Below are 72089 nucleotides of genomic sequence, written 5' to 3' on the forward strand. Positions count from 1 at the left end.
TAGTTTACGTGATTTCTGTCACCTTGTATGTTACCCAGTAAGCGTAATTTCAGTTTCGTTAGTTTAATCTTTTGATTTGGAGTTTAGATTTAAGATTTGTTCTTGTGAAGTTGTTAATATGCATTTCTCGTCCATGAATCTGGGTTTGTTAATCTGAGTTTATTCACGTTGAAGAAGAAGACATCAACATCCAAGTTTGGGACCACTTTTACCTTTTAGTTACTTTTTGCCTTTGTCCTTTACTTTTCTCTACTTTTTCTGCTGGTACCCTACAGATCTGTCAGCCTAGTCACCTAACTACCACTTATTCTCTGATATTCCGTTTAGCCTTTTATAGTAACCCCGTACCTTCCACATATTTTCTGAAACATAATGTTCCCTACTCTCACGTACACAACTGCTTATCAATCATCTCTCACACCTCCTAGTCAGTAGAGTACCATCTTTAGTTTCTAGTCTAGGTAGACTAACCAACCCTTCCAGAATATCACCACAATTTCCAAAGCGCATTCATCTCTGTGGGATTCGACCCTTACCTCCACTATACTAATCAGTAGAAGTGGGTTGAGGAATTTCTTTGATACCAGGTTCAGGCTTAGATGGGACTTCCATCCTGATCAGTAGGATACATCATTTACTTGACGCGATACCTGCACACAAACCTGCTCTATCAAAATGGCGCCGTTGCTGGGGATGAAAGGCGTTATTTACTTTTCTTGTGTGTGATACTTTGGCGTATATATTGTGCATAATTCTTTCTTTTCTTTTTCTTTCAGTTCATGAGAAGCAGTTCAACTCCTGACAAGTGGAGACCGAAGATACTCCAACCAGGAACCATACTCGTGACCACTCGTTCTGGCCTGTCGACAGCCTTGTCTGACCTAGGCACGAGTAGTGATGAAGAGCAAGACACCATAGAAGGACCAATATTGGAAGGCAACCGAAAAAGAATGGCTGCCCAAGGAGATGATGATCCAGAGATCGGAACGCTGAACGCGCATACCGAAGGAGAACCACCGCAAGCTATAGTAGTCACCCCAGGACAGACGGCTTGTGATGTGAAGCCCCATGTTATTGCAATTCTAACAAGCCCCATGTTATTGCGATTCTACCCACGTACTGTGGGAAGAGCTATGACAGACCCTACGAGTTTCTTCATGAGTTCTGCAAGATTTGTAGGGCACAGAGAAGACCAGCGGGGGCAACCGAGGATGACTACAGATTGAAAGCTTTGTCGTTCATCCTAAAAGGGGAGGCCAACACACGGTTCATGCGCCTGCCACCCGACTCCATTGAGAGTTGGGCCGATTTCAAGTCAGCCTTCTTAGGTGAATTTTTTCCGTCATCTAAGACGAGTGCGCTGAAGAGAGAGATAACCAGTGTGAAGCAAGGTTACGATGAACCCTTGCGTGATTATTGGGCGAAGTATATGAGTCTTTTGGATGCATGTCTGAACCATCGTATGGCCGATATAGAGATACATCATACCTTTTATGAGGGGATGAACAAGGCAACAAAAGACTTGCAAACTCGTCGTCAGGAGGAAGCTTCACACAACTAAGGGTCAGTGAAGCGAAAAAGGTCATAGGGAAGCTTTTGAGCGCAAAGAAGGAGTACGACAATTCAAGGGATGGCTATAACAGAGAAAGAATTGCGAGTGCCTCCTCTACTGATCAGGAGCAGAAGATAGAGCAGAAAATGGACTTGAAAATGGAAGAGCTGAAGAAGACGCTCCTAAGCGCTATCGAGAAGAACGCACCACCATCTTCTCCAACTGGGAGCTACAAGGGTACAGAGCAGGAAAATCAAGGACCGGGTTATGATCAGCCTAATGACTTCGTCAGCATGGAGCAAGTCAATGCTGCATGGTACTATAACTCTAGTGGGAATTGGATCCAAGGGAGACAGCGGGACACACCATGGATGGACCATCCAAATTTTCGAAGGGGAGAAGGGAACCAAAATCAGGGCCAGGGTCAAGGCCAAAACCATAACAACTCCCACCCGAACCAAAATCCCAACCGTGGCCTAGAAAATCCAGACCACCACTTCAACTGGTCAGGAAGGAACCAATAACCCCACAACCAACACCACAACCAAAACCCACAAAACCAGAACTCGAACCCTGTTTATGTACCACCCCACCAAAGAAACTTCCAAAATTACCAGAATCAACCCAACCAGGGTCCACAACATCAGCAGACCCAGAACCAGTTCCAAAGCCAGAACCAGAATCAATATCACCAAGACCAGTACAACCCTCTTGGCCAGTATAACCAATATCCATTTAACCAGAACTAGCAAAACTTCCAAAATTACCAACCCAACCAAAATCCCCAGTATAACCATCACCAAGGACCAAATCAGTCCCAATATCCTAACAGGTCGAGGAGATCTATGGAGGACATGATGGGAGAATTGCTCGCTTCGCAGCAGAGTATCAAGGGTGAGTTGCAGTCCAACAATGAAGTAGTGCAGGGGATGCAGAATGCCCAGAAGGAGCATAAGGCGAACATAGACATGATGAATAGGCAGTTGGCCCAGCTGGCAAGTTCGATGGGTGAAATGAAAGGGAATTCAGGGAAACTCCCGTCTACAGTCCATGTACCTGAAAAGGCAAACGTAAGCAAGGTCATATTGCGTTCTAGTACTTCCTATGAGGGGCCCCAACCGAAGAAGTCCAACGGAGAGCCTAGTGGGATTAATATACTGGAGGATAGCTCAACAGACCTCTACCTCCGATGCAGGATCCATTTTTCTTGGTTAAGGAACCATCGAGAAAAGGTGAAACCAAGGGCAAGCAGCCCAAGGTAGAGTGGCCTAAGGAAAAAAGGACCAACGAAGAAGACTCCAGCCCAGAATGTACCCAAGGAAAACTCCGGGAAGGCTGTTGAAGGACCGATGGACGAGGCAAAAGGAAAGAAACCGTTCCCTTACCGTTTCGTGACTAAGAGAAAGAAGGAGAACCCAGTGGATTACATGTCAATTTTTGGGAAGCTGGATGTTACCATACCATTCCTCTAAGCCGTGAAGCTACCCCCACTTGGGAAATTCATAAAGGAATTCATAGCCGGAAAAGCCTAGGAGGATGGAAAGATCATGGTAGAAGGGATAGCGTCAGCAATTGTGCTAGAAAAACTACAGCCCAAGAGAGCCGATCCAGGTATGTTCACTTTGCCTATAACTATAGGAGGTGTAAAAATCGAGCATGCAATGTGTGACCTGGGAGCTTCTATAAATGTTATGCCATTGTCAATTTATAATCGTTTGAAGGGAGTAACGTTATCAAGCACTAGGGTATTAATCCAACTGGCTGATAGGTCATGCATAAATCCTGAGGGTGTGTTAGAAAATGTGTTGGTGAGAGTGCATGATATTACTTATCCTTCTGACTTTTATGTGATCAAGATGAGTGAGTCTGAAGCTAGTGCGTTTAGCGGTATATTGTTAGGGAGACCGTTTTTTAGGACAACTAAGACAATCGTGGACATGGCTGAGGGGACGATTTGCATAGATTTCCATGGGGAGAAATTTACCTTTGATATCAATGAGGCCATGAAAAAGCCTATCGATTCTGAAAATCTATGCTACGTTGATGTGATCGACCCCCTAGTCTAAGATTTTTATGAGACCGAATTATTGCAGGAAAAGCTACATGCACTGGATGTGTATGGACAGGCTGATGTAGAGGCAGCTGCATGGTGTGATCTAATCAGTAGCCAAGGGTTAACTGATGAAGAGATAGAAGGAGCAATTAAGGACTTCTTCTAGAAATCAGAATTTGTTGGAGCCACAGGGGCTAAGCTACTAGTCAGTACAGATGAATTTTCAGATGGAGAGTTAGAGAAGGAAGGGGATGCTGCAAGGAACCCTCTACCAGCAGACACACTTCCCCCACAAGTTGTGTTGAAGAAATTGCCAGCAACACTGAAGTATGCTTTCTTAGGAAAGGAAAACTCATACCCAGTGATTATCAACAACAACTTGACGAAAGAACAAGAGGCAAGGCTACTGACCGTTCTAGGCAAGAACAAAAAAGCAATAGGATGGAGCCTTACAGATTTGGTGGGAATAAGCCCTGACGTCTGCATGCATCATATCAGGCTAGAAGAGGGGGCGAAAGCACATCGAGACTCGCAGAGGAAGGTGAACCCCAACATGCGGGAGGAAATATTGAAGGAAATCTTAAAGTTGCTGTCATTAGGGATTATCTATTCGGTGCCCGATAGCGAGTGGGTCAGCCCTGTCCACATGGTTCCAAAGAATTCCGGGATTTAGGTAGTTCAAAATGAGAGGAATGAGCTGATACCAACAAGGCTAGTCACTGGTTGGCGGATGTGCATAGACTACCGCAAGCTGAACGCCGTAACCAGGAAAGATCACTTCCCCCTACCGTTCATCGATCAGATGTTGGAGCGACTGGCTGAGAAGAAGTACTTTTGTTTTTTGGATGGGTACATCGGGTATTTTCAAATCTACGTGGACCCTAAAGATCAGGATAAGACCACCTTCACTTTCCCATTTGGAACCTACGCGTACAGACGCATGCCGTTCGGTCTTTGCAACGCTCCGGGAATATTTCAGCGATGCATGATGCGCATATTTTCCGATCTAATTGAGAAATGCATAGAGATATTCATGGATGACTTCATCATTTGGATATAGTCTTGGAGAGATGTCAAGCGAAGAGCCTAGTCTTGAATTTTGAGAAGTGTCATTTCATGGTCACAGAAGGTATCGTCCTAGGGCACGTGGTGTCAGAGAGAGGTATCCAGGTGGATCAAGCCAAAGTGGACGTCATTTCCAAATTACCTTTCCCTACTGACTAGAAGAAAATAAGGGGTTTTCTGGGGCATGCAGGATTTTATCGACGATTTATAAACGACTTCGCCAAAATCGCCCAACCTCTTACCAGACTTCTTCAAAACGAGGTGGAGTTCAATTTTGATGAACAGTGCAAGGCTGCTTTCAACCTTCTCAAAGAAAAGTTGGTATCTACACCAATTATCCAGGCTCCTAACTGGGAGCATCCTTTCGAAATTATGTGCGACGCCAGTGATTACGCAGTGGGCGCTGTTCTAGGCCAGAAGATCGAAGGGAAAAGGTATGTGACTTTTTATGCATCTAAGACATTGAATCAGGCCCAAAGGAATTATGACACCACGGAGAAGGAGATGCTGGCCGTGGTGTATTCATTCGAGAAGTTTCGACAGTACTTGTTGGGATCCAAGGTCATTGTCTATACTGACCATGCAGCCATTAAGTATCTGGTTGCCAAGAAGGAATCCAAACCCCGCTTGATCCGATGGGTACTCATGTTACAAGAGTTGGATTGGGAGGTGGAGGACAAGAAAGGGTCGAGAACAAGGTTGCAGATCATTTGAGCAGAATAGTGCACGATGGGAGCAGCGAGGAGGTACACGACAGGTTTCCAGAGGAACACTTGTGTGAAGTAATTTTTGCTGTCAGAAAAATCGATTGGGAGGAAGTGATGAAGCTTACTGGCCAGGACAGTACAGCAAAAGGAAAGGAAAAAGTAGGGCAGGAGCCATGGTATGCGTACCTAGCAAACTACCTAGTTTCAGGAGAGCTTCCAGAAGTGCCAAACATCAACAAAGCTCAAAGAATGAAGATCAAGAGTGAAGCAAAATACTACTTTTGGGACGACTCATACCTTTGGAAAGTAGGAGCAGATCAAGTGATAAGAAGATGAGTTCTTGACTGGGAGCAAAGGGACGTACTAATACATTGCTACTACTTGGCATGTGGAGGACACTTCGGTCCCAAGAAGACGGCAAGAAAGATCTTGGATAGCGGGTTTTATTGGCCAACCCTAAACATAGATGCCTATGAATTCTGTAGAAGTTGTGAGCGTTGTCAACTGACCGGTGGGATCTCTGCACGAGATGAAATGCCACAAGTCTCGGTCATTGTTTGTGAGCTGTTCGACATATGGGGGATGGACTTCATGGGTCCTTTTCCCTCGTCTTATGGGAACTTGTATATCTTAGTTGCAGTTGACTACATCTCCAAGTGGGTAGAAGCCAAGGCCACAAGTACGTGTGAAGCAAGGGAGGTGGCCAAATTCCTCAAAAGTAACATTTTCAGTCGGTTCGGAGTACCAAGGGCCATCATATCCAATCAGGGAACCCACTTCTATAACCGCACTATCGAATCCTTGATGAAGAAGTACGGTGTGCACCACAGATTATCTAGCCCCTACCACCTGCAAGCGAACGGTCAATCAGAGATCTCTAACCGAGAGATAAAGAAGATTCTAGAAAAAACCGTAAATCCTTCTACGAAGGACTGGAGCATGAGGTTAGAGGATGCTCTATGGGCATATCGGACAGCCTACAAAACTCCCTTAGGAATGTCCCCGTACCGAATCGTTTTCGGAAAGATGTGCCACTTACCCGTTGGGATCGAGCACCGAGCATACTGGGCAGTACAGCAAGTTAATATGGATGCTAAGGCATGTGAAGAGGAAAGGAAACTGCACCTACAGAAGTTAGAAGAACTTAGATTGGAATCGTTTGATTCCGCCATGTGGTATAAGGAGAGAACTAAATTATGGCACGACAGAAATCTACGGACCAAAGACCTCCATGTTGGCCAGAAAGTACTACTCTTCCAGTCCAGATTGAAGCTAATGCCTGGGAAGCTCAAGTCGAAGTGGACAAGACCCTATGTCATAACCGCACTCCGTTCTAATGGAGCAGTGGAGATTTCAGGGAGTATTTCTAACTCTGAACCTTTTATCGTAAATGGACATAGGCTGAAAGTGTTCAGGGAGAATAGTAATGTGGGGGTAGTGGATGAGATCCCACTGCAACCACATACTAAGGTTGCATACTGACCGGTAGGATAGAATTTGGAGTTCCACTGGCTAGCTTTTTTTTAGCGTAATTTAGATACGTTGGCCAAGTAGAATTCCAAATTTCTTGTAAATACGTGGTAGTTAATTTAATCTTTTCATGCAAGTTAAATTTTTAAAATCCAAAAATATTTTTTGGACCTCAAATATTAATTTGGAGTACGTACTAACCACCAGAATGCCATTTTGGTGGAACTCCCAATTTTATTTAAGTGTCCTTTTTACCTTGTTACTAATCTGGAAAATATAGGGAGAAATCATTAAGGGACGAAATTTGAATTGGGGTTTGTTGTAGCTTTGCAGGCAGACAGCGACTGGGAAGGTGCGTGTGTAGAAAAAGATAGATGACGTCCAATCAGGAGGCAGAGCTCTCAACCGTCTCCCACACGAATCGACACCAACCTGGAAACCGCTCATAGCCGGTTACAAACCCTCAACTACCCATTTTACTCTCATATCCAAACCATTTCCCCCCTTTCATCTCACAAACCCTCACATGCAGTTTCTCTCTTCCAAAAATTTTCACCGTCATCCACAGAAACCAACATCCATATTACCACCCGAAATCGTCGATTTAAGCAATGGGAAAGAAGAAATGGGCGAAGAAAATCACCGGTGAGAAACCTACTTCAACCCGTAGGGAAGAAACCCCAGAATCACATCCGCCACTAGGAGAGCGGCCGTCGAACCCGCAACCACAGAAGCCGATTCCTCAGGCTCCGGCGATGGTTTCTTTGAACGCACTGGCGGAGTTCCTCAGACAGCAGGACCCGAATAGAGATTGGGCGGCTGCGTTTGCAGGGTTTAGCCTAATCGGAGATGGAGCAAGCATGACCGGAGAAGCCCCGACAATACCTGCAGCAGAACCAATCGTGCAGCCCACAGTACAACCACCCACTTCCATTCCGATTTCCTCAGCAATTCCATCAGAAAGGGATCTCCCTCGGCGACCACACCGCCAGAGCCCTCGGAACCCTCCCAAACTCCACAACAAAGCGACTCGATGCATATTGACCCCGTCTCCGCCTATTACGACTCGGACTCAGAGGAACATGTAGAGAGGAGAATGAAGGAGCAGAAAGGACGCCGGTAGCGGAAACTATCCCCCAAGAAATGGCGAGAGAAGAAATAGATCTGAATGAAACGGCCAGAAAGAAAGGCCTTATGACGGATGAGGAATTTGAAGCGCTTTTGAGCGAAGTGACTCGGATGGACGATGACACTGCCACGATGGCTGAGGGTCTGGACCTCACATCAGGGGCAGTAGGAGAGGGTGGAGAGCGAATATAGGAAACAACTCGGAAGAACAAGTCAACCAACCAGAAGACGAGAGAGAAGAAGAGACAAAGTCAATAACTCCCCAGACAGAAGCGGGGGAGTGATGCGCAGATTGAGGAAAAAAAACAGTAGCAAGAACAGAGGTACCAGAACCAGTGGCACCTCCAGTGATAAAACCGAAGGCAGTCAAGCGGAAGTTGGTGTTGAAGAGCGACCCTAGGGCAAAACGGCCGAAGCCGGAAAGGGTATCGCAAAGATGTTTAGGAAGGTGGGCATCTAGCAAGGCGAAGGCGAACACGGCAGCAGATCCAGTGGAGGTTTTAAGTGAAGAGGAACGGACCACTCCCACAAAACCTGGGGAGGAGTCCTTATCCGCTACTGACTTGGAGGATACTGCGATGGCAACCGAAGTGGTCTCCCCAACGCCGAGTGACCAGGGTTAAGAGGCTGAGCAGATGGCTGAGGGGCTGGACCTCACATCTGAGTCAGTAGGTCACGTCGAGCTAAGAGATGATAGTACACATATCCGCGTGGAGACCCGACCTACTGCCCAGGACAAGCCTTCAACACAAGCAGAGAAGAAATCGAAAGAGGATGAAGATAGAGATGAGGATAGGTACCAAGAAGAGAGAAAAAGGAAGGGGAAAGCCCCTGTTACAAGAAAACCAAGCCACAAGAAGCAACGCACGGTAACATAGACACCGTCATCATAGACCCAGCTCAAAAAACCCCAATGCACCATCCGGAGACAGACGACAATGACTATGCTGCCAGTTAAGATTCGGACTCCAATAGTGATATCTCCCTGGAGGACGAAGAGTACAGAGAACAACAGCTTCCACTTAACCATCGGGAACTGGTACATCCCCCGGTGGAGAGATTGAAGTATAGACGCTGGGCAGTGGACCTCACTGATGAGCTGGTGGAGGAGATAAAGCTGTTCGACTCCAAAAAGCTACAAGATGCTTTCGATAACAAGGATGACGGGAGCAAGCAAGTTAAGTGTGGAAAGGTACTTCATTTCGCTTCCCTCGATGAGTTGGATGCCCGTGAACCTTTTCTATCTTATGTGCGTGCGTTAGGATTTGATTGGTTATTGGAGAATGGGGATCCGAATATCCCTATTAGGCTAGCGAAGGAGTTTTTCACTACATTCAGATTTAGGGTCACCACAGACTTGGACGAGGAGTCAATAAGCTTTAGGTTGTGTGGAGGTGAGATATGCATGAGTTTGATTGAGTGGATAGTAAGATTGGGGATGTGTAGTCTGGAGGAGGCCATAGGGCCGGAGTGAAGAAGCAGGGAATGGGGAATTCCCCGTAGGCACGTCGATTTTGAGCCACAGGAGGCATGGGAAGAATTAACTCACTTGGCCGCTGGGCAGTTTTCATCCACTATCTCCCGCTCCGTCCACTTCAACAACCCGATCTTACGCCTGGTACAGCTCTACTTGGATTTCAACTTGCTGGGACAGTCGAATTCAGCCGTCCGAACATCGATGATAGAACTATACCTCATTTGGTGCGCCAAGCGCGGGAGGAAAATACATCTGGGATTCTGGACAAATTACTAGTGCCATCTCATTGCCACCCATCCTGCGAGAAACCTCTCCCTCTGCCATATCCTGGGAGCATTCGTAAGAAACAACATCATCATCTCGGAGGCTGAAGGTTTATCCCCCCTAATCATGGTGGACCCCCCTGATCTGTTCGATACACCATTCTTTGTCCGAATGAATACTGTTTACATGAGGTAGGGAGTCCTGCATTTCTACGCTATGGGAGAAGAAGCTATTCCAGCTGGAAGAGTTGCAGCAAGCCAAGGGACACAAGCTCAAGCTCAGAGGTGAGAGAGATTGGAGAAAGCAGTGGAAGAGCTAAGGGAGGAAAATCAGCAAGCTAGGGCGGAGTTGACTCGCCTGACAAGTGTAATGGAATGAATTCTGAATGAGTTAGCGGCAGGGAAGTTAGTACGAGGAGTTGGAATGAGTGGCCACGGAGGCCAGACTGATGAACCAAGGGTAGCCGAGACAGAAGAAGAAGCAGCAGAGGAAGAAGGTGCCGAGGAACCGGCAGAATCTGAGGGATGCGAATCCGAGTCCGAGAGAGAGGAGTCGGAATAACCACCTGCACCAGCCCCTGCCCCGCGGAGGAGCAGGAGAAACATGTGACCTCCACCCCACCTAACCAGTTAGTTTTCTTTTTATTTTCAGTTTTAGTTTTCGTATTTTATTTGTTTTTCTAGTGCTTTTAGGTAGTATAAACTGTGTAGTATGTGAGTAAACCCTATTCATAACACTTAGACTATTCAATAGTCTAAGTGTGAGAAGTACGGGGTTTACTACTTTGACGCATGTGTTTGTGTTTATGTTGTTTTCTTTTCGTATGCATGTTAACTCACACTTAGCCTACTGCGTAGCCTGAGTGTGAGGAGTTTATGTATATATTTGTTTGTTTTTGTTTTGGTATGTCTGTGTGTCGTTTTTGTTTTGGTATATCTGAGGACAGACACTTGTGAAGTGGGAGCGGGGATGCAATGGCCAGTATGACATATGTATATATTGTGTTTAGTGTTTTTGTTAGTGTCTTTTCTAGGTCTAGTTTTTTTTCTTATACGTGTTGATTGGACTTAAAACTCAACTGTCTCGAGCTGACGGTGAGGGGAATTGAAGGAGATAAGACATGCTAGAAAATGGAAACCACCCCCTTAGTATCTCTTAGTCAGTACAGATGATGCAAGAATGAGAGAAAAGCCCATCCTTAGAGCCAAACACAAAAGCCCTCGCAAAATGTGAGTTAAAAGCCTAAAGTGGAACCACTTTCCACCAATTCAGAAAAGAAAAGAGTGGCTACCGCAAGATGCCTAGGGTAAAGTGACCGCGTGTAGCAAGACTGAAGGCAGTAGGAAACCCCCACCCCCTCCCCCCCAAAAAAAACCACCCTTAGAACCCACTTTCTAGCCGTATATACCCAGATATAACCCACTAGCCACTGGGACTGTGTGTGTGCAAGGCATAAAGCAAGGAGGCGACTGACCAGAAGGACATACAAGTAAGAAACCAACTGGATGAAGGAAGTGAGAGACAAGGAGAAAATAGACTAGGGAGTCATTCCAGGTCCAAAAAAATATGAAGGAATAAGGGTGGCGAAGCCACATAAAGAATGCTGGAGAAAATGGTCGAAAACACTTGACCACAAAAAAAAGAAAGAGAAAAAGAAGGAATAAGGGTGGCGAAGCCACAAGATGCTACTGACCAGTTGGAGACCAATATCAGAAAATGTCCAGTCGTGAGAAGTAACCGCTTAAAGCCGAAGTGCACACAGTTTTCCCACATCAAAATAAGTAGTAGTTTTGAGCCTTAGAGCGTTAGGAACATCCACCCCAAACGCTACAAACCAATAGCCCCGTTACAAGCCTTTAAGACCTTCAGCAACCGCACGTGAAATCTAAGTCCGAAGCATCCGTGGTTCATCATTATGAGACAATATAGTCCTAACATCCCTGGTGAGGAATAAGTGACTGAGCGAATCTAATGTTTGGCCGCGAGTAGGGGTGATCTTGACGAGCAGATGTACTGTCTCGGAAGGAACAGGGGGCAGCGGAAGTTCAAGGCTGTCCAAGGGGAGGGATGGTTGAAAATATAGCCCGATTAATGTGTTTAAGTGTTTCTTGTGTCTGTTTTGTGTGTTTGTGTTGTTTTTGTGTTTTTCTTTGCGTCATAGTTAGAGTCTAGTTTAGGATAGGGTTGGTCAGGGGAGTAACTAGGCTAGAATTCGACTTATTTCTTTTTGTTTGTTCTTCACGCTTGAGGACAAGCATGTGGTAAGTGTGAGCAGTTTGATAAGTCGTATTCTAGGCCTTGGTTACTGGTCAGTATGATATGCATAATTGAAATATATCTGCAAAACAGTTGCTAAAGTGTGCAGGGAAAGTGCTCTAGTAAGTATGGAAAAGCTCGGACAACTCAGGTGAAAAAGAGCATCAGAATGTTGCTATACTGACCAGTATGCATGCCAAAAAGGCTCGAGATAGAGAAGAAGGACTGCTGGGAAGATCAGCCACAAGTAAGGGCAAAAGGGTCATTTCACGAAGAGAGTCTACCCTAAAAATCAAGGGCAGGCCTCCCTATAAAAGGAAGCCACTTGGAGAGAGAAATCATCATCGATCATAGGAAAAACACTCTTAGTTAGACTAGTTCTCCCTCGGCAGATCAGTCCTTCAGCCTAGTCTTTCATATTCTCATTCCTCGCAACAGCCATGGTCACCTGAGAGTTTCATCAGTCTGCCAGTGATCCACCGTCCTTCGTTCCAGCCAGTTTGTTGCGTAGTGATAACAGTTTCATCGCCCGGAGTGGCAAAACAATCTTTATTTGCTTTCTTAGTTAATCGCACTTTGTTTTCTTACGTTGGATAGGTTATATTTTCAATATTTGCTTACTTTGAAGTCTTAGTTGTGATCTAAACGTTTTTATGATATGAAGTCGTTTTTGTGCATTGGTTCCTATTTTGTTTCTGTTTCTTTCGGCCTAGATAGCTTAGATCTAGCTGTTACGGTAATTTTCAAGTGATGCGAGCATGTTTTCATTTCCGAATTGATAGTTCTGAGTTCATGAGTTTAGATAGCTGTTAGATTTTTGATCTGAAATGGTAAAGTGTGAAAGCTTAGTTTACGTGATTTCTGCCACGTTGCATGTTACCCAGTAAGCATAATTTCAGTTTCGTTAATTTAATCTTTTGATTTGGAGTTTAGATTGTAGATCTGTTCTTGTGAAGTTGTTAATATGCATTTCTCGTCCATGAATCTGGGTTTGTTAATCTGAGTTTATTCACGTTGAAGAAGAAGACATCCACATCCAAGTTTGGGACCACTTTTACCTTTTAGTGACGTTTTGCCTTTGTCCTTTACTTTTCTCTACTTTTTCTGCCGGTACCCTACAGATCTGTCAGTCTAGTCACCTAACTACCACTTATTCTCTGATATTCCGTTTAGCCTTTTATAGTAACCCCGTACCTTCCACATATTTTCTGAAACATAATGTTCCCTACTCTCACGTACCTCCTAGTCAGTAGAGTACCATCTTTAGTTTCCAGTCTAGGTAGAATCTCAACCCAAGTGTGGTAGCTAACCAACCCTTCCAGAATATCACCACAATTTCCAAAGCGCATTCATCTCTGTGGGATTCGACCCTTACCTCCACTATACTAATCAGTAGAAGTGGGTTGAGGAATTTCTTTGATACCAGGTTCAGGCTTAGCTGAGACTTCCATCCTGATCAGTAGGATACATCCTTTGCTTGACGCGACACCTGCACACAAACCTGCTCTATCACCTTGGCATGTGGAGGTCATTTTGGACCATGGAAAACTGCGAGGAAAGTCCTAGACAGTGGATTTTATTGGCCTACATTACACAAGGATTCTTTTGAATTCTGTCAAAACTGCGAGAGATGCCAGCAAACTGGAGGAATTTCAAGGAGGAATGAGATGTCGCAAGTCCCAGTGATCGTTTGTGAAATCTTCGACGTCTGGGGGATGGATTTCATGGTTCCATTTCCATCTTCATACGGGAATACATACATTCTTTTCGCTGTAGATTATGTTTTAAAGTGGATAGAAGCCAAGGCTACCACGTCTTGTGAAGCCAAAGAGGTGGCTAAGTTTCTTAGAGCTAACATTTTCAATATGTACGGTGTGCTCCGAGCAATTATATCTGACCAAGGGATGCATTGTCGTAACCGAACCATAGAAGCTCTGATGAGGAAATACGAGGTCCACCACAGGCTTTCTACCCCGTATCATCCTCAGTCTAATGGACAAGCGGAGATCTCAAACAGGGAGATCAAGGAAATATTGGAGAAGACGGTGAATCCGTCAAGGAAGGATTGGAGTAAGAGGCTTGGTGATGCATTGTGGGCCTACAGGACAGCAAACAAAACGCATATTGGAATGTCACCCTACAGGTTGTTGTTTGGCAAGATGTGCCATCTGCCCGTAGGAGTGGAGCACAAGGCATATTGGGCGGTGAAGGAGATTAATATGAGACCCCAGGCTTCTGAGGAAGAGATGAAGTTGCAACTTCAAGAGCTGGAAGAGTTGAGGCTGGAGTCGTATGAATCCGCAATGTGGTACAAAGAGAAGACGAGGCTCTGGCATGACAAAAACCTCCGGGTCAAGGAACTCCAAGTAGGTCAGAAGGTCCTCCTTTTCCAATCCAAGCTCAAGCTGATGCCTGGAAAGCTGAAGTCCAAGTGGATCGGGCCATACACTATTGTTGGCCTTCGAGCAAGTGGGGCTGTGGAAATCCAGGGCAGTGCCTTAAACTCTACTCATTTCCTTGTAAATGGTCATCGAGTGAATGTTTTTAGGGATAATTCTGAGGTGTGTGTGGTGGAGGAAGTGCCACTACACGCACTCTCTATTATCGCCTAATTGGTCTGGTGAGTAAGTGCTCTCGACGAATTCATGGGTCAGGTAAATGGGAATACACTTTTCAATCTATAAACTGAACCAGGGGATCTCGAGAGTACTCAATTGAAAGTGTAAATAGTTTAATTGTTTTTCAAAAAGTAAAAATTACCAAACAATGAAAAAAATCTAATTTTCCAAAAATATTTTCGAAACACCAGACTTTTCAGGGAAATTGTTTTGTCTCATAATGAATCCTTGAATTGGGAGTCTGGCATTTCATTTGATTGTTTTTCCTAAGTGTGGTATTGCGGAGAATAGCATTTACATGGGGGTGGAGAGTGTTTCGGACCAGAATTTGGGAGGGAAGTAAAAATTTCAAATTTCAAATTTTCACTTTATGTGAAGGCGTACGGTTGCTTACATCACGCCTGCAACCTGCTGCAACCGTTCCCATCCTCATCTAAAATACCTATTTCCCTCCTTATTCTCTTTATTTTCCAAACTCTAAAAAAACCGAATTCTCTCTCTAACTTTAACATCTCCCCCAAATCTTTTCTCTCACAATACCCACAAATATCTAACCCTAATCGGAAATTTGTCCCAAGTTCTTGTGAAATTTGCAGATACAGACCATGGAGAACACACCGAAAGCAGGGAACCCCACCACATCCGCCGATTCCAGCGCATTGGAGTTCATGGCGGATATGACAAAGAAGTTTGGAAGTGCAGAGGATGCGATGAAGGCCTTCGCCCTTTTCTCGGCAGAATCCGGGACGAGATAAAAGTCCTCTGGGGCAGTATTACTGAGCTGGTGGTGAGGTCGTCCGCGCAGAATGATCGTATGGCGGAGGCCGTAAACTTGATGATGATGAAGACCAAGTGGCTGAAGGAGAAGTTTCCCGAGCCCCAGAAGAAATTGCCCACTAGACCCAGCAGCGTGTCCAAGCAGCTAGGGCAGGGAAGCTCGTCCATCCAGCAACCCCCACCAGTTTCCAAGCCTCTGTTAACCCCGTCTGCATCGAAGCCCTTGTCTGTGAATAAGCCAGTGTCGAAACAAAGCGAGAAGGAAGAGGAGAAGCCGGCGTCGCCGGCTAGGAAGAAAGCGAAAGTGACCCGCCCCTATGTTCCACCCCAGTTTGGCTTCCGTGGGGCCCAAACCCCGAATTGAGACCCCCCATGACCAAGTAACTTTTACCTTTCGGTTTTTCTTTCATTTTCTTTTCGGTTTTATGTTTGTTTTTTTAAGTTTGTGCTTTTGTGTTTGTTTTTTCCAGCATGCCTCGTGATGTTTATAAGTTTGTGCCCAATCCTTGGTCTAATTGTGAGAAGTTTGTGTTTCTTTTAGGCATGTTTTGGCTTTTGTTTTGTTGTAATTTCTCCCACTTAGCCCGTTGCTCGGTCTAAGTGTGAGAAGTTTGTTTTGCCTATGCTTGTTTGTTTGTTTTGATCTGTTATTACTTCCTTGTTTCCCCCTTCACTGGGATAGCTTGGGGACAAGCTTGAGTGAAGTGGGAGGGGGAGGGAGTTAGTGGAGTTTTTGTTAACGTGTATAAGAGTCATTAGGTTTTTGTGTGTCGCATGAGCTAGTGAATACAATGAGGCAAGATTCCCTTAGTAAGAGCAATTGAAGATAGGATGCATGTCAACTTTGAGGCCTTTTTCCTTAATAAACTGACATATGGTTTGAAGGAAGTAAAAACGATAGAGGATGCCTTAGATGACCTACCCCAATATAAGAGTAAAAACGATAGAGGATGCCTAAACACTTTGAGCTAACATGTAAAAAGGGGGGGCCGCCACAGATTGCATAGGGAGAAAAGTCTGAAAGAGAAAAAAAATAGGGTTTTTGGAGGTATAAGCTGGACGAAGTCCAGGAAAAGGAGGTATAAGCTGGACGAAGTCCAGAGGAGAAATAAAATAAAAACAAATCGGAGGTATAAGCTGGACGAAGTCCAGGGGGAATAAAAAATATATATATATAAAAGGGGAATAGGAAGGAAAAAAGAGATCTAAGGGCAGGAAGCAATAGTAAGCTGACCCAGGAATTAAAAGGAAAAGGGGACTGTAGGAAGGAGAAACTCTCATAACCCGAAGCATCAGTGGTGTGTCATTGACTTAAGAGTGAATCGGTCCTAACATCCTTGGTGAGGAATGGGAGATCGAGTGAATCCAACAATTGGGAAGTCAATAGGCTATCTTGACAAACTGACAGACCGATTAGGTAGAAGAAGGGAAGGAGAGGATTTGGAGACTGTAGACGAATCAGATAGACCTTAAGCTTGTGGGGACGGCTGCCCAAAAGTTGCAACTAGTTCATGCCTTTGTGTGTTTTTTTTTCTTTCTTTAAGTGTTTATTTTCTTTTTGTAAGTTTGTAGTATGTATAGGTCTAGGATTTTGTGTCTTGTTTGTGTCCAGAGTCGGTCATAGGATAACCATGCATTGAAATTCGCCTTATTCCTTTTTCTTGTCTTTCATGCTTGAGGACAAGCATGATTTAAGTGTGAGCAGTTTGAGAAGGCTAATTTCATGCATTGGTCAGGGGATTATTTTCATGCATTTACGGGGTCTAACACATCTTTTTAAGCCAGGTGTGTAGTAGAATCCGCCAGGCCAAGGAAGAAAGGAAGACAATTGCCTAGCGAGGGAAATTTGGCGATAAAGTGAACAATTTGAAGAAAAATGACCAGACGAAGGAGATCGCTAAAGCTGAAGGGCAGAATAGAGATTTCTGCGAAGGCTTCTAAAATGATCACCTCCGCATCTATATAAAGCAGAGAGCATGCAAGACTCGGGGACTTTTTTGGCACTTTTGTTTTGGATCTCAGTTCCCTCGCAAACATTCCTACACACTTGGGTCTCGAAATTTGAGGGGTTATGGGGTTCACTTTCAGTTTGGTTGTTGTGTAACACCGTCCTCACAAAGGGCGACGATACAATTTACTGCTCTTATTTCATTTGTTGCTGCGAATTTCACCGAGCTTCGCTGTTCGAAGCTCGGCTGTGTTGACTGTCGTATTTTCGTTGATCTTATCCACTCAATTTCCTTTTTTCGTTATAATGATGTTGCTTTCGAGTATGGATGGTGTTCGTTTCTGAGTTTATAGTTATTTACTTGAATGGATGCTTTTCGCACTTGATCTGTTGAATTGGAGTAAAATCGTAAATGGATTGTCATTGATCATAGCATATTTGTTGAATCGGAGTCTATGGAGTTAATTTTGGTTGTAATTGGGTTCGGATCGCTTGGATCCGGAGTGGCTTAACTGTCCGACGTGTGGATCTGAAGCAGAGTTGTCTGATTGTGCATGAGTTTGATGTTTCATTTCTATTTTCTGCTCACTTCGACTAGTAGAAGTAGATCTGTTGCTTTCCGGTTAATCGTCAGTTTCCGACGTCTGAATTTGTATGTCATGTTTGAATCTAGTTATTTACTCTGTTCTCTCCATGTCCGCGTTTAAATCAGGTAACGAGATGCAGCTTGTTGTTAGTTAAATTCATAGTTTGTTATTTGCAGCTTTTTCTTCCGTACCTTGCTGTTTTAGGGAGATGGTCCCCACTGCTTGCGTTCTTTCTGTCTAGCTAATTTACGTAGTTGTTTACTAGGTCAAGGAAATTTGATTGAGTGATTGGAGTTAAGAATATGTTCCAAGCCTGCATGATGTTTACAGTTTCCTAGGTCTAGTGTTAGATTTAATTCCTGAGTCTAGTAATAGTTTACCTCAACCCAGTTTTGCGTGGCAGCAGCCATTTACCTTTCCAGAGTTTTCTGAATGCTTTCCTACGCGTCCATCTTCGTGGGATCGATCCCTGCTTCCCTGTACTAATTCATAGTATAGCGGGTTGAGGGTTTTGAATGCGAAATTTGTGTGTTCGACATAGCACAAGCTGAGACTTCTGAGATCCTCAGAGTTCCTAGACCTCGTGATCTAGCGGATTCTCTGGTTTGAGAAGCCTGACATAGCACAAAAGCACACACGATTCCAATCACTTTCAGGAATCAATCAAAAGGGTTATAGGTGCTTTGATCCATCGCCTACGAAGATAATAACGACCATGAACTGCAATTTCTTAGAGTGTGATTATTACTACACCAACCTTAGTGGCAAGGGGGAGAGTAGAACTATTGATAGGTCAAGTGGCCCTTTAAGTTGGTTTGTGTCATCACCAAGCAACTCTGCCGTGGAACCAACAGAAACAGTTAGCACTGACGTCGAGCCTGTCTCATCACCAGCAAAGCCTCCTCAACCGTTATCACCTAACAGTCCTCCTCCAGTGATATCTGAGGTAATTACTGAAACTGGAATCAATAGTACAAATATTCCTAATGACTCTGCCGCAGAACCAACGGAGAATGCTGCAATCGACGGGGATACTGGACAGTACATACTCCCATATCGAAGCACAAGGGGTGCCCCACCCAAGAGGTACAGTCCAGAGCGTATCTCGAAGAAAAGTAGATATTCAGTGGCGAATTTGGCTAAAGCAAATCTGACAGAAATGGCAGGGGCCTTTATGATGGCCCTGTATGAGGAAGAAGAGATTCCCAGAACGGCGGAGGGAGCAATGAAAATCCAACATTGGAGGGAAGCAATGCTTGTAGAAATGCAGGCACTGATGAAAAGCAAAATGTGGGAAGTGTGTATGAGACCAGAGGGGTCTAGACTAGTGGGATGCCGCTGGGTGTTCACAATCAAGAGGAACCCTGACGGGTCAATTGAACGCTACAAAGCAAGGTTAGTAGCAAAAGGCTATACTCAAACCTATGGAGTCGATTATGCAGAGACCTTCTCACCAGTAGCTAAGATGAATACTATTCGTGTACTGTTCTCTATTGCTGCAACAAAAAACTGGCCACTGCATCAGTTTGATGTAACTAACGCTTTCTTGCATGGCGAGCTCACTAAACCGATCTATATGGAATCTCCGCCAGGATTTGATGGGGAATTCAAGGCAGGAGAGGTGTGTAAACTCAGAAAGACCCTTTATGGTTTGAAGCAGTCACCAAGGGCATAGTTTGGAAGATTTACAGAAGTAATGAAGAAGTATGGATACAAACAGAGTAATTCGGATCATACTTTGTTTCTAAAGAAGAAAGAAAGGAAATCACGTGTCTAATTATCTATGAGGATGATATGATCCTTACTGGGGATGATGAGGAAGAAATAAGGTAGCTGAGGAAGAACCTATTTGCCGAATTTGAAATGAAAGATTTGGGCCTCTTAAAATATTTTCTAGGCATTGAAGTGATGCGATCCAAGAAGGGAATATTCATAAGCCAACGGAAGTATGTTCTGGATCTCTTGTCTGAAGTAGGAATGCTAGATTGCAAGCCTGCAGAAACCCCAGTGATGCAGAACCATGGTCTTCGACTGACTGAAGGAGCTGAACTCACGCACCAAACGAGATATCAACGCCTGGTGGGTAAGCTTATCTATCTCTCTCATACTAGACCGGATATTGCATATGCCGTGGGAGTAGTTAGACAGTTTATACATAAACCTCAAGCCGATCATTGGGAAGCGGCCTTGAGAATTGTGCGCTACTTGAAGGGGACACCAGGGCACAAGATTTTATTCGAGAACCATGGAAACTTGGAGGTGCATGGGTTCAAAGATGCAGATTGGGCGGGGAATCCAAATGATTGAAAGTCGACTGCAGGGTACTTTACCTTCGTAGGGGGTAATCTTGTGACTTGGCGGAGTAAGAAGTAAAATGTGGTAGCCCTATCAAGTGCAGAAGCAGAATTTCGTGGGATAAAGAGAGGATTGACAGAGATCCTATGGCTGAAGAAGTTAATGACAGAACTTGGCTTGATGTCAAAGGAGCCATGCAAACTCTTTTGTGACAATAAAGCAGCAATCAGTATATCTGAGAAACCAGTACAACACGATCGAACAAAGCATGTTGAAGTAGACCACCACTTCATCAAGGAGAATATAGAAGCAAGGGTGATAGACCTTCCATTTGTTCGTTCAAAAGACCAGTTAGCAGATATTCTCTCCAAAACTGTGGATGCAAGAAGCTTCTGTGAAGTATTGGACAAGTTAAAAATGGGAGATCCCATTGTTTAACTTGAGGGGGAGTGTTAGAAGAAATCAAGGAAGATATGCAAAGATTATGGAATCAATTATAATTATTCTTTCCTGATTTATAGCTAGGGTAAATCATATCATATCATACCATATGTAAATATTTCTCTTCCTATTTAGGCGTGTAATTCCTTTCTCTGTAAACACACTTGAATGAATATATGAAACCCTTTCTCAACATAAAATTTGGAGTTTGAGATGGCTGGCATGATTGGGAAAATACCTTAGTCGAATGAGGAGGAATTGGGAGAGACCAGCCTTGCTCTTGTGAACTCTTGACAGTGGATTGCAGAGTTCAGAGTTCTTGAGATTTGTGTGAGAATCAAGGTGTGAGAGGTGGTAGAAAAGAAAGAAAGATTAGGGTTGAAATAACCATGTCTTGTAGGAGTGATTGTGGTAATTGATTCTCAAAATAATTGAGATTAAAGGCTGATGGATGGTTATTTTTGGAGTAGATTGAAGATTGGAGAAACTGCAGGAGCAATTGTTTTCACAATTAAATTGTGTTTATGGTGCCATACTTGGGAAGATTGTAAGAAAAGATTGACCAATTTTGCAGATTGCCAACTAGATACTTCACATTCTGTAACAAATTTTTCCAGTTGTGGACTTAGATACCCATTCTGTAGGAATTTGTTAGTTGACATTGTGTTTTGGATTAACAATCTTGCATATATATGACTCTAGTAAATACATCTCAGAACCAGCTATATGGTTATTATTTCAATGTAAACTTTGTTCCAATTATGTAACTATGTAGATATGCATGTTATTTAGCTGAAACATTACTATTGAAATATCGAACAAAGAATTTTGGCCTTGTGACAGGCAGGCTTCCATGGGAGTTTCTATTTTGTCATCATAATCAAAGCCAAGGTTGACTTCAAATAACCTGTAATTGACTTGGCATTTATCTTTTCCTTCCCCTTTCTGGCTAATCTTCCTGAATGTAGGAGTGTTTATCATGGATAAATCTTAAAGACATGTGTTTTGATAGAAAAAAGTAGGATGTTATTGCTTGCTGCTTGTAGCATGGCAAAAACAGATTTTAAGGATGCTGATGGGGTTGCCTGTATGAAGCCAGGATACCACTAAAGATTTAAAAATTATCAAGTAGATATAGGTTCATACTTGTATCTCTGCATACAGTGGATTGGAAGCAGTCATATACTATTCACATTGCTGTTATTGAGCTTCAAAACTGAAAAAGATAAGCCTTGTTGGGGTACTCAATACAGCCATGAACACAGACAAAAAATATAAATATAAGAAGCTAGTGGGCAACATCTTATTGGACCTTGTGCACCTTTACAAAATTTCATTGGATATAACTATATATTTCTGTCATTTTTATGTCACAACTGTCAAACATACCAAAATTGAAGGACACAATTAGAGGAGAAAGATATGTAATTGATATAGAATTAATGTGTATTACATTGTCATAGAATAGGTTGATCTCTTACCTAAAATACATTGTAATTCACTCCTACATAAGGAGGCAGAACCGAGACATACATACATCAAAAAGAAATACAATTCTTATCTCCCAAAAGCTTCTCATATGCATCGCCTTTTCAAGTCTCTCGATTACCATCGTTAAGATGGTATCAGAGCAGGTTCGGGACTCAGAACAGATTCATCACCGTCCCGGGCATACCTTTCCCGACCTTTCCTAGAACCCCTGCAAAACCTACCAAGATGTCAGAATTTGACACAATCAACACCGATCCTCCGGCGGGCGGCAGCAGTGGTGGCGGCGAAGGGGGTGAAGCTAGGGTTCCCACGGCAGAATTACGGGAGGCGGCCAGAGTACCAAATCGCAAGCATACATATGCCCAACTCTTCAAAATTCCAAAACTACCTCCCACAAATCCTAAATACACTAACCGACCCCAGCCAAAAAAAGCCATTCAGAATATACCCCGAAAATCCAAATACTCCAAATTAACCCCCGCCCAGGAGTTATGTATCCAATTACACCCCAAAATTCCCAAAAATCCCAAAGCCATCCCCTAAATTCACGAAAATCCCAGTTTCACCCCCACCGAAAGAAAAACGCAAAAAACACCCCCCAAACTTCCGAAAAAAATCCAAACTGACCCCCCACTTGCAAAAGCTTTGCAAATTGCACCCTCCTCTCAATGTTTTTTCGGGCCAACCATATCCTGCCGGAACTCCTTTGATGCCTTAGCCTGTTCCTCTACATTTGTTTCGGGCCCAAAAGACCCTTAATGGATTTTTTACTGTGGGGCAACAGACACGATATCATTTGAAGCCTCAGATTTTGTTTCCATAGCCAAATCAAAAAAATCCTATGTCCAAACTGCCAGTGGGGACCTAGCACAAGTTATGGGGGCTGACACAATCAACATCTCGCCGACTCTATGCCTCTCGAATTGTCTTTTTGTTCCGTCTTTATCACATAAACTGTTATCAACAAGTCACGTGACTAGAGAACTGAATTGCAAATTACTGATGCAACCTCGCTTCTGCATGTTACAGGATATCAAGACGGGGACGATAGTTGGGCGTGGCACGGAGCGGATGGACTGTACTATGTGGAAGAGATAGCCCAACAGAGTGCTGCAATGATGCTGACTCCCAGACCGACAGACAGACAGGCTTGGCTTTGGCATCGTCGGTTAGGGCACCCATCTTTAGGGTACTTTCGTCTTCTTTTTCCTAAATTAGCTAGATCCTTGAACTCCTTGAACTCAGTTTCAACACACCATCCATATCCTTAGATCAGACAATGGGGGGAATTTGTCCACAATAAAATGCAAGAGTTTTTTTTTGGAATAAGGGATTAGTCCATCAAACCTCGTGTGCGTACAATCCGGAACAAAATGGGGTAGCCGAAAGGAAAAACAGGTACATACTCGAAATTACCCGAGCTCTCTTAATTGAATCTACCTAAATCGTCTACCTACTGGCATTCTCAACTTCAAAACTCCCTTAGATATTTTTTCCCAACACTTCGACATCCCATCATCCCTATCCCTAGAACCTAAAGTGTTCTGATGCTAAGTCTTTGTCCACATTCCTAAACACGAGCGGTCCAAATTTGATCCCTGCGCTCTCAAATGTGTTTTCCTAGGCTATGGGAAAAATCAAAAAGGTTACAGATGCTATGACCCTAAGACTCGTACGATACACAGCACAATGAATTGTGATTTTGTGGAAGGTGAATACTTCTATGCCCAATCTAGTAGTCAGGGGGAGACACAAACTTCAGCCAATAGCCCGAATAATGACCTCCTAGATTAGCTACCAGATACTCTAAACAACCAATTAGGGGGAGTGCCACCAGGGGAATTACAAACAGGGGGAGAGCCACCAGGGGAACTACAAACAGGGGAAGAGTCACAGCCAAGTCCAGTCACAGACGTTGGTACACCTGAGGAAGTTAGCAACACCGTCGGGTCGTTACCTCCGGTAATATAGAATGTCGAACAAAGTGACATTGACCAGCCGTCAACCTCGCCTTCGATTCCTGAGGTAAACAGTTCAGATTTTGATAATATACCTCCGGACAACACTAACATTCATAGGGGCAATGGAGAGGAGTATGGAACAAGTGGACAAAATGTCGATTCAACAGACCCATACGAGTTACCTCCAAGAAGAACAAGAGGAGTGCCTCATCGAAGGTACTCACCAGACTGGAAAGTGAGAAAGGCCAAATACGCAGTCTCCAACATTTCAAAACTGCTCTATATGAAGAAGAAGACATTCCGCAAACATTTGAGGAGGCAAGTAAACATAAGAACTAGAGGGAAGCCATGAAGAAGGAGATAGACGCCTTAGTAAAAAATGGTACATGGGAGAAATGTACATTGCCAACAGGAAAGAAGCCAGTTGGATGTCGGTGGATATTCACCATAAAAAGAAGGGCAGATGGTTCAATCGAGAGATACAAGGCGAGACTTGTGGCTAAAGGATACACCCAAGTATATGGAGTGGATTATGAAGAGACATTCTCCCCAGTGGCAAAGATGGAGACTGTGCGGACACTATTATCTGTAGTAGCTTGCAAAGACTGGAATCTACACCAGTTCGATGTGACTAACACATTCCTCCATGGAGAACTATAAGAGAACTAGGAAGTATACATGGAAGTCCCACAAGGTTTTTCCAGGGAATTCGGAGAAGGAGAAGTTTGCCCGTTACGAAAAACCTTGTACGGTTTGAAACAGTCTCCACGGGTCTGGTTTGGCAGGTTTTGCCAAGCTATGTTCAAGCACGGATTTCAACAAAGCCAGTCTGATCACACACTCTTCACAAAAAGAAGAGACAACAAGGTAACTTGCCTTCTTATCTACGTTGATGATATGATTATCACGGGAGATAACGTAGAGGAGATCCAGAGGTTGAAGGAGAATCTGTTCAAAGAATTCGCGATGAAAGATCTAGGAGCACTAAAATACTTCTTGGGGATAGAAGTGTTGCGATCCAAACACGGAATATTCCTAAGGAAGAAAAAGTATGTTCTAGATCTATTGGCTGAAATAGGTCTCCTTGAATGTAAGCCCGCAGACACTCCAATGGTTCCTAACCATGGTTTGAAGATAGAGGATGGAACAGAGCTCGCAGACAGAGAAAGGTACCAACCGCTTGTCGGAAAACTCATCTATCTCTCACACACCAGACCTGACATTGCATACGCCGTGGGTATTGTAAGTCAGTTCATGCACCTACCTCAAGCTAATCACATGGAAGCTGCACTGAGGATCGTGCGTTATTTAAAAGGAACTATAGGATATGGGGTTTTCCTAGCAAAGAGAGAAGACTTGGAGATTGATGGATACACCGATGCCGACTGGGCAAGCAACCCGGTGGATAGAAAATCTACGGGAGGCTACTTTACTTTCATAGGGGGAAACTTGGTGACATGGAGAAGTAAGAAACAAAAGGTTGTAGCACTGTCTAGTGCTGAAGCTGAGTTCCGTGGAATGAAGAGTGGACTCATGGAAATCCTCTGGCTAAGGAGGTTGCTCACAGAAATTGGGTTCCCACCTACTTGAAAGAGTCAGTTGTTTTGTGACAACAAGGCCGCCATAAGCATCTCAGAAAACCCAGTGCAACACGATAGAACAAAGCACGTGGAAGTGGATCGACACTTCATCAAAGAAAAACTAGATGGCGGTGTTATCGAGTTTCCGTTTGTCCGTTCTGAAGAACAACTCGCGGACATACTCACCAAAGCAGTTCTTCCAAAAGTCTTCAAGTAAACGTTGGTCAAGTTAAGCATTGGAGATATCATTGCTCAACTTGAGGGGGAGTGTCAAACATACCAAAATTGAAGGACACAATTAGAGGAGAAAGATATGTAATTGATATAGAATTAATGTGTATTACATTGTCCTAGAATAGGTTGATCTCTTACCTAAAATACATTGTAATTCACTCCTACATAAGGAGGTAGAACCGAGACATACATACATCAAAAAGAAATACAATTCTTATCTCCGAAAAGATTCTGATATGCATCGCCTTTTCAAGTCTCTCGATTACCATCGTTAAGAACAGCAGTGCATGAAATATTAGATCAACGACTTTACAGCAATGGCCACAGACTGAGTTCGCAATACATATATACTGTGTTAACAATTTTCAACAAGCAATGACAATATGATCCCCTGTGAGCATTAATCCTCATATGTCTACAATGTTAGGTTTATTTGTATAAAGTGAACACGAATAGACACGTTAAAATAAAGTTCAATGCTAATGAATTGGGAAATAAGGTATCAGGTATACCTCTAAATCATTACTCCCTCCATCCGCCATTAAATATCCCATTTTTCCTTTTTCATCCGTCCGTCAATAAATGTCCTATTTCACTTTTACTACTATATTTGGTAAGTAGACTCTACATTTCACTAACTCATTCGACTCACATTTTATTATTAAAATAAAGTTCAATGCTAATGAATTGGGAAATAAGGTATTAGGTATACCTCTAAATCATTACTCCCTCCATCCGCCATTAAATATCCCATTTTTCCTTTTTCATCCGTCCGTCAATAAATGTCCTATTTCACTTTTACTATTATATTTGGTAAGTAGACTCTACATTTCACTAACTCATTCGACTCACATTTTATTATAAAACCAATATATAAAAGTAGGTCTCACATTCCACTAACTTTTCTATCTACTTTTCTACGTAAAGTTAAACAATTTCTTAAGACCCGTGCCAGTCAAATATGAGACATTTAATCATGGACGGAGGGAGTATTTCCAATACAGAGGCACTAACAAATTACCATCTTCAATGGTACTTCAAAATCCATCTCATTTTTTATTTTTTACAAATTATAGTACTCCATATTTTTGGATTTACACTAAGACATACCCGAATTCCAATTTGAGAGTTTGTGAATGTAAAAAGTAATGAGATATTTTACAATAAAATGAGTTTTAGTATGACGTAAATGGTTGGAGATGCTCTACGATATCTCGTGGTAATGAATAATTATAGGCAAAATTATTAAAGTAACTATGTGTAGTTATGTTTCGTTAAGTTATTATCTTAGACAATCAAGCTTACATACTACTATATATATAAATCACCTATTTTGTCTTCAACACCCAGATTCAACATAACCAACAAAAGTGGGTTAAGCATATTTAAAAATATCAGTTTGATTGCATTGGAGTGATCTAAGTGAAGGAGAAGACAGCTATATATGGCCGGATCATGAACACGTCCGATTGGCAACAAGAAGTAGTATATGATAGAAATCCATGGGTTCCATCTTAAAATCAATTGATGATAAGAGGAGAGGCCCATGAGACTTATATAGTGGATTAAGCTCTTTGTGTACAGAGATGTGGGATATTATTATATTCATTTTTATGTTTCAATTGCCAACACCCTCCCTCAAACCCTTCAAGGTGACCCTTCAAGGTGACCCTTCAAGGTGAATCTTGGAGGGGTTGAACTTTTTTATGATCGATTGGACAATCGGCCCAATTTTTTTTTCGATCGGTTGGACCACTGGCCCAAATTTTCAGCCCAGTTATACTGCTGGGTCAGTCGTTTTTTTCGGTTTCAGCCCAGATATACTGCTGGGTCAGTTAAATATAACCCACAGTCGGCGACACGCTCTGATACCATGATAGAAATCCATGGGTTCCATCTTAAAATCAATTGGTGATAAGAGGAGAGGCTCATGAGACTTATATAGTGGATTAAGCTCTTTGTGTACACCGATGTGGGATATTATTATATTCATTTTTAAGTTTCAATTGCCAACAATATATGCCAATAATTGACGTTGTATACAAGGTTGTTAATTTCATTACCTATATATAAATTTATATCATGCATCTTTAATAATTACCCATCATAGTATTTTTCCTTGTCACATTAGTTAATTTGAAGCATGGTAAGTGTGTTAACTAACTATACTTTTAAGTTGATGAGTTTAATGATCTAATCATATAGTACATGATCTACATAGGGAGAGGGAGAGGACGACGCAGAGAAGGGTGCGACGACGCCATTGGAGATGAAAGGGAAAGGAGGTGCCCGAGCTGCATCTTTCGTTTATGGTTTGGCTGCATTGGAAAATATGGGTTTCGTGGCGAACATGATGAGCTTGGTCCTCTACTTCATGTTCAAGCTGTATTTCGATCTCCCCACAGCTGCTAACACTTTCACTAACTTGATGGGAACTACTTTTCTACTATCTGTTGTTGGTGGCTTCATCTCCGACACTTTTATTAACAGGTTCCACACCTCCATCATTTTTGGGGCACTTGAACTCATGGTAATTAATCTACCTATATAAATATTTAATATTCTTTATAGATTAATTCCCTAATAATTTTCAATCAATTGATTCATTAATTCAGGCTCTAGTAATGCTGACCATTGAAGCTCACTCCAAACATTTGCTACCTTCATTTTGTGGAATCGGAGAGTCGAGCTGCATAGGGGGAGGCAAGGCCGTCTACTTCTACACGACAATGTTCTTGCTAGCGTTGGGAGCGGGTGGACTGCGGGGGGGCTTTCCCGGCCATCGGGGCTGACCAGTTCGATGAGAACGACCACGAGGAAGCCAAGTCGCTGGCAAGCTATTTCAACTGGCTGTTGCTGAGTATAGTTGGTGGTGCATCAATCGGAGTGACAGTCATCGTCTGGGTTTCTACAAACCACCCTTTCAAAGACAACAGGTGGAAGGGGTTCCTCATAGTCACCATTGCCACCTTTTTAGGTTTCGTGGTTCTTGTACTTGTGAAACCCTTTTATCTCCTCAAAATCCCGAAACACAGCCCACTTGTTAGAATCGCACAGGTATGCATATTCACACAAGTTTGTCATTTGTTGACATCAGATCTTAAAAGCTGACGGTCCAAATTATAGTTTAGAGTTTATACAATATATAGAGTTTACGTTTGATTATACATTCTAACAGGTAATAATAGTTGCGGTAAAAAATCGCGGGTTGTCTCATGTGAGCTTTACGAGTTGAGCAAGAAAGATTTAGACTCCACAATCGCAATAATTCCTCACACCAAACAGTTCAGGTAATGATCGTATTTATCGTTTGGTAGTTATGTTAGGGCAAAGTGAACGCACCTATTTGAACTGCATCGTATTCTAACAACTAGTCAAATTTAATCTTGAATCTTCGGGTACAATTGGTAGTTACGTTTTGTTAGGATAATATCTGATGTTTTATATGTGTAATAAATTATCTTGTTGTTCAAGTAAGTGAACAACAATTGTTACCGTATCATATCTGTTGGAGAAGATCTCGGAGTATCACGAGGAATCGGCTCTCAATCACGGAAGATCACGGAAGAATATATCCTGCCAATCATAGAAGATACCAATTAATGTAAATTTATTTGTTTTCCTTGTATAGCTCTCGTTAGGCCTATATAGTAATACCTTATGTATGACAATGATAGAATAAATGAATAATAATCTCTTCTTCCCTACCGATCTCAACCTAGTTTAACATGGCATCAGAGCAGGTTAGATGTCGGCTCAGAGAAATCTCATCATAGCCGAAGATATACCAATCCCGACCCTTTCCAACCAAAATCCAGAATAACCAAATCCTACAGAAAATGTCAGAAACAGCCGAAACCAAAATTGATCCAGAACAACCAACCAGACTGAAAAATAGTAAGAATGTCGTTGTGGCGTTCAAACTCGACGGAAAAAAATACCCGCTGTGGTCGAGACTTATGAAAGTCAAGATAGGCGGCCAAGGTGCGTATTCGCACATCCGAAAAGAACCCCCAGAGCCAGGGAGCAAGGGGTACAATGATTGGGAGGAGGACGATTTGGTGGTATTCTCGTGGATCGTCGACAACATCGAAGATGAAATCATCGCCGATTTCGCGCACCATCAAACATCCAAGGCGCTGTGGGATAGTCTCGCAGTGACATTCGAAAACAAGGCAGACAAATACTTAATATTCGATCTGGAGGAGAAAATTTTAACGATTAAACAAGGAAGCATGGACTTAGAGACATATTACCGAAGGATCCATGGGTTATGGATCAATGTTGACCGGTGCCAGAAGAAGCCGATCACATGTTGTGATAAGGGGGTCGACCAATACCGAGTCCACTTGAACGAGAAGCGGCTGTTCAAGTTCCTAGCCGGGCTGAACCCGGAGTACGATTCGATCAAGAGGGACATCCTCAAGGAGGAGCCCTACCCATCAGTGGAGTCGGCTTACGGGTGGGTGAAGACGGAGGCGGCTCGACGACAGATCATGCCACCGGCATCGTCTTCCCCAAACCTCGAAACCGTCGGTGTGAATACCGATACATCATCTGGAGATGGAATCGGGAGTGGATTGGCGGCCCAAAGCCAACGACCATCATATCGGAATGGAGGACCACCGCGCCCCAACGCAGCTACCGGCCGACCGGAAAACCGACCGGACAAATCAGGGCTGTGGTGCACACACTGTCAGAAGCCCAAACACACGTATGAGACGTGTTTTAAACGGCTAGGTTATCCCGAATGGTGGGAGGAGAGGCAGAAGATGAGGGCGGCGAAAATCGCGGTCGGAATCACCGACGAACAACCCAGAAATCAGAACGGAGGGCGTGGGGGAACAACCCAGAATGGACCGACGGTGAGCACGGAGGCTCCAACCGGCGGCGGCAGCATCAGGGGGGCCGGGAATTTTGCTGGAAGAGAGGGGACGGCGCCGACGGACAAAGGAGGTATTGGGCTTGGTTATACACCAAGCCCTAGCAACTCTCTCTATCTACATAAACCCCCCCTCAAGTTTCGAAAATTGGAAATTGAACCCCATTATTTGCCAAGTAGACCCCCAGACTGTGATAATTTATGTTTAGGCCCATATCATGCTGAAAGTTCTGATTTTAGCCCATATGTTTGTGAATATGTAACAAAAAACCCATTTGCTCCCTTAGATAAAATACCCACTGTATTCCATGTAAACAGGGGAACCAATATGACGAAGGGATGGATTTTTGACTGTGGGGCCACTGATACTATGACCCCAAACCGAAGTGATTTTATTAGCATGAGTAAAATTGCTAAAACCTATATTAAAACCGCCAGTGGGGAATTAAATACAGTTGAAGGGTCGGGTACTATAGAAATTTCTCCCACACTCCGTCTCCAAAACTGCTTATATGTTCCGACCTTATCACAGCGTTTGATGTCAATTAGTTATGTGACAAAGGAATTGAACTGTACTCTTCTGATGCACCCTACTTTCTGCATTCTACAGGATATTCGGACGAAGAGGATACTTGGGCGTGGCACTGAGCACTGTGGACTTTACTACGTGGACGAGATAGCTCAACATGGTAGTGCAATGCTGGCTCACGGATCCACGAGACAAGAAATTTGGCTGTGGCACCGACGACTAGGACATCCTTCCCCTGGTTATTTTAAGCTACTTTTTCCAAACCATTCTATTCCTGCTGATTTCTTTTGTGAGACTTGTGTTTTGGCAAAAAGCCACTGACAATCTTTTAAACCTTCAAACACTCGTATGCAATCTATGTTTTCGTTGGTTCACTCTGATGTGTGGGGTCCGGCACCTTTTGTCGGGAGGAATGGTTTCCGTTACTTTATTATATTTGTTGATGATTGCACACGTATGACTTGGATCTATTTTATGAAGCATAAATCTGAGGTTATTGATAAATTCGTTTTGTTTTGTAAAATGGTTCAAACCCAATTTCATACCTCAATCAAAATCCTTCGATCTGATAACGGGAGGGAGTTTATCAATAGCCCCATGACCCAGTTTTTCCAAACCCAAGGAATGGTTCATCAAACCTCCTGTGCCTATACACCAGAACAAAATGGGGTAGCCGAACGGAAAAATAGGACGATCCTAGAAATCGCCCGAGCCCTAATGATTGAATCAAAAGTTCCGGAACATTTTTGGCCCGAAGCCATAGCCACTTCCGTCTATCTCATGAACCGGTTGCCCACAAAAATACTAAACAAAAAAACCCCTCTCGATATACTATCATCCCAGTCCAAAATCCCTCAACACTTGAACCTTCAACCAAAAGTCTTTGGGTGCACTGTCTACACTCATGTAGCTAAACATGAGAGGACCAAATTATCCCCCTGTGCTACCAAATGTGTGTTTGTGGGGTACGGGGTAAACCAAAAGGGCTACCGCTGCTTTGATCCTCATACCCGGAAAATCACCACCACCATGAACTGTAACTTCTTAGAAACCGAGTACTTCTATCATACCCACCTTAGTAGTCAGGGGGAGAGTAGTAGTAGTACCAGTAATTCAGTGGACTATCTAAGTTGGGTTGTGCCACTTCCAAGTTCTTCGATTGGGGATCCACCAGAACCAGTGACAGTCACTACTGCCGAGCATGTCTTGTCCTCGGCCAGTGAGTCATCTCAACCATCCCTCGATCCTTCTTCCCCGATATCCGAGGTAATTACTGATCCGAATCTCCATACAATTTCCACTGATCAAACAAGTGCAGAACCATTGGAAGAAGACAACACAATCGACAGCGACACAGGGAGGTACGTCCTTCCTTCCCGGAGCACTTGAGGAATTCCCCCAAAGAGATATTCACCTGAGAAAATTGGAAAAAATAGTCGGTACGGAGTGGCGAATTTTGTGCAAGGGAACCTAGCAAAAATGGCAAAGGCATTTGAAGCTGCCTTGTACGAAGAAGAGGAGATCCCGCAAACTGCCGAGGAAGCAATAAAGCATAAGCACTGGAGGGATGCTATGCTTACCGAAATGAAGGCATTGATGAGAAACAATACATGGATCAAAGACAAGTTGCCAGAAGGAGGAAGAACTGTTGGGTGTAGATGGGTGTTCACTATCAAAAGGAGACCAGACGGTACTATAGAGAGGTATAAAGCCAGACTTGTGGCAAAAGGGTACACCCAGACGTATGGGGTCGATTATGCTGAGACCTTTTCACCTGTGGCGAAAATTAATACTGTGAAAGTACTATTCTCAGTTGCTGCCAACAAGGATTGGCCCCTTCATCAGTTCGATGTGACGAATGCATTTCTGCATGGAGAGCTGCCAAAGCCTGTGTTTATGGATCCTCCCCCGGGATTCACGGATGAGTTTCGAAGTGGAGAGGTGTGTAAGCTGCAGAAGACACTTTATGGGCTAAAGCAGTCTCCAAGGGCGTGGTTTGGGAGGTTCACAGAGGTGATGAAAAAGTATGGATACCGGCAAAGTAACTCCGACCACACACTGTTTAATCATATATGTGGATGACATGATACTTACCGGGGATGACACAGAAGAGATGGCCGAACTAAGGAAGAATCTGTTCAGTGAATTCGAGATGAAAGATTTGGGACCGTTGAAGTATTTCCTGGGAATAGAAGTTCTGAGATCGAGAAAGGGAATTTTCATCAACCAGAAGAAATATGTGCTGGATCTATTAGCCGAAATAGGGATGTTGGACTGTAAACCAGCCGACACTCCAATGATCCAAAATCATGGACTTCAGATGAAGGAAGGAGCAAGGCTGACTGACAGAGGAAAAAATACCAACGATTGGTCGGAAGGTTGATCTACCTGTCACATACAAGACCAGACATAGCTTATGCTGTAGGAGTGGTGAGTCAGTTTATGCACGCACCCCAAGAAGAACACTGGGAGGCAGTTCTACGGATTGTTCGTTATTTAAAGGGAACTGTCGAACACGGGTTACTATTTGAGAAACACGGGCACCTACAGATACATGGATTTACTGATGCTGATTGGGCTGGAAATCCTAATGATAGGAAATCCACCGCGGGATACTTCACGTTTGTGGGAGGAAACCTCGTAACATGGAGAAGTAAGAAACAAAAGGTAGTGGCACTATCTAGTGCAGAGGCCGAGTTTCGTGGTATTAAGAGTGGATTGACTGAATTATTGTGGCTTCGGAAACTCATGAGGGAGTTGGAGATGTTTTCATCTCAAACTTGCAAGCTGTTATGCGACAACAAGGCTGCGATAAGTATCTCTGAAAATCCAGTTCAACACGATCGTACTAAGCATGTGGAAGTGGATAGGCACTTTATAAAGGACAATATTGAAGCAAAGATAGTTGAAATGCCTTATGTTAAATTCGAAGACCAGTTGGCGGACATATTGACTAAGGCAGTGAACTCGAAATCATTTCGAGAAGTGTTATGCAAGTTAAATATCGGGAATCCCGTTACTTAACTTGAGGGGGAGTGTTGGAGAAGATCTCGGAGTATCACGAGGAATCGGCTCTCAATCACGGAAGATCACGGAAGAATATATCCTGCCAATCATAGAAGATACCAATTAATGTAAATTTATTTGTTTTCCTTGTATAGCTCTCGTTAAGCCTATATAGTAATACCTTATGTATGACAATGATAGAATAAATGAATAATAATCTCTTCTTCCCTACCGATCTCAACCTAGTTTAACAATATCTAGTCGAAACATGACTAGTCTACGAAACGGTATAAATATTTAGGTGGCTAGACAAAGCAGCAATCCTAGGGGAGAAAAGAGAGGCAATAGAGTGGGAAATCTGCACAGTGAAGGTGCTAGCAAGGATGTTACCAATCATAGGCAGCACCATCATCATGAACACATGCCTCGCCCAGCTGCAGACCTTCTCCGTCCAGCAAGGCAACCGAATGAACACTAAGCTGGGGTCATTCACGGTCCCCCCCGGCCTCAATCCCGATCATCCCCCTCCTCTTCATGGTCATCCTCATCCCCATCTACGACGCGTTGTTCGTCCCCTTGGCACGCCGCCTCACAGGGCACCCCACGGGGATCACCCAGCTCCAGCGCGTGGGGGTGGGGCTCGTCCTGTCAGCGGTGTCCATGTCAGCAGCCGCCCTGGTGGAGGTGAAGAGGAGGCGGCAGTCGCTGAAGAACCCATTGGCGCCCGTGAGCCTCTTCTGGATGTCGTTCCAGTACGGCATATTTGGGATTGCGGACATGTTCACGCTGGTGGGGCTCATGGAGTTTGATGGTTTGGCGAATTTTTTATGGTGATGAATGCAGGAAAATACAGATCACGACACAGAGATTTACGTGGTTCGATTTACTGAGGTAAATCTACGTCCACGGGAAGAAAAGAGGGCAGAGTTGTATTGCTTGATCTGTTTTCTACAGCTTACAATACAGACTTGCTATATGATCTTTTATGTCTAGAGAGCTCTCTTTAGAACTTAACCCTTTTCTATCTGATCTAAGTTCTATTTATACATTGAACTAAGATCGTGGCTTGCATCACCACTAATGATGGTTGTGGATGTCGTGGAGGTCATGGAGATCCTGCATGGGTCCACTATCTTGCATGAGATCCTGCATGAGTCCACTATCTCTGTACTTGGTCCACTATCCTGCATGAGTTGACTATCTTCCAGTTCGGTCGAATACTGAGACCGAACTGCTGAACTATTGCCGAGCAGCTTTAGCCGATCTGAGAGTAGAGCTTGACTGGTCGGCTTTTACCGAGCTGTAGGCTGGGGCCGAACTCTTTGGTAATGCCGAACTGATACTCTTCCTTGGGCTTTGGGCTGATGGGCCGTCACTGCTGTTGGGCTTGTTTAGTCTGTACCCCATCACTACCCCCCCCGAAAAACGAAGTGAATCACTTCGGCGAAGCGAGTCACTTCGGCATTCTGGATAAAGGTACGGGGTAAGTTGATGTTTGTCCTCGGTCTTATGAAGTAAACTCTTCTTTGACCGGACTTGGTTTGTGTCCTAATTTGGCGAGTTTTATCACTCGGATCGGACTTTCCGTTGTCCTAATTTGGGGATCGGACTTTCCCTTGTCCTAATTCGGCGAGTTTTATCGCGTGGATCGGACTTTCCCTTGTCCTAATTCAGGCAAGTTTTATCGCGTGAATCGGACTTTTGTTGCAGTTCGTTTCAGACGAAGTGCTTGATTCTTAAGCTGAATTGTGGTCTTGTATCCTCTTTAGAAGCTTTGACTTCACAATCGTTGGCTTATTGCAGTTCGTTTCAGACGAACTGCTTGTTTAAGCTGAATTGTGGTCTTGTATCCTCTTTAGAAGCTTGGACTCACAATCGTTGGCTTGTATATGTTCTAAGAAGGGGATCAGCCTTCGAAGAACAAGATACCTCAGTAACATTTGTAAGAGACGACACGCACAGAGACAGACAAAACACACAGACAAAACGCACAGAGACAAACAAAGACCAAGCAAACCAAAGAAAGCACATTGACCGAACAGGACTCAAGACTGACTGACCGGACTGTCTCTTACAAATGGAACTTCTTGAGGTTGGAAATGTGCCATGTTCGGGGTACCTGTTCTCCTGACATGTGAGCCAATTTGTAAGACCCTTTGCCGAGGACTTCTGACACCCGATACGGACCTTCCCATGTGGGTTCGAGCTTGCCCAGCTTTTCTGCTCGGCTTACTTCGTTGTTTCTCAAGACGAGATCTCCCACTTGAAATTGCAGCTTCTTCACCCTTTGGTTGTAATACCGGGCTACTTGCTCCTTGTACTTGGCTGCTTTTATGCATGCCAATTCTCTTCTTTCTTCGGCAAGATCTAGCTCGGCTCTCAGTCCGTCGTCATTCATTTCTGCTGAGAAATTTAGAGTTCGGGGACTGGGTATGCCGATCTCCACCGGAATCACGGCTTCAGTGCCGTACACAAGACTGTACGGAGTTTCACCGTTGGAGGTTGTGGGTGTAGTTCGGTAGGACCATAGGACTTGAGGGAGATTTTCTACCCATTGTCCTTTGGCTTGTTCTAACCGAGCTTTTAACCCTTTCACCAGGATACGATTTGTTACCTCCGTTTGTCCGTTTGCTTGTGGATGAGAGACCGAAGTGAACCGCTGTTGAATATTCAGCTCTTGGCACCAATTCTTGAACGTCTTGTCGGTGAACTGAGTCCCGTTATCCGAGATGAGGATGTGGGGTATGCCAAATCGGCACACTATGTTCTTCCAGACGAAATCCAATGCCTTCGAGCTCGTTATCGTAGCTAATGGTTCAGCTTCCACCCACTTCGTAAAGTAGTCCACGGCAACGATTAGGAATTTTATTTGCCGAGGAGCTTGTGGTAGTGGTCCTACTATGTCTATACCCCATTGCATAAAAGGCCAAGGGCTTTGCATAGTGGATAGATCGGTCTGCGGCATCCTTGGGATATTTGCATGGATTTGGCACTTCGGGCATGTCTTGACGAGCTGCACTGCTTCTTGTACCAAGGTTGGCCAATAATATCCCCATCTTAGAACTTTTTTAGCTAAAGCTCTAGCTCCGATGTGGCTGCCGCACGATCCTTCATGAACTTCTCTGAGGATGTAGTCCGTCTCTTCTGGCCCTATACATCGTAATAACGGCTGAAGGTAGGACTTTCTGTATAAGACTCCTCCATGAAGTTCGTACCGAAGTGCTCGGCATGTGATTTTCCGAGCTTCTCTCTTACCCTCGGGCAGTTGTCCTTGACCTAGATACTGCAAGATCGGCGTCATCCAGTTCGGCGAGCTGGATACTGAATGTACCTCAGCTTCATCAATGCTTCGATGCATTAATTCCTCCGCCTTTGAGCTTGGACATGCGGCTAACTTACTTAAAGCATCTGCTCGGCTGTTTTCTGCTCTGGGAATGCGGATTATCCGAAAATAAGAGAAACTTCGGCTAATGCTTTGCGCTTTGTCTAAATATTTCCTCATCCTCTCATCACGGGCTTCACTTGTACCCAACATGTGATTCACTATGACTTGTGAATCACAATGGATTTTGAGAGACTTGATACATAGACTTTGCGCTAGCTGGAGTCCGGCAAGGAGGGCTTCGTATTCGGCTTCGTTATTAGTGGTTGGGAATGAGAACCGAAGTGAATAGGTTACCTCGTGTCCATCGGGAGCGATAAGCAGAATACCAGCTCCACTTCCCGTTTTATTCGAAGCTCCATCTACGAATCCGCTCCAGCAGTCCGGCGGCTCTTCTTCGGATTCCAAGGGCTGTGCTAGTTCGGCATTGGCAGAATTTTTCTGTTCGGCAATAACAGGGATTGCTTGATCGAACTTGGCCTCTGCAAGAAAATCTGCCAAGGCTTGTCCCTTGATGGCTTTTCGAGGTAGGTACTCGATTGAGTGTTCTCCCAGCTCTATGGCCCATTTGGCGATTCTGCCTGATGCTTCTGGCTTGGTCAAAACTTGCCGAAGAGGCAGATCGGTTAAGACGCATACCTTGTGAGCATAGAAGTATGGCCGCAGTCTCCTTGCTGCATTTACTAACGCCAGAGCAATTTTTTCCAGAGGTTGATACCTTGTTTCTGGACCTCTTAATGCTCGGCTTGTAAAGTAGATGGGAAACTGCTTTAGGCCTTCTTCTCGTACAAGCACCGCGCTAATGGTTTGATCGGATGCCGCTAAGTATAAGAAAATCACTTCGGCATCTGTTGGAGCAGAGAGAATTGGAAGCTCGGCTAAATAACTTTTGAGCTCGTCAAAAGCCTTTTTCTGCTCGGCTCCCCACTCAAACTTTGGTGCCTTTTTTAACACTTTGAAGAACGGCAGTTGCTTTTCGGCTGCTTGGGAAAGGAATCTATTCAATGCGGCTAGACATCCAGTTAGTCTTTGCACATCGTGTATGGACTTCGGCATCGCCATGTTCTGAATAACTTGAACTTTTGAGGGATTTGCCTTGAGTCCGTCCTTTGAAACCCAACAACCCAGAAATTTTCCCGAATCTACCAAAAAGGTACATTTTTGGGGGTTGAGTTTGAGGTTGGCTTTTCGGAGCGCGTCGAGAGTGGATTTGAGGTTGTCTTCGTACTCCGAAGTGCTTTTGCTTTTGACAACTATGTCGTCGACATACACTTCAACCTGTTTTCCGATTAGGTGCCGAAAAAGCTTGTCTACCATCCTTTGATAAGTGGCTCCGGCATTCTTTAAACCGAATGTCATCTTTTTATAAGCGAAAATGCCGAAATCGGTAATGAAAGCTGTTTTCGGAGCGTCACTCTCATCCATCAACACTTGGTGATATCCTTTGTATAAATCAAGAAAACAGAAAATTTCGAAGCCGATCAAAGCTTCTACTTTTTTATCTATATTCGGAAGGGGATAGCAATCTTTAGGACAGTGCTTGTTTAGATCGGTAAAATCTATGCACATCCGCCATCCTCCTTCTTTTTTCTTGATCATCACAGGATTGGCCACCCAAGAAGGATATTTCACCTCGAATAGTACATCCGCTTTTAGTAATTGGCGGACTTCGTCATGGATGACTTGGCTTCTTTCTGCCGCAAAGAGTCTTTGCTTCTGTTTTACTGGCCGGATTGAAGGATCAATATTTAACCGATGAGTGATTACCTCGGGGGGCACTCCGGTCATGTCCAACGGAGACCATGCAAAGACATCTTTGTACTCCTTGAGGAGCTGAATGGTCTTTTCCCGGAGTAGAGGCGTTCCTGCGAAGCCGATCTTGACCGTTCTGGATGGATCATCTTCGTATAACTGAACGGTCATTGAGTTCGGCTCTGAAGTGACTTCGGTCATCTCGCTTGCCTCTGACTCCGGTTGCTGTGATTGCTATGCTTGATGGTGCCGAACTGATTGCTCGGCACTTTTAAGCGCAATCTGTAGACATTCTTTTGCTCTCTTTTGATCACCTCGGATGACCGCTATCCCACCTTTAGTGGGGATCTTGATGGTGAGGTGATAAGTAGAGCAAACGGCCCGAACTGTGTTGAGCCAGTCTCTCCCCAGGATGATGTTGTACGGGGACCGAGCTTTCACCACAAAGAACTCGATCATCGTATTGGAGCTTGTAGGCGCTTTTCCCACCGTGATCGGAAGGCTGATAATACCTTCAGGGCGGGTGTCCTCCTGGGCGAAACTTTTCAGAGGAAGTGGAGCCGGACTGAGCCGAGCTGGATCCACTTCCATTTTATCGAAACATTCTTTAAAAAGAATGCTGACTGACGCTCCTGTATCCACAAATACTCTGTGGATCAGTTTGTTTGCCACTCCGGCTTGAATGACAATAGCGTCTTGGTGAGGAGAGATGGCTGGGACGGGATCGGCATCTGAAAATGTAATCACTTCGTCTTTCTTCAGCCTTTTATGTGTTGGCTCCTCTTGATTGGAACCTCTGCGTTCTGCTTTTAGGGACGACTTAGTCTTCCCGGCAGGGAGAGCATCAATAGTCTGGATTACTCCATCATATTGCGGCTCGTCGTCGTCTTCGGGATCCTCATGCCTTTTCGGATCCTGAGGATTGCAGTTCGCACCTCTCTGCCTTTTGTTCTTTTTCGGCTGCTTGCTTTGGTATTTTTTTAACGTTCCTGTTTTCACAAGAACATCAATACCTGCAGCCAAATTTCGGCACTCCTCGGTATCGTGACCGTGGGCTTGATGGAAGGAGCAATATTGATCCTGAGGTCGCCGCGCGGCTGATTTCGTCATCCGCTTTGGTTTTTCGAACATATCGGAATGTAGTTCGAAAATTTCCGCTCTTGACTTGTTTAATGGTACGAACTGAGCGGGCGGCTTCTCAGGATTGAGACGTGGCCCCAATCTGCCTTGTACCGGTGCCCTTTGAATTCTTTCAAAAGGAGTTCGGCGAGGAAGCACCTGGCCGCTTTGATCGGGCTTCTTTTTCTCTTCTCGGGATGAGCTGTCTAAAGACCGTTTTCGACGGTCTGCCTCATCCGCACGGGAAAACTGGTCCGCAATGTCCCACATTTCTTGAGCTGTTTGCGGACCGCACTCCACGAGCTTTCTGTAGAGAGCTCCGGGCAGGATTCCATTTTGGAATGCCGAAATGACAAGTAGATCATTGAGATTATCTACTTGTAGGCATTCCTTATGGAATCTCGTCAGGAAGTCGCTGATCTTTTCGTCGCGACCTTGACGTATAGAAAGCAGCTGAGCCGAAGTAATTCGGGCTTCCGCTTTCTGAAAGAACCTCCTGTGGAAAGCATCCATTAGATCTCGGTAGGATCTAATGCTGCCTTGAGGAAGGCTGTCGAACCACCTTCTGGCGTTCCCGATGAGCAGCTCGGGGAACAGCTTGCACATATGGACCTCATTGAGACCCTGGTTCGCCATATTATATTGATAGCATCCCAAGAAGTCATGAGGATCCACTAGCCCGTCATAAGTCATTGACGGTGTCCGGTAGTTCCGCGGCAAAGGAGTTCGGGTGATATCGTCCGAGAACGGAGTCTTTAATGCTCCGTACATGGCGAACCCGACATCTCTTCGGTATGGAGGAGATGGAGATCTCCTGTGATTCCGGTACCGAGGAGGAACAGGAACATGTCGGGGTTGAGGATTCTTCTTCCTGGAAGACACGGCACTACTGCGGTAGTGACTTTCATGTCTGGATGAGGAAGGAGAATCCACCGTTTTCGTCTTCGGCTGTTGGCTCTTTTGCAGGAAGGCTAAGAACTCATCCTGCTTCTCAGCCAAGAACAGCTTGACAGCCTCATTCAAATCAGGCTGCTGGGAAGACTCGGTGTGTGGACCTTTTGAGCGGCTTGTTCCTTCATCGTGAAAACTGGAAGTAGATGTCTCCCGAGGCTGTTTTCCGGACCTGCGGGCTGGACTAGCTTCCTCATGGTTTTCACGAACGGTATTACGGGTAGTGTGTGATCTGGTATGCATTTTTTTGGGGTGGAAAAAGGGTCAAAAATTCGCTTTATCACAAATTTGGTTCTCTGTTTCCCACAGACGGCGCCAGTGATGGTTTGGCGAATTTTTGATGGTGATGAATGCAGGAAAATACAGATCACGACACAGAGATTTACGTGGTTCGATTTACTGAGGTAAATCTACGTCCACGGGAAGAAAAGAGGGCAGAGTTGTATTGCTTGATCTGTTTTCTACAGCTTACAATACAGACTTGCTATATGATCTTTTATGTCTAGAGAGCTCTCTTTAGAACTTAACCCTTTTCTATCTGATCTAAGTTCTATTTATACATTGAACTAAGATCGTGGCTTGCATCACCACTAATGATGGTTGTGGATGTCGTGGAGGTCATGGAGATCCTGCATGGGTCCACTATCTTGCATGAGATCCTGCATGAGTCCACTATCTCTGTACTTGGTCCACTATCCTGCATGAGTTGACTATCTTCCAGTTCGGTCGAATACTGAGACCGAACTGCTGAACTATTGCCGAGCAGCTTTAGCCGATCTGAGAGTAGAGCTTGACTGGTCGGCTTTTACCGAGCTGTAGGCTGGGGCCGAACTCTTTGGTAATGCCGAACTGATACTCTTCCTTGGGCTTTGGGCTGATGGGCCGTCACTGCTGTTGGGCTTGTTTAGTCTGTACCCCATCAGAGTTCTTCTACAAGGAGGCGCCCGCTGGGATGAAGTCGCTGTCCACCTCCTTCACGTGGATATCGTTCTCATTGGGATATTTCTTGAGAGTGTGTTGGTGGAGGCGGTGACGGCGGTCACTAAAAGGGTGACGCCGAGCAAGAAGGCGTGGGTGTATGGATTGGATTTGGATAGGAATAAGTTGGATCTGTTTTATTGGCTTCTTGCTATTTTGAGTGTCATCAACTTCTTCCACTATCTATTTTGGGCAATGTGGTATAAGTACAAGACCAACGCTGATGACGATAACGGTGACAATGGCGGCGTTGTCGCAGTTGAGGCTGCCGGAGAGCCTGATAAACTTGATTGACTGTGTTTTATATTCTTTTTTCTTTGCTTTTGTTTTGTTTTTGGTTTCGTTTTATGTTAATGAGTTTTCATCGGCTTATTACATTGGAAGGTCTTTTGAAATAAGAATGTAGAAAAACTACATTTTCCAGTTTATTGCTTAAAGTTTCTGCAAATTTCAATTTAGAGTTAAACTAAAATTATTTTTTTGTATGATCTGAATTTATGGAGAATCTATTTCATTATAATTATTCTTAATAGGTCCTTCAACTCCTTAAAAGGTCTCATAAAATGGAATCCACACCATACTCTTATACTAGATGAGATAAGATCATTATCAAATTATTGTGAGATAAGATTTAAAGATTTTAAAATGTCTGATGCACTATTTATTAGCACTAAAAATACTTGGAAGCATACACGGTAGATCTAGTATATATAAAGGGTAGTACCGGGATACCGAACACAAGGAATAGAATTACAACTGACTACCATATACTAAGCTTCATATACTATTTAAAGACACATAGTTTTTTGGATTGATTTTATAAACTAGACAGAAACAAAATAAACAAATAACAGAAAACATAAAAACAAATAATACAAAGCATGCCAATGATAGTAGAATTTTAGGATCCAAAAACATAATCACGAGCTATTCTCCAATCGACTTCCTTGAATGAAGGTCTCTAGAGTTATTAAGTCGGTTACAATACTAGATTAAATCCCCTCCCGAGGTGAGAAACATGTAGATTAGATGTTGAAACCAAAGTCCCCTTTAAATTACTAACATGTAACTCCCAAAAAATCGTTACGACCAATGACCTCACATGAAACCTTAACTCTCCTGAGTTCTATTAAATTAAAGTGTGAATTATCCATTTTCCAAGTGAATTATTTCGTCTCCCGAGTACTATAATCAACTCTAACATGTATTTAAGAGGTAGCTAATCAATTGAATATAGAAAGCACAAGGATAAATCAAATAAATGCAAGAGCTAACAAGGAAAATCAATTGATCTTCACCAAAAATTCCACAAAAGATGTTATACTCATAGACAAGTAAATACACCAATTAAAGTACGAGACATGAAATAAATTGATAAAATCCAAGGCTGAATCTTCAATATTCAGCCTTCTCTTGTCTGGATCTGCAGAGCTCCGCCCCAATGGAAGATGGATGAATTATGTGTGGAATATGGGATGGAAGAAGGTGTAGAGAGGGAGAAGGATTGTAGGCTCTGAGATCGAGAATAAGACTTAGGTTCAGAGGTATTTATAGGCCGGAAAAAGGTTTATTTTAGATAATTTTCGTGTCCTACAAGAAATGAGAGAGATTTGTGCAATATTTATTTTCTTCCCTGAATTTCGGGCTAATTTCTGCCAGCTTTGACTACACTGCGCAATGTTCGTAGAATAGTCATAACTTTCTCCAAAGAACTCCGATTGAGATGTGCAAGGTATCCACGTGAAGATCTTTCGAAGACGAACAAAATAATAAAAAGGAAACGAAAGATGAAACATAAATCATGGATCAACTAAGCCCTCCCGGGGACTTTCTTAAAGAGGAACCTCATGTAAATACCATGGAATAAGGTTTGATCTTGATCCTGTTCCATTCCAAAAATGGAAAGTTCGACACAATTGGGATTTTTTTTGGAAATTGGATGCAGTTACTAATTCATGATCTAGCATGTATAGAATGAAAACTTCATTCTCGATTCTACGAGAATTTTTATGAAAGCCTTTCATTTGCTTCTCTTCGATGGAAGTTTGATTTTCCCAGAATGTATCCTAATTTTTGGCCTAATTCTTCTTCTGATGATCGATTCAACCTCTGATCAAAAAGATATACCTTGGTTATATTTCATCTCTTCAACAAGTTTAGTAATGAGCATAACGGCCCTATTGTTCCGATGGAGAGAAGAACCTATGATTAGCTTTTCGGGAAATTTCCAAACGAACAATTTCAACGAAATCTTTCAATTTCTTATTTTACTATGTTCAACTCTATGTATTCCTCGATCCGTAGAGTACATTGAATGTACAGAAATGGCTATAACAGAGTTTCTCTTATTCGTATTAACAGCTACTCTAGGAGGAATGTTTTTATGTGGTGCTAACGATTTAATAACTATCTTTGTAGCTCCAGAATGTTTCAGTTTATGATCATACCTATTATCTGGATATACCAAGAAAGATGTACGGTCTAATGAGGCTACTATGAAATATTTACTCATGGGTGGGGCAAGCTCTTCTATTCTGGTTCATGGTTTCTCTTGGCTATGCAATAATCACTGATTGGACTTCAACAATGCTGGGAAAATCGGCTCGAATTGAGGTTGCTGCACTTTTCCTTTTTTTCACCTTTTTCTATCTTTTTCTACTATTTATCAACAAACACGTCAAAAATGCCAAATGTATAAAATATGCAATTTAAGATCATAATTTGCATAATTAACATTTAAAACGAACCAAATCTAGTTCTTAAAAATATGCAAAATCCGTGTGTGTCAACTCCCCAAACTTAATTATTTGTTTGTCCTCAAACAAAACAAGAGAAAAACTAATAAAGAAACACAGATGTTAAGAACTAGACTTCATAGTTGCCTCAAAAATTACAATAAAAATAAAGTGTTTGACAAGAATACAAATCAAATTAAGCAAATCTTATTAGTGCACTTTCATTACTAGCTCGTTGATCAACTTGAACTACATCTGCTCACAAATGTTTAGAATGTGTTTATCACTCACTCTCAAAGTGTATAAGGTAATGAATATATGCTCTCAGATCATGCAACATGCAAAGTTTACCATAGGCTTGCTCATAGTCTAATCCCTGCTCTACTTTATGTGATTAAAAAAAAATCAGAAAGGTCTTTATTTTAGGTTATAATGTAGGCGTTTTGGTAAGGTGAGGAAATATGGCTAAAAAGTGACTAAACCCAAACATAGCAAAAGTGATCAATTTCCACTATATCAAACTTAGCACCCTACCAACAATTCGAATCTCAGTAAATTCTAAACTTTGTCCAGATTTCTTCTCACTTTCCAAATTCCTTTGATTTTTCTTTTTTTCATTTTTTTTCAATTGTTTTTCTTACACATCCTTTCATCTTTTTTTCATGCACAACAAAATATCCCTTTCAAACCACATATGTCTATATACTACAATTTTTACATGAAAGCACACTACTTTTCTTTCTACCTCATCTCTCCAACTCTTTTGCACAAAATATAAACTAAAATTCCCTTAGAGTGTATGAATATCTCCCCTTTATTTAGCTTCCAAAGAAAAAGGCTTTAAAGGCTCAAAGTGGCTAGCTAGGAAAAAAAATATTTTGAATAAGGTCATTAATTTGGATATATAAAGTAGCTAAGAAGGATGGCCTAACGTCCACTTTTATCATTTAAACACTATGTAGACTTAGGCAGACTAGGAGCAAGTTCTAGAAACAAGTATATAAATGCACGTAAATCATACATGAAAGAAATTTATGGCTCAAGTCTCACTAGGTATAAGCATGATTCAAGGCAAACAAGTAATTCAAGCTATAAGCATGATTCAAGGCAAACAAACAATTCATTGTTTATGCACATTTTCACAAAACTCTCAAATCAATGTATCAAGTCAACTCAACCAACACATAAACAAACTTTTCATCATAGGCAACTCAATCTGATGTCCCTAAACATAAGTATTTCTAAGTTTTATATGTTATGCTCATGACAAGATTCACCTCGGGTTTATTAAAAAAAACAACTAAAAAAAGAGCAAAAATAACTAAACTCACGGTCCACCACGTCATCCCCACAAACTTATTCAAAACTACGTTAAGAATAAGTTTGCAAAGTCGGTAGGGACGTGAGTAAACTAAGAAAACAAATTAAATTAAAACGAGATTAAAAAAAATGATACCAATGTTGGGTTGCCTCCCAACAAGCGCTTGGTTAACCTCTTTAGCTATACGTTCTTTAAAGCTCATAAGTTATCCTCCAGTCTCGGGACTTCCTTTGGGATGCCTTTTGTACCAACAATTTTGCAATGTGAGCATAGAATGAAGAAAGTCGTAGTAGGGTACAAACCATAATATGTGGCAATCCCCCTAACTTGAATCACATCAAGGCCTAAATATGCAAATCAAATTATCTACATTAACATGATCATTTTACATCCCCCATATCTCTACCCCCAATTAATTGCAAAAAATTTCAACAATAGACCAAGATCAAGCAAAATAATCAAGCTCTAAATATACAAAATTCATGCAAGATAAAATAACCTCGTAATGCTATGAACATGAACTATGTGTATCAACAATCAAGCCAAAAGATCAAACATACTTAAGCACACCCACCAATAATTTATTCCCAAAATTTCAATACTCATAAATTCACCATGAATAAATGCCAATTAAATCATCACCCATCAAACTCCTATCCAAACTCCCAATATATATATCAACAATAAGGTCATTCATGAAAAAAATTTCAAGATCAAAGCTCAGAAATTAAAAGAGAACATACCTTGTGTAGATTGGCAATTGAGCAAATGACTAATTGGTAGAATTCAAGGACTTTGATTACTTGATATGAACTTTAAGTGTGAGTGTGTGAGTTATGTGGATAAAACAAAATAAAAAGAGAGGGGAGAAGGTCCTAGGTTTTTTTTTATAATAAGAAAAACGAAAAAAGAACATATATAAAAATATTTACATTAGTAACAGTGACAAAACTAATTAGTAACTAAAAGACAAAAAAGAAAAATAATAAAAATTAAAAAAAGAATGAAAAACTAACTAGCTCGGTCTACCAGAAAAATAACATGTACATTTGTAGCTCATCCGAGCTCGGCCGAGCTTATCAAGTGCAACAACAATGCACTATTTATTAGTACTAAAAATACCCCCAAGCATACAAGGTAGATCTAGTATAGCTAAAGGCCAGTACCGGGATATCGAATACAAGGAATATGATTGCAGCTGACTACCATATACTAAGCGTCATATACTATTTAGAGACACATAGTTTTTTGGATTGATTTTATAAACTAGACAGAAACAAAATAAACAAATAACAGAAAACATAAAAACAAATAATACAAAGCAAGCGAATGAAAGTAGAATTTTAGGATCCAAAATCACAATCACGAGCTATTCTCCAATCGACTTCCTTGAATGAAGGTCTCTAGAGTTATTAAGTCGATCATAATACTAGATTAAATCCCCTCCCGAGGTGAGAAACGTGTAGATTAGATGTTGAAACCAAAGTCCCCTTTAAATTACTAACATCTAACTCCCAAAAGATCGTTAAGACCAATAACCTCACATGAAACCTCAACTCTCCCGAGTTCTATTGAATTAAAGTGTGAATTATCCATTTTCCAAGTGAATTATTTCGTCTCCCGGGTACTCTAATCAACTCTAACATGTATTCAAGAGGTAGCTAATCAATTGAATATAGAAAGCACAAGGATAATTCAAATAACTGCAAGAGCTAACAAGGAAAATCAATTGAATATCTTCACCAAAAATTCTACAAAAGATGTTATACTTATATACTAGTAAATATACCAATTAAAGTAAGAGACATGAAAGAAATTGATAAAACCCAAGGTTGAATCTTCAATATTCAGCCTTCTCTTGTCTGGATCTGCAAAGCTCCGCCCCAATAGAAGATGGATGAATTATGTGTGGAATATGGGATGGAAGAAGGTGTAGAGAGGGACAGCGACGAAACTACGTAGGGGCGCGGGGGATTGTTCGGCATCGGACCCGACCCCGCCTTATACCTCCTTTCTCCGACCGATCTCCGCCCCAGATTAAGTCCTGCATTCCAACCGTCCAGACTCCAGGGAATCCGCCACCGCCGCCGCTGATTCGGTGAAATTGAAAAATCGTTGGAGAAGATGGGTATGTAAATATTTATAATTTTATCATATAAAATAATCTAAAGTGCATCAATTGTGTGCAATACTCCCATCTCATGTTTTTAGAAATTTTGTTTGCCCCATACGTCCTAGGCAATTTCAAGACATAGCAATTTGTCAAAAACAGTTATCCATTCCGCGAATAGGAGTCTCTTTTTCCATTTTGGTCTCTCCACAATTAGGAATCCCGGTTTATTATTATTATTATAAAATGAAAAGAGACATACATTCCACTGACTCAATTCACTCACATTTCACTTAAAACTAGTACTCCCTCCGTCCCCCAAATTTTGTCACAGTTTGACTGGGCACGGGTTTTAAGAAATGTAATGGAAAGTGAGTTGAAAAAGCTGGTAGGAAGTGGGTCCTAGTTAAAATGTTAGTTGGAATAAGTTAGTGGAATGTGAGATCCATTACCAAAAATGGTAAAAAGTGAAATGTGACAAAATTTGTGGGATGGATGAAAATGGAAAAATGTGACAAAATTTCAGGGAGGGAGGGAGTAATATACATAAGTGAGACCCATATTCCACTAATTTTCTTCCACTCACTTTTCTTAACATTTCTTAAAACTTGTGCCCGAAGCAATGAGACTCCTGTTCGCAGATGGAGGAGTATCATCTAGTGTGTCATAAAAGTAGTACAGACATTACACGTAAAGTTAAATATTTTAATAATATTATTATTTTAAAAATTTAAGCCTCGACTTATATAATTTCCTGGTTCAGTCATTGGAGAGGGAGAAGGATTGGAGGCTATGAGATCAAGAATAAGACTTGGGTTGAGAGGTATTTATATGCCGGAAAAGGGTATATTTTAGATAATTTTCGTGTCCTACAAAATGGGAGAGATTTGTGCAATATTTATTTTCTTCCCTGAATTTTAGCCTAATTTATGCCAGCTTTGACTACACTGCGCAATGTTCGTAGAAAGTCATAACTTTCTCCATAGATCTCCGATTGAGATGTGCAAGGTATCCACGTGAAGCTCTTTCGAAGAAAAAGAGAATAGTATGCAATAATTACTGATTAGAGTTAAAAAATGCTGGGAAAATTGGCTCGAATTGAGGCTGCTGCACTTTGCCATTTTTCACTTTTTTCTATCTTTATCTACCATTTATCAACAAACACGTCAAAAATACCAAATGTATAAAATATGCAATTTAAGAACATAATTTGCATGATTAATATTTAAAACGAACCAAATCTAGTTCTTAAAAATATGCAAAATCCGTGTTTGTCACATCCACATGCGTAGACCAAATTAACATCGTGCTTCCACATATGAGATAGACAAGACAAAAGATAAGAGATCCACCATTGAAGTGAGCTGAAATAATGAACATCATACTCCCACTCGTAATATAGACAAAATAAGAGATCCATCATTGAAGTGGGCTAAAATGAACATTGGACTTCCTCTCGTAAGATAGATAAAATAAGAGAGAGAGAGAGAGATTCAACATTGACTAGGATCTGTTATGATAACATACAGAAATGAGTCACGTACCCCTTAAAAGAATAAATTTAGTATCATATGGACTAATGACCCATTTACTTCCTCGGTTACCCATTATGTGTCGCACTCCCTGATTAATTGCCCCACTTAATTTTTACTCTATTTGTTAGTGGACTTCACATCCCACTAACTCAGTTTACTAATCACATTTTACTAATATACTCCATCCATCCTAAGGAAGATGACCCTTTCCTTGAGCGACACGAGATTTATGTAGCTATATTTTTGTGTGTTAAGTGGGGAGAATAAAGTAAGAGAGATAAAATAAAGTAGAGAAAAAAAGTGTTTCTATTTTTTGTAATGAGTCATCTTGGTTGGGACAAACCAAATTGAAAGTGGGTCATCTTCGCTGGGCCTAAGGGAGTATAAAGTAGGACCCAAATTTTACTAACATTTTTAACCCATTTTTCTTTACATTTCATAAATTTCGTGTTTGGTTAAAATGAGACACATTGGATATTAAACTGATAAGACTCTTTGGCCTCTCCGTCTGTTACCAATTGGTGTTAGGATAGAACTCTATGAATTTCTATCATGATACCAGAGCGAGTCGTCGACTGTCGGTCAGATTTAACGACCCAACAGTATATCTAGACTGAAACCGAAAAATGCCTGCTTTATTTGGGCCAGATCGATAGAGGGCTGGTCCAACGATCACAAAGAAGTCCAACCCCTCCAAGGTTCACCTTGAAGGATTTGAGGGAGGGTATTGACAATTGAAACTAAAATAAAAATATAACTAACTCAAATCGGTGGAAAGAGAGAACTAAAACCACTATATAAGACTCAAGAGCCTTTCCTCCTATTACTAATTGATTTAGGATAAAACCGTTTGAGTTCAACAATAGAAAAATAACAGTATCAAGTTTGTCGTTAATTTTCAGTCGTTTATGATGTTTGGATTTGTCAACAGTGTCAAGAAATTATTTTGAGAATTAATGGACAATTTTAGTCAAGTAGTGAGATGAATTGACGCAAAAGACGTGTAAATAATGACTGAACCGAGATGTTATCTAAGAAACCCTAGTTCCTTGAAAAATGAAAATAAACGTTCAGAAAACCCAAGAAACTAAAAAGAAAACAAAACGTAAATTAGGAAATTAAAAACAGAACCAAAAAATAGTAAATTGTCTTTTTCGCCCCCTAAACGATGTTAGATGACCAAAATCCATTGTCCATTATTGCGACGTTGTCGTATTGATTTGATTTCTAAGCTCGATTCGCAAACACCATGCTAATTTCAAGCCATTCTAGTATAGAACATTTGGGGTAGGTGATAAGGCTCATTTCTTGCATGCGTTCTGTGATAAAACTAAACCCAATTATGTAATCTAACGTGTAAACGTGAGCCAGGTGTGTCTGAATTCTGCCATAACCCGAGAACGAACGGATCAACTGGGTGGAAAGACATAACAAGAGGAATGAAGGAGAAACTGCTGTGCTGAGTTGACCAAGTCAGAATTGAGTAGAACCAGCAGGAGCCTTCCCCACATGGAAGATTGAGCGTAATCCGAAGACCCCAAAAGCCAAGGGCAGAAGCGAATTTTCAAGAGGACGGTACCCTAGGGATTTGAGCCCTACGCCTCTCTATATATAGAAAGTCCAGCACGAGTAGGAGGAGGACTGAAAAAGGGGTACACCGAGATACATCTTAGAATTCAGCTCTCTTCTAGGGCTGAAGTGGGAGCTCATCTTACTTCACAGACTTAAATTCTATCACACACACTTGGGTTCTAGTTTTAGTTTAGTGGGGGTGGTAGTTTAAACCATATCACCAAACGATTTCCCCATATCTATACTCCCTAAAATCTCTCCAACCACCAAATCCATCAATATCTATCAGTTTTGCCTATATATATCCAATCAATCGCACGATCTTTCTACACATAAATTCAATACCAAGAAAAACCAGGAACTAAAATTTAGAGAAAGAACCGAGTTGGAGAAGAGAGTTTTCTGCCGCCTAAGAAGGTAATCACCGATCAATTCCCAGCCTTGATTTCCTTGTATTCATTTAGGATAACTCGAATTTTGGAGCATGAAATCTGTAGTATTCGGACAGTAGGTTCCGACGCATGTTTGACCAACCAAACGAACTCCTTTTTATACGATTCTTTTTACTGAGTAAACCTTAAGGTGTCTTCTGTGTGGTGTGTGAATTTCAACCTATTTGGACGAAAGATGTATTTTTGGTGAATTTTTGAAGTTGACTGCGCAGTTCTGCCAGAAATTGTTTTTCTCGACCAGGGAGTTACGTTTTCGATTTGACCGACCTAAAAAGATTATTTTGATGTGAAATTTTAATTGAATGATATTTTATGTGTCTACTGTATTGTGAAAAAGTTTCAGCCCCAACGGAGACCGGATGAATTTTAAATGAGTTTTACAAACCAACCGCGCAATTCTGCCAGGTTTGTTGTTAGGTGAAAATATCACTTGTTGCTAAGTTTTAATGAATTATATGATGCATGTATGATTTAAGAAGGTATCTTATGGCATGATTATGTGTAACACGTTGAGAAGTATTATGACATGTTTTTCCTTATGTTGATGAACGTTCGGGAATGGGCAATCTAAGAAAACGATGAAAGGAACGATAGGACATGCATGATAATTGTAATAATGGAAAACCTGATTGTGTGGTGATATTGACAAGGGTTGTTGCACGTACGAGGGTACCAAGAGTAAAAGGTTGCGTAAAGTCGTGATTGTGTGGTATAAGCAAGCGAGGTGGACTTTCTTTTTAAATAATGGCTATGCCCAAGTATATTTTTATGTGAAAATGATACGAATATTTGTCATGCCGTGTTTTGTTTTATTCTATGGAACCTATCTGATGTGGCTTTTGCCATCAATGGATAATCGAATTCGGGTTTGTCTAGGGAGTGAGTCCCGATTAAGGCTAGTGTACACCAATGGGGATCGTGAGCCGTCTTTTGGGTCGGCCGGTCTAGTGACTTGGAATGTGGCCACATTCTTTGTCATCAATGGATCAGATATGGTAGACATCTATGGGAAAATGACTGATCAGTCGAGTTTTACGATGGAAATTATTTTAGTGTCTTGGGCAATTTCTAAAGTTAAAACCCCAAGGTCACTCAATGGTGGCATGATAAATACTTTTTATAAAATGTTTTCGGCATGAGTCCACTGAGTGCATCAAGTACTCAGCCCTGCATTTCTTTTTAAAAATGTGCAGGTTGAGCGTGACGGGTGCGGTGGGTGTTGAGCAAGACCGTTGAAGAAATTTAAGTGTGTAGAATGTGTCATGTCTTCACACGTGGCATATTCCTTCTCTCAAATGCTTCCGCTAAGTAGTTGTCCTTCTTTTGAGTTCTTGTATCGTTGAGATAATATTCATTTTTGAGTTGTTGATTGTTGAGATACTCTGATTTTATTCAAGCTATTCCCGTTTGTTTCGAGCTATGGTCGAGTTATGTTGTTTTTACCCTTTCTTCCCCGCTTCTTTAATCCTCCCCTAGTCGCGATCAACCGTGTTTTCTATCCTTAGAAAATGCGGGCGTGACAAAGTGGTATCAGAGCAATTTTTCTTTCTGCTATGGACCCGAGAGTCTTTTTCAGTCTTAGTCTAGACTTGTTTCGCTAGACTAAAACAATAAGTAAAATAAAATAAAAGAAGATAAAATAATAATTGTGTATTGAAGGCTCAACATCCCGCTTCGCCACGCTCAATCAAGAAAGAGGTAATTTATTTTTATGAAAAAATTTATGAGAGTTTTTAGGAAAGGTGATGAGAATCTATGGTTATAAAAAAAAAGAGTATGTTTCACAATGGGATAGAAGAGCTATGGTTATTAAAACAAAGTATGTTTTACAATGGGATAGAAGAGCTATGGTTATTAAAACAAAGTATGTTTTACAATGGGATAGATGTGCTATGGTTATATAAAAATATATGTGCGTGTGTGTTTCGCGATATGTTATGCAATGGGGTGACTTATCTGTTATGAAAAGATTTGATCAATGGAAAATGTTGTGTTTATGAATTGTTCAAAAAATTTTGAGTTTCGAGAAAAATAGTTTTTAACTTTTTCGTTTGGAAACTTGAGCTATGGAAGTGCGATGATATTTACGTTATGAGGTGCAAAGTATGATGTGTTGTTCTATGGAGTGTTTTATACGAAGGATGAAAGTTTATGCGAAAGTATATTTTAGTTTTGAGTCAAAACTTTTACTTTAAAAGTGAGATGTGGAAATTTTAGGAAAGGGTGAAAGAGTTTGAAGAAAGCTTTTGTGTCAAAATTTTATGAATGCAAATGTGAGGTGCGAAAGTGTTTATCTATGAGATGTGAAAATGTTGTGTGTTTATCTTGTGGTATGAATGACGTTAATTGTGGTAGATGTTGAGATGAGAAATGATGAAGTATGTGGCGAACATAGAGTGCTTATGTTGTAGGCTAGATTGAATACACGCGAACCGTAGTTTTAAGTTGAAATAATCTATCATTTTCCCGAGTGACACAAACGAACGAGAATCTGAAAGTTTAGGGAGAACCCCTAATTTGTCAAGGCACAACGAGGCAAGGAGATCGAGAGTGCGAATGGATGCCGATGGACCATGAAACTTTTTCTTGGAATTGCGTGAAACGTTGGAGCAAGCTTGATGTGTGAACTATTTTACTATTTCCTACGTTTTCCATGAACGACAAGAACAAAAAGAAGACGAAGAAGATTTCAAGAAGTGGAAGATAGCGAAGACGAAATGAAGTTCAAATGCAAAACAGGGTGCAAGACAAGGAGGGATGATGCGAAGTGCGCAATTTAATTTAATATAGTCTAATCTCGCGTAATTTATTAAAAGTGGCAGCGATGTGACTTTCAACTACAATGTTAATTAAGCGACATGAGGAAGCTGCTTGGAAGACAAGATGATGGAGAAATTCTGTATTCGAAGGACGTAAGCAAATTTCGGGACGAAATTTTTGTTAAGATGGGTAGATTGTAACACCCGTAAAAAAAAAAGAAGAAAAAAAAATCAAATAAATCTAATTAAATCTTTTCCTAGTTGACTTGGTCAAATATATTTCTCTAAACCATATCACCAAACGATTTCCCCATATCTATACTCCCTAAAATCTCTCCAACCTCCAAATCCATCAATATCTATCAGTTTTGCCTATATATATCCAATCAATCCCACGATCTTTCTACACATAAATTCAATACCAAGAAAAACCAGGAACTAAAATTTAGAGAAAGAACCGAGTTGGAGAAGAGAGTTTTCTGCCGCCTAAGAAGGTAATCACCGATCAATTCCCAGCCTTGATTTCCTTGCATTCATTTAGGATAACTCGAATTTTGGAGCATGAAATCTGTAGTATTCGGACAGTAGGTTCCGACGCATGTTTGACCGACCAAACGAACTCCTTTTTATACGATTCTTTTTTCTGAGTAAACCTTAAGGTGTCTTCTGTGTGGTGTGTCAATTTCAACCTATTTGGACGAAAGATGTATTTTTGGTGAATTTTTGAAGTTGACTGCGCAGTTCTGCCAGAAATTGTTTTTCTCGACCAGGGAGTTACGTTTTCGATTTGACCGACCTAAAAAGATTATTTTGATGTGAAATTTTAATTGAATGATATTTTATGTGTCTACTATATTGTGAAAAAGTTTCAGCCCCAACGGAGACCGGATGAATTTTAAATGAGTTTTACAAACCAACCGCGCAATTCTGCCAGGTTTGTTGTTAGGTGAAAATATCACTTGTTGCTAAGTTTTAATGAATTATATGATGCATGTATGATTTAAGAAGGTATCCTATGGCATGATTATGTGTAACACGTTGAGAAGTATTATGACATGTTTTTTCTTATGTTGATGAACGTTCGGGAATGGGCAATCTAAGAAAATGATGAAAGGAACGATAGGACATGCATGATAATTGTAATAATGGAAAACCTGATTGTGTGGTGATATTGACAAGGGTTGTTGCACGTACGAGGGTACCAAGAGTAAAAGGTTGCGTAAAGTCGTGATTGTGTGGTATAAGCAAGCGAGGTGGACTTTCTTTTTAAATAGTGGCTATGCCCAAGTATATTTTTATGTGAAAATGATACGAATATTTGTCATGCCGTGTTTTGTTTTATTCTATGGAACCTATCTGATGTGGCTTTTGCCATCAATGGATAATCGAATTCGGGTTTGTCTAGGGAGTGAGTCCCGATTCAGGCTAGTGTACACCAATGGGGATCGTGAGCCGTCTTTTGGGTCGGCCGGTCTAGTGACTTGGAATGTGGCCACATTCTTTGTCATCAATGGATCAGATATGGTAGACATCTATGGGAAAATGACTGATCAGTCGAGTTTTACGATGGAAATTATTTTAGTGTCTTGGGCAATTTCTAAAGTTAAAACCCCAAGGTCACTCAATGGTGGCATGATAAATACTTTTTATAAAATGTTTTCGGCATGAGTCCACTGAGTGCATCAAGTACTCAGCCCTGCATTTCTTTTTAAAAATGTGCAGGTTGAGCGTGACGGGTGCGGTGGGTGTTGAGCAAGACCGTTGAAGAAATTTAAGTGTGTAGAATGTGTCATGTCTTCACACGTGGCATATTCCTTCTCTCAAATGCTTCCGCTAAGTAGTTGTCCTTCTTTTGAGTTCTTGTATCGTTGAGATAATATTCATTTTTGAGTTGTTGATTGTTGAGATACTCTGATTTTATTCAAGCTATTCCCGTTTGTTTCGAGCTATGGTCGAGTTATGTTGTTTTTACCCTTTCTTCCCCGCTTCTTTAATCCTCCCCTAGTCGCGATCAACCGTGTTTTCTATCCTTAGAAAATGCGGGCGTGACAAAGTGGTATCAGAGCAATTTTTCTTTCCGCTATGGACCCGAGAGTCTTTTTCAGTCTTAGTCTAGACTTGTTTCGCTAGACTAAAACAATAAGTAAAATAAAATAAAAGAAGATAAAATAATAATTGTGTATTGAAGGCTCAACATCCCGCTTCGCCACGCTCAATCAAGAAAGAGGTAATTTATTTTTATGAAAAAATTTATGAGAGTTTTTATGAAAGGTGATGAGAATCTATGGTTATAAAAAAAAAGAGTATGTTTCACAATGGGATAGAAGAGCTATGGTTATTAAAACAAAGTATGTTTTACAATGGGATAGAAGAGCTATGGTTATTAAAACAAAGTATGTTTTACAATGGGGTAGATGTGCTATGGTTATATAAAAATATATGTGCGTGTGTGTTTCGCGATATGTTATGCAATGGGGTGACTTATCTGTTATGAAAAGATTTGATCAATGGAAAATGTTGTGTTTATGAATTGTTCAAAAAATTTTGAGTTTCGAGAAAAATAGTTTTTAACTTTTTCGTTTGGAAACTTGAGCTATGGAAGTGCGATGATATTTACGTTATGAGGTGCAAAGTATGATGTGTTGTTCTATGGAGTGTTTTATACGAAGGATGAAAGTTTATGCGAAAGTATATTTTAGTTTTGAGTCAAAACTTTTACTTTAAAAGTGAGATGTGGAAATTTTAGGAAAGGGTGAAAGAGTTTGAAGAAAGCTTGTGTCAAAATTTTATGAATGCAAATGTGAGGTGCGAAAGTGTTTATCTATGAGATGTGAAAATGTTGTGTGTTTATCTTGTGGTATGAATGACGTTAATTGTGGTAGATGTTGAGATGAGAAATGATGAAGTATGTGGCGAACATAGAGTGCTTATGTTGTAGGCTAGATTGAATACACGCGAACCGTAGTTTTAAGTTGAAATAATCTATCATTTTCCCGAGTGACACAAACGAACGAGAATCTGAAAGTTTAGGGAGAACCCCTAATTTGTCAAGGCACAACGAGGCAAGGAGATCGAGAGTGCGAATGGATGCCGATGGACCATGAAACTTTTTCTTGGAATTGCGTGAAACGTTGGAGCAAGCTTGATGTGTGAACTATTTTACTATTTCCTACGTTTTCCATGAACGACAAGAACAAAAAGAAGACGAAGAAGATTTCAAGAAGTGGAAGATAGCGAAGACGAAATGAAGTTCAAATGCAAAACAGGGTGCAAGACAAGGAGGGATGATGCGAAGTGCGCAATTTAATTTAATATAGTCTAATCTCGCGTAATTTATTAAAAGTGGCAGCGATGTGACTTTCAACTACAATGTTAATTAAGCGACATGAGGAAGCTGCTTGGAAGACAAGATGATGGAGAAATTCTGTATTCGAAGGACGTAAGTAAATTTCGGGACGAAATTTTTGTTAAGATGGGTAGATTGTAACACCCGTAAAAAAAAAAGAAGAAAAAAAAATCAAATAAATCTAATTAAATCTTTTCCTAGTTGACTTGGTCAAATATATTTCTCTAAACCATATCACCAAACGATTTCCCCATATCTATACTCCCTAAAATCTCTCCAACCACCAAATCCATCAATATCTATCAGTTTTGCCTATATATATCCAATCAATCCCACGATCTTTCTACACATAAATTCAATACCAAGAAAAACCAGGAACTAAAATTTAGAGAAAGAACCGAGTTGGAGAAGAGAGTTTTCTGCCGCCTAAGAAGGTAATCACCGATCAATTCCCAGCCTTGATTTCCTTGCATTCATTTAGGATAACTCGAATTTTGGAGCATGAAATCTGTAGTATTCGGACAGTAGGTTCCGACGTATGTTTGACCGACCAAACGAACTCCTTTTTATACGATTCTTTTTTCTGAGTAAACCTTAAGGTGTCTTCTGTGTGGTGTGTGAATTTCAACCTATTTGGACGAAAGATGTATTTTTGGTGAATTTTTGAAGTTGACTGCGCAGTTCTGCCAGAAATTGTTTTTCTCGACCAGGGAGTTACGTTTTCGATTTGACCGACCTAAAAAGATTATTTTGATGTGAAATTTTAATTGAATGATATTTTATGTGTCTACTGTATTGTGAAAAAGTTTCAGCCCCAACGGAGACCGGATGAATTTTAAATGAGTTTTACAAACCAACCGCGCAATTCTGCCAGGTTTGTTGTTAGGTGAAAATATCACTTGTTGCTAAGTTTTAATGAATTATATGATGCATGTATGATTTAAGAAGGTATCTTATGGCATGATTATGTGTAACACGTTGAGAAGTATTATGACATGTTTTTCCTTATGTTGATGAACGTTCGGGAATGGGCAATCTAAGAAAACGATGAAAGGAACGATAGGACATGCATGATAATTGTAATAATGGAAAACCTGATTGTGTGGTGATATTGACAAGGGTTGTTGCACGTACGAGGGTACCAAGAGTAAAAGGTTGCGTAAAGTCGTGATTGTGTGGTATAAGCAAGCGAGGTGGACTTTCTTTTTAAATAATGGCTATGCCCAAGTATATTTTTATGTGAAAATGATACGAATATTTGTCATGCCGTGTTTTGTTTTATTCTATGGAGCCTATCTGATGTGGCTTTTGCCATCAATGGATAATCGAATTCGGGTCTGTCTAGGGAGTGAGTCCCGATTCAGGCTAGTGTACACCAATGGGGATCGTGAGCCGTCTTTTGGGTCGGCCGGTCTAGTGACTTGGAATGTGGCCACATTCTTTGTCATCAATGGATCAGATATGGTAGACATCTATGGGAAAATGACTGATCAGTCGAGTTTTACGATGGAAATTATTTTAGTGTCTTGGGCAATTTCTAAAGTTAAAACCCCAAGGTCACTCAATGGTGGCATGATAAATACTTTTTATAAAATGTTTTCGGCATGAGTCCACTGAGTGCATCAAGTACTCAGCCCTGCATTTCTTTTTAAAAATGTGCAGGTTGAGCGTGACGGGTGCGGTGGGTGTTGAGCAAGACCGTTGAAGAAATTTAAGTGTGTAGAATGTGTCATGTCTTCACACGTGGCATATTCCTTCTCTCAAATGCTTCCGCTAAGTAGTTGTCCTTCTTTTGAGTTCTTGTATCGTTGAGATAATATTCATTTTTGAGTTGTTGATTGTTGAGATACTCTGATTTTATTCAAGCTATTCCCGTTTGTTTCGAGCTATGGTCGAGTTATGTTGTTTTTACCCTTTCTTCCCCGCTTCTTTAATCCTCCCCTAGTCGCGATCAACCGTGTTTTCTATCCTTAGAAAATGCGGGCGTGACAACTGAAAAAGGGGTACACCGTGATACATCTTAGAATTCAGCTCTCTTCTAGGGCTGAAGTGGGAGCTCATCTTACTTCACAGACTTAAATTCTATCACACACACTTGGGTTATAGTTTTAGTTTAGTGGGGGTGGTAGTTTAAATCAATTTGGGAGTTGTGTAACACCGTTCCGAGAAGGAACGAATATACAATCTTTATTTTGTGTTTTGGTACTGTCGTTTATAAGTTTCCATGCTGATATCAACTTGAATGTTTCGTTTTGGTTAGTAATTTCGACGCTATGGTTTCAGTTTACTTTTGACTGTTCTGTTTCCCGTGCATGAGTTTCTGTTCCACCCTTGGGCTCTGATTTAGGAATATGTTCTAGCTAAGTAATTTTGCCACTGTTTATTTGGTTGGATCTGAACTGCTGACTTGCGTTTTGTTTGGTTGTTAAGAAATTATGGATGGAATACGTCGAGACTTTTAGATCAGGTTAATTGCAACAAGGTAGTGTAGATCTGAGCATGTTTACGTTGATTGAAAATGCGATCGTGTTTGATTCGTTGCGGTAGTCGTAGATCTGAAGTTTCATTCTATTTTCTGCATGAGTATGAGTAGGTCAGTTTGTTTACGTAGTTACAGTCGTTGCTATTTTTTAATTTAGAGTTATTTGTTAATCTCATGAGTTGTTCTTTCATGCTAAGTTTGTTATGACGAATTTCATTGCAACTCTGAATTACTCTGTTCCTTGATTTCATCTGTTGAAGAAGATGAGTTCGTTCACTTTATTCTGTTTGGCCATTTCAAAAAACCATCGCACAAGTCCATAGTCTAGTATGAGTTGATCAAGTTGATTTCAGTTCCGTTTAGCAAGTGGATCGGTTTAGTTAGTTTAGTCTCTCCGTTTATTAAATAAAGTAGTTTAACTTAACCCACTCCGTAAAGCGTGGCAACAGCCAACTCCATTTTGTCCGCAACCAATGTAGAACACATTGTCTCTGTGGGATCAATCATTACTTCCCTATACTAGTTAATAGTATTGTGGGTTAAGGTTTTGAAACGCTCCGAGTTCCCCCATTCATCTCACTCAAGTCGGATTTGGTCACGTTTACCAGTTTGAATTTCCACTGGAACTACATCCCGGCATTCGCAGGTAGAAGGCATACATTTGACCAGCTGGACCAGTTTGACAATCTAACTTAAGCAGTTCACAACGACAGAAGAAACTCAAAAGAGAATGAAGATCAGGAACATGTGAAGTAGAGTTTCAAACGGCGCAGTTGTCGGGGATGATGACGTTCTTTATACATTTGTTGCAAGACACTTTGGTGTAATTATTGTTGATAATTGGTTTTTCCTTCTTTTTGAATTTTCAGTGGGAACAGAGACAACTCAAGTCAACCAAGAGTGCGGACAACAACCCCTGTCCATAATGAACAATTGCCGATTGGTCTAGAGGAAGTTAACCCGCTGGTGTCGATCCAGGGGGCGACAGGGGAAGAGTAGCACTTAGATGAGAAGATCATCTCGGGTAACCTTTAAGAAAATCAGTGTAAATGTTGTAAATAACCTTTTCGTTGTTTTTTGTTTTCCTTAGTTGGAAGGCACTGAGTTTGAGAGGCAACTAGAGGGAGAAGTGGAACCAGTCGTTGCCCAACCAAGACCACCTCTCAGCCTACTAACTGACTCGGATGCCATCAGAGAAAGAAGTCAGGGCATCACCCTCGTGAGTCGGTCTGAACCAAAGGCCATCCCGAATGAGGAAGAAGCTACCATGGTTGGCGATCAGGAAGATGATCCGGAGATAGGGTCACTCTATGCCCACATTGAGAATGAACCAACCCATGCTATCTCCCCACCTCCGGTCAGGAGGCAATATATGTTGAGCCAGACCTGCTGGCCACATTACCTGTGTTCTTCGGAGCTAGTGCCGAAAGTCTAATCAAGTTCTTACATGAGTTTAGCAAAATCTGCAGAGTGCAGAAATGGCCAAATGGGTCGAGTGAGGAGGACTTCAAACTAAGGGTAATCCCTCACTCCTTGAAAGGCAAAGCGGATACTTAGTTCAGAGCACTGTAACCCAACACCGTCAAGATATGGTCAGATTTCAGGGAGGAGTTTCTGAACCAATTCTTTCCAGCAGCGAATACAAATGCACTCCGAAGGGAAATCAAGGAAGCTGCTCAGGGGTATGATGAGAGCTTGAGTACATATTGGCACAGATATAGAGGTCTTTTGGACGCATGCCCAAACCACAACATGTTGGAAATGGAGATTTATTCAAGGTTCTACGATGGGATGGATGCAAAAAACAAGGACTTGGTGAACTCATCAAGTAGGGGTAGTTATTCCCAACTCCGGTTGAGTAAGGCCAAGATCGTCTTGGAGAAGCTTCTAAGTGCAAAATGGGGCTACGATGATACATCAAATACTCTGCCCCAAAGTAATGTAAAGAATACCCCCATGAAGAATGGCGACGGGCAACTGAGGAACCGGGTGGATAAGCTTGAGAGGGCGTTCCAGGCAGTGCTCGAAATAAATCACCCACAAGTTTCCTCAATCAAGACCCAACCCCAAACTGACCAAGTGAGTCACCGCCAGAGCATGGGTCAGATTTGGAATGCAAACATAAATTGGAATCCTGGAGGGCAGGCAGCTTTATACCAATATGAATACTCCCACTATGGAGAACAAAAGAGCGATCGATCCCCACCTCAATGGAGCTGGTTTGAAGACAATCCATATTTCCCATATCAATCAGAGTCGCATCCGAGCATTACTCAAATATCAACATGGCAAATGGAATATCCAGACCACCGCTCTTACCCCGATTTCCAAGATGATGAATCCAGTCAACCAGTGTACCAAACCGACTGCTCTAGTTATTATCCACCTTTACAAAATCAACCCCATTACCCAGGGCTCTTCAATGTCGAAGAGAGTTTTACAGCATGGCAGGGTGAGGGCTTGCAAGCTCAGAACCACCAGTATCACCAGTCCATCCAGGTCAATATCAATACCACTTGCATCCACAACAAAACTTTGAGCTGCCACCGGAAGGAAATTGGCATGTAGATCATACGGAGGGAAGGATCGAGGGATTAATCATATCCCAATAGAACATGAGGCGATGCTTAAAATTAAATGACGTGTAAGGGGATACAAGAGGACAGAGCAAGGTTTAGGGAAGATGAACAGATGGTAGGTGAAGAAGGTGTAAGCCAACTGAAGAGAAGGGACCGACGAAGGCTGAGCAAGAATCGGAAGTACCATTGGAGAAGCAAGAAGAGGTAAGAATTGTTGAGGCCGAACCAACGGAGGAAGAATCCCAAGCAGAGGACAAGTCGATCGTCGCATCTCTCAAGGACGAACCGTCACAGCGAGTGCCAGAGGAGGCGAGTGGATAAGCTTGAGAGGGCGTTCCAGTACGGGTGGATAAGCTTGAGAGGGCGTTCCAGGCAGTGCTCGAAATAAATCACCCACAAGTTTCCTCAATCAAGACCCAACCCCAAACTGACCAAGTGAGTCACCGCCAGAGCATGGGTCAGATTTGGAATGCAAACATAAATTGGAATCCTGGAGGGCAGGCAGCTGTATACCAATATGAATACTCCCACTATGGAGAACAAAAGAGCGATCGATCCCCACCTCAATGGAGCTGGTTTGAAGACAATCCATATTTCCCATATCAATCAGAGTCGCATCCGAGCATTACTCAAATATCAACATGGCAAATGGGATATCCAGACCACCGCTCTTACCCCGATTTCCAAGACGATGAATCCAGTCAACCAGTGTACCAAACCGACTGCTCTAGTTATTATCCACCTTTACAAAATCAACCCCATTACCCAGGGCTCTTCAATGTCGAAGAGAGTTTTACAGCATGGCAGGGTGAGGGCTTGCAAGCTCAGAACCACCAGTATCACCAGTCCATCCAGGTCAATATCAATACCACTTGCATCCACAACAAAACTTTGAGCTGCCACCGGAAGGAAATTGGCATGTAGATCATACGGAGGGAAGGATCGAGGGATTAAAGCCGTGAAGATGAAAGAGTTGGGAAAGGAGCTGCGAAGCTAATCTACTACAAGCAACTGAGGTTGTGGCCTAAGCCGCCTAAGGTGGGAAAGCCTCCTGACCCTGGACTGTTGGGGTTTGGTGTCCCCTTGCACAGCGGAAGTCATGCATTCACAAATAAATCATACATACAGATCTATTTGACCAATTTTGGGATTAATTAACTACATGTTAAACAATCAAAAAAGCATGCTAGAATGCATATAAATCATGTAAAATGTATTAAAACATAAAACATGAATTTCCTACGGATTAGAATTACTGATCTGATTGTCCAAAGAATCGTCGATTGCTTGCGGCTTCTCCACGTGATGTTCTTCGTACTCAACCATGAACCTTCTAATCTGTATCCCGAACTCAGAATCCGACCTTTGGGTGGGCAAAGCTTGTCAGAATCGAAAAGGGCTTGATTAGAAATGAGACATAACTCTAGTTCTGTAAAGAACTGATTTTTCCGTCCACTCCCATAGGGGAGCACGAAATTATGAGAAAAAAATCCCCTTAATCTTTTTTCTAATCTCCTGGAGGTTGGACTTGGGCCATACCTGTTGGACTTTTACTAATTAAATTGAGCCCCAATTTAATACAAGTCCAACAGAATATTATTATCAGCCGCTATAGTAAAATAATATTGACTGCCCGTCCAATCCTAAATTACGAGTAATCCAGACTTTACCGCTTTAATTTATTATTTCTCGTGTTTAAGATATAAATATCCATTAATTAATTTAAGCATGCTATTTGACTTTAATTAATTAATATCTTTTTCCAAGAGTTGTCTAGTTCAAAATCTTTATTTATTATTCTGGAATAAATTCCAACCGGCCGGGTTTCTGAATAATAAAATATTTTTCGAACACCTCTTGAGGATATTATCAAACTGGACTCACCCAGCACACGATTCATTGCAATAACAATACTAACACCTCTAGACATTAATCACCACTACCCAAGATATCAAGATTCTTGAATTGCAAAAAATCCGCACCATTTGATAAATCAAAGTAGTGCATAATCAATATCGGATGCTCAATGTTATATCAACAATGATTAAGAAATAACAATCACCGAGACCTCGTCTTTCAGTAAATAGCAAGGAAGACTTATCTCAATTGTTAGATCCTTCAGTGCTATACCACACCAGTGTCGTTTATTTCCTAAGGTAAGGAAACATGCGGACTGACACTGCAACCTTTCACGATAGGTAGCCAAAGCCTATCTAGATTGTGAAATTCTATTTCTCTTCTACAAAGGACCGACTGCGTCACCTTCTGTGAACGTCGTTCACGACCAGTCTACTATGCAGAAGAATTACATTTATTTGCTTCTTATATATTTAAATGTTTGAGAAACATCTTATAAATGCATAAGCAAACACCAATGCGATAAAATTAATTCTTCTCGCCTTGGGTTAAAAGTGGATTGTAGAATTTATTGTATACAAGCAATTCTATCCGTGCAACATGCTTGAAATATGTTTTTCAGTATACCAATCCTAACATGGACTACGCCCAAAGGAAAGGAGAAAAGTACAGGGTACCTACAAGAATCATAAAAAGAAACGGGAAACCATGATGGTGATGTACCCTCGAAAGAACAGATGGACAGGAAAAACTGCTAGAAGAAAAGTTGTCTCAGGATCTCTAGTTATAGGGAAATTCCCCAACGGATCGCCGACCTACGAACTCATCAAGTTGAAAGAAACGTTAACATTACTTGGTCCAGTTAGCTGCAAGGATGGCGGAAGAAATCGAAGGAGGGAAGACTGTGAAGATGGAAGGAAGCTACCAGCTAACGAGCACAAACGTGCGATGGCTACAGTAGGGCAGAAAGTACTACTCACCCAGTCTTGGTGGGATTCAAAATCAATCAAGCTCAAACAAGCAAGGGTCAACTAGCAAGCGAATCAATCCACTACATCCTGGGAATTGCAAAGTTTCAGGGAAGTATCCTGCTCTACAACCTTTTCGTAATAATCCTTCTGAGCGAGAAAATGGTAAATAACTTTGTGATATGCGCAGCGGGAGAAACCCCGCCACGCATACTCAGCTTGATCAAGTAATAAATGATCTGGCAGAACTTTTGAAATTCACTTGCTCAACTCATTACACTTATATGAGCAAAGCATTGGATCAAGTGGATTCCGGGAGTTGTCCATGACTTGGAATAAGTTTTTTATATATTTCTTGTTCTCTTTTAAGAAAATCCGAAACAACTTTATTTTAGAAAATAGCAAAAATAATTTTCGACAATCTTGGATGTATCTGGAAGGGAATTTCATTTTCAACACGATATCTTCAATTTTTGAAGAATCTCTAACCAGTACTCCACAAAAATCCTTTATTTTGTTTCCTTCATTTTTAAGTAAGGATTTGACAGGAAAGGTAAGAGAGAGAATTACTGCACAATTTTGTTTTAACCGGGAAAAGTAAAGAAAGGAATCATTTGTCAAAAGGAATTTATGTCCAAAGTAAACTCAATGGGGATAATCCCCCCTCTTTTCTAAATCCGGAACCCCCCCCCCCTCATTCTTCTAAATTTTTAAACCCCATTACCATAAACCTATCCAAAACTACCCTCAAACTTCCACTATCTCTAGAAAATACCCCAAAACTTCCATAAAACACCAAAATTACCCCAACTTTCCTAAACAATTGCAAAAATACCCTGATACTTTTCCAAAATCTGAAATTACCCCAACCGAATCAAATGATCCTCCTTTTCAGCCCACTATACCATGCCACAACTCTTTTAAAGCCTTAGCATTTACCTCGTCCACTACCGTTGAAAAGAAAGATAGTCAATAGATCTTTGATTGTGGTGCTACCGATACAATCTCTTTTGAACCAACCGATTTCCTGCACATCTCTAAACCTACCAAAGCCTATGTCCAAACAGCCAGAGGGGACTTAGCTCGAGTAAAGGGGGTGGGTACCATTAAAATTTCTCCAACCCTCAGGCTCTCTAACTGCCTTCTCGTTCCAACTTTCTCAAATAAACTTTTGTCTGTCAGTCATGTGACACAAGAGCTCAACTGCAAGTTACTAATGCAACCTCGTTTCTGTATATTACAGGATACCAAGACGGGGACGATAGTTGGGCGCGGCACTGAACGAAGTGCACTGTACTATGTGGACGAGATAGCTCAACAAAGTACGGCATTACTGACTCATGGATCAACTACAAGGAAGACTTGGCTTTTGCATCGGCGGTTAGGACATCCTTCTATAGGATATATGAAAATGTTGTTTCCTAAGTTTGCTTCTAGCATGCACTCTTTTGATTGTGAAACCTGTCATCTTGCCAAAAGTCACCGTCACTCTTTTAAACTAAATAATACTCGTGTGTCTACCCCGTTTTCCTTAATTCACTCTAATGTGGGGGGTCCTGCCCCAATCCATGGGGGTCAGGGCTTCCGATATTTTCTCCTGTTTATTGATGATTTTTCCCGCATGACTTGGGTATATTTCTTAAAACATAAATCTGAGGTTTTCGACAAATTTACCCGGTTTTACGGTATGGTCCAAACTCAGTATAAACAAAATATCCAGGTCCTACGGTCCGACAATGGGGGGGAATATATAAATGCCAACATGAAAGCTTTCTTTGTTGAAAAAGGCCTTATCCACCAAACTTCTTGTGCATATACGCCTGAACAGAACGGGGTAGCAGAACGAAAGAATAGGTATATTCTAGAAATCACCAGAGCTCTCCTCATCGAATCCAAAATACCCACACATTTTTGGCCAGAAGCTATAGCCACATCCGTGTATCTTATGAACCGTCTCCCAACAGGTATCCTCAACTTTAAAACCCCCATCGATACATTTATCAACCACGAAACCATACAAAAACCAACCCATCGCACTCTTGAACCAAAAGTCTTTGGTTGTACGGTTTTCGTCCACATTCCCAAACATGAACGCACAAAAATTTCTCCATGTGCCGTTAAATGTGTTTTCCTTGGGTATGGGGTTAATCAGAAAGGGTACCGATGTTATGACCCTGTGACTAAGCACATGTACACAACTATGAACTGTGACTTAGTGGAAACCGAATACTACTACAGCCAATCTAGCGGTCAGGGGGAGAGTCAACAACATAGTGACCCACTAAATTGGCTATATATCCCAACAGAAACCATCACCCATCAACCCGAATCTGTCCGAGGGGGAGACGAGTCCCAAACCGATCACAAAAGAAATTGTTGAAGAGAGTCATACCAACGAGCTATCACAATCCACTAGTCAGACCATGGAATTCGAGGACACCGCCCAACCATCAACCTCATTTGGAAATCCTGAGGTAACCGATTCTGAAGCCAACACAGTTCCATTTGAAATCACTAACATTGACAGGATAAGCCGGGAAGGAGAAACTAGGAGCGGAAACGACAGTAACAAGCAATATGAACTACCCTACAGAAGTACAAGAGGAATTCCTCCCAAGAGATACTCTCCGGACTGGAAAGGGAGAAAAACAAGATATTCAGAGGCAAACATCGCTCGAGGACACCTCACGGAAATGGCCCGAGCTTTCGAGGTGGCCCTATATGAGGAAGAAGAAATTCCCCAGTCCTTCCAAGAAGCAGTCAAGCACAAGCATTGGAGGGAAGCCATGAAGAAGGAGGTCGACGCTCTGATCAAGAATGGAACATGGGAAGAGTGTACTCTTCCAGAGAGAAAAAAACCAGTCGGATGTAGGTGGGTTTTTACCATAAAAAGGCGTGTAGATGGATCAATCGAGAGATACAAGGCGCGATTGGTGGCTAAAGGATACACTCAATTACATGGGATTGACTACGATGAAACTTTCTCCCCAGTTTCCAAACTTGACACCATCCGAGCATTATTGTCTGTTGCAGCTTGTAAGGATTGGTCACTACATCAGTTGGATGTGACTAATGCCTTTCTCCATGGAGAATTGGAAAAGGACAAGGAAGTCTATATGACAGTTCCACCAGGATTTGATGGTGAGTTTGGGCCTGGACAGGTGTGCAGACTTAAGAAAACCTTATACGGCTTAAAACAATCCCCGAGGATATGGTTTGGAAGGTTTTCCCAAGCGATGATCAAGCATGGATTCAAACAGAGTCTTTCTGATCATACACTCTTCACCAAGAGGAGAGGAGATAAGATAACCTGTCTTATCATCTATGTTGACGATATGATTATCACAGGAGATGATACAGAAGAAATCAATAACCGCAAGACCAATTTGTTCAAAGAATTCGACATGAAAGATCTCGGCCCCCTAAAGTACTTCTTGGGAATAGAGGTATTGAGATCAAGGCATGGAATATTTATAAGACAGAGGAAATATGTTCTCAATCTACTGGCAGAAACCGGCCTTTTAGACTGCAAGCTGGCCGAGACACCAATGGTACCAAACCATGGACTTAAAATTATTGAAGGAGTTGAGCGTGCAAATCGAGAGAAATATCAAAGGCTGGTAGGGAAATTGCTTTATCTCACACATACCAGACCAGACATTGCTTATGCAGTCGGAGTTGTTAGCCAATTCATGCACCAACCCCAAGAAGAATATATGAATGTGGCCTTGCGAATCGTGAGGTATCTCAAGGGAACGACAAACTTTGGAATATTCTTAAAAAGGGGAAAGGATCTTGAAGTAAATGGCTATACAGAAAGTCAACCGGTGGATACTTCACATTTATTGGAGGCAACCTGGTCACTTGGAGAAGCAAGAAACAAAAGGTCGTTGCCCTATCTAGTGCTTAAGCAGAGTTCCGAGGAATTAAAAGTGGGCTCATGGAGATTATGTGGCTAAGAAGATTGCTTACAGAGATTGGTTTTTCCCCAAGCCGTAAGAGTAGGCTATTCTGCGATAACAAAGCAGCAATCTGCATATCAGAAAATCCAGTACAACGTGACAGAACCAAACATGTCGAGGTCGATCGCCACTTCATTAAAGAGAAACTGGAAGGAGGAATTATAACTAAGGCAGTGAATCCAAAGAGTTTTAGAGAAATATTGACCAAGTTGAACATCAGAGATACCATTGCTCAACTTGAGGGAGAGTGTCAAAAGGAGGGACAAACGGCTAGTTAGCCACATTCCAAGTACCAACTACTTGGTAATTGTTACAACATTTAGGTAGTATTTACCTAGACAAAACAATAAATTAGTGGGAGTTCAAGAGTTGTAATAGCCCTATAAAAGGGAAGGTTCTACATCAAACTAAATACAACAAAAAAATACAATAAACACTCTTTTCCTACTCTTGCCACCATGTTTACTCTTCAATACAATGCCTCTCTCGATTACCATCTTTAAGATCATTTAATCTGGAAATTTGACAATTAGCACAGGGAGGCGAACAGGCGCTGATGTCATAGCAGTCGTTCCCTCTTCTCCCCCCTATATTTCTATTTCCGCAAATCTCTCTCCCACAGTTTCTCACGTTTGGTTAACCCTGGCAAGATTCTCTGAAAAAAATCCCAAACTCCTCTCCCTCAATTTTAAGGCGAAACCGCTCTCCACTACCGGCGATGGATAAGTCTGTTGCTTCCAGTCGATCCAAAAATCCCACGTTCGGTCGGCGAGTTCGGTTGATTCCAACATCTCCTCGCCCAGAGGCCCAAACACCCACAACATCGTCCTCCTCTACCCCCGACACCACTCAGTCCCTAAGCGAGTCACATTTAGGGAGCTTCAAAGGTGTGATGAGGAGAGTAAAAAATGTCGGAGTAGAGGAAACTATTACCTCTGGTCCGGTCTTTCCCAAAAGTTCAAGCGAAGCCGCACCCCTCCCGGATACCGAGGCCGCCTCCCCTGCTTCTTCTTCCTCTTACGACTTACTTGCAGACACCGACAGTGCAGGAGAGGGGAGTGATAAGCCAGAAAAGGAGAGAATCCACGAAGGGCAGTCGGTGGAGAAGGGGAGACTAGCGACAAGCGGTGAACATGTGGAAATACTTGTGATAGATTCTGAAGAAGTTGAGATGGAGACGGGTGGAAATTCTGGACAGGCCAACAAGCGAGATGTGGGAAGGACAAGCGGTCTGCTTGAGGAGATTGCATCTGAGGCAGTTAAGGAGATGCAGGAAATCAAAAGGAAGAGAAAAGGGAAATCTATAGAAACCCAAGATGAAACTGAGGCGGGCGATGAGGAAGCAACTGTGCCCGCCGAGTGGAGGAAACAGATGGAAGAAATAGTGAGCGGACTAGTGGCTGAAAATGTAACACAGCGAACACTAATAAAGGAGCAGAGGGAGCATATGATCAAGGTCGTCAACCTTGTGGGGAGAATGATTTCTTGGATGGAACGGAGATCTGAACTCTCCCACCAGCACCCAATTCTTGTTCCTGCTCCACCAACAAACCAACCACAGGAAGCTGGCCCTGACACCACCCCTGCTCCAACCACAGTGAAGAGAAAGGATACCATCCCCAACTACCTGCTGCAGAACCGGCCTCATCATCGGCCAAGAGGGCCAAGCTGGCAAGGGAGCCAGAGAAAAAACTAAACTAGAAGAACCAAGTAATTTTTTCTTTCTGGTTTTAGTTTTATGTTTTCCCTTGAGCATGCTTCTAGGATATGCTTTTTGTATATATGCCTGTGCTTATATTTCTGTGTGATCTTCTCCACACTTAGCCCATTGCTTGGTCTAAGTGTGAGAAGTTTGTTTGTGAATATGTTAACCCTTGTCCCTGTTTTTTTTATGTGTTCTGTTTACCT

The 72089-nt window shown here is 41.9% G+C and overlaps 1 pseudogene; it reads left to right on the top strand.

The window, feature by feature from the left end:
* Window positions 1–27093: 27093 nt before the first annotated feature.
* Window positions 27094–42797, top strand: LOC121770474 (annotated as a pseudogene).
* Window positions 42798–72089: the final 29292 nt, after the last annotated feature.

Source organism: Salvia splendens, chromosome 16, assembly GCF_004379255.2.
Source record: "Salvia splendens isolate huo1 chromosome 16, SspV2, whole genome shotgun sequence".
Taxonomy (NCBI): Eukaryota; Viridiplantae; Streptophyta; class Magnoliopsida; order Lamiales; family Lamiaceae; genus Salvia; species Salvia splendens.